The sequence below is a fragment of the Phyllobates terribilis genome, unplaced genomic scaffold, assembly GCF_046119375.1.
Source record: "Phyllobates terribilis strain yellow unplaced genomic scaffold, ASM4611937v1 Scaffold_12__6_contigs__length_324123572, whole genome shotgun sequence".
Classification (NCBI taxonomy): Eukaryota; Metazoa; Chordata; class Amphibia; order Anura; family Dendrobatidae; genus Phyllobates; species Phyllobates terribilis.
In genome coordinates this window covers 102,628,120-102,700,208 of record NW_027362772.1, presented here as the reverse complement: position 1 = coordinate 102,700,208, position 72,089 = coordinate 102,628,120, and positions in this window count along the sequence as shown.

Sequence of the window (72,089 nt, the reverse complement as noted above, 5' to 3'; positions counted from 1 at the left end):
CACACACTCATACACAATCGCACACACACTCGCATACACACACTCGCACACACCCGCACTCACTCGCACGTACTCGCACACACACACTCAAACATGCTTGCACACACTCACACACACACTCACACACACTCGCACACACTCACTCATACACAATCGCACACACACACTCGCACACAATCACACACACACCCGCACGCACTCGCACACACGTGCACACACACACACTCATACACACTCATACACACTCACACACACACGCACACACACTTGCACACACACGCACGCACACACTCGCACACACTCACACACACACTCTCGCACACACTTGCACACACTCACACACACATTCGCACACACACTCGCACACACTTGCACGCACACACTCGCACACACACTCACACACACTTCACACAATCACTCGCACACATTCGCACACACTCAATCGCACACACTCACACACACTCGCACACACTCGCACCCATTCACTCGAGCACACTCACACACACTCGCACGCACACACTCGCACACACTCACATGCACACACTCGTGCACACTCACGCACACTCGCACGCACACACTCGCACACATTCGCACACACTCGCACTCACTTGCACACACTTGTATGCACACACTGGCACACACTCGCACACAGTCGCACACACTCGCACGCACACACTTGCATGCACACACTTGCACACACACTCGCACACACACTCGCACACAAACACTCGCACACACACTCGCACACACTTGCACACACTCGCACACACACTCATACAAACTCGCACACACTCGCACATATAGCCCTACACACAATCTCACACATTCACACACACACTCGCACACACTCACACACACACTTGCACACACTCGCACACACTCGTACACACTCACTCACACACACTCACACACAATCGAGCACACTCGCACACACACACTCGCACACACACTCACATACACTCACACACACACTCACACACACTTATACACAATCGCACACACACACTCATACACACACTCGCACACACTCGTACACACTCACTCACACACACTCACACACACTTTCACACACTTGCACACACTCACACGCACACGCACTCGCACACACACTCACACACACACGCACACACTCACACACACACACTCGCACACACACCCGCACACCCGCACACACTCGCACACACACTCGCACACACTCGCACCCACTCACTCGCACACACTCGGGCACATTTGCACACACTCGCACACACACTCGCACACACACTCGCAAACACTCGCACATACAGTCCTACAACCTCACACACACTCGCACACACTCACACACTCGCACCCACTCACTCGTGCACACTCGCGCACACTCGGGCACATTTGCACACACTCGCACACTCTCACACACACTCGCACACACACTCGCACACACTCACACACTCACACACACTCAAACACACTCGCACATACAGTCCTACACACTCACACACACACTCACGCACACTCACACTCGCACACACTTGCACACACTCGAACACACTCGCACACACACACTCGCACACACTCACACACACTTGCACACACTCGCACACACACTCATACACACTCGCACACACACGCACACACACTCGCACACACACGCACACACTCGCGCACACTCGCACACACTCGCACACACACTCGCACACACTCACACACGCTTGCACACATTTGCACACACTCGCACTCACTCGCACGCACTCGCACGCACACACCCGTGCACACTCACACACACTTTCACACACACTCGCACACACTCACTCATACACAATCGCACACACACACTCGCACACACTCGCACACACTTTGACACACACTAGCACACACTCACTCATACACAATCACTCACACACACACTCGCACACACTCGCACACACACCCGCACGCACTCGCACACACTTGCACACCCACGCACACACACTCATACACACTCGTACACACTTGCACACACATGCACACACACTTGCACACACACGCACGCACACACTCGCACACACTCGCACGCACACACTCACACACAATCGCACACACTCACACACACACACTCGCACACACTCGCACACACTCACTCATGTACACACTCACACACACTCGCACACACTTGCACACACACACTCATACACACTCGCACACACACTCAAACATACTTGCACACACTCACACACACACTCGCACTCATACACAATCACACACACACTCGCACGCACACACTCGCACACACACTTGCACACACTCACACACACACACTCGAACAGACTCGCACACACTCGCACATACAGTCCTACGCGCTCACACACACAATCGCACACACTCGCACACACTCCTACACACACTCGCACACACTCACACACACACGCACACACTCGCACACACACTCGCACACACACTCGTACATACACTCATACACATTCGCAAACACTCGCACACACAGTCCTACACACACACTCGCAAACACTCACACACACTCACACACACACGCACTCACTCACACGCACACACTCACGCACACTCACACTCACACACACACTCACACGCACATACTCGCACACACTCGCGCACACTCGCACACACTCGCGCACACTCGCATACACTCACACGCCCACACTTGCACACTCTTGCACACACTCACACTCACTCGCACATACTCGCACGCACACACTCGCACACACTAGCACACACTCACACACACACTCGCACACACACACTCGCACACATTCGCACACACGCGCACACACTTGCGCTCACTCACACTCACTCGCACACACTTGCACACACTCGCACATACACTCATACACACTCGCACACACGCACACACACGCACGCACACACTCGCACACACTCGCACACACTCGCACACACACCAGCACGCACTCGCACACACTTGCACACACACGCACACACACTCATACACACTCGTACACACTTGCACACACATGCACACACACTTGCACACACACGCACGCACACACTCGCACACACTCGCACGCACACACTCACACACACTCGCACACACTCACACACACAAACTCGCACACACTCGCACACACTCACTCATGTACACACTCACACACACTCGCACACACTCGCACACACACACTCATACACACTCGCACACACACTCGAACATACTTGCACACACTCACACACACACTCGCACTCATACACAATCACACACACTCGCACGCACACACTCGCACACACACTTGCACACACTCACACACACTCACACACACTCGCACACACACACTCGAACAGACTCGCACACACTCGCACATACAGTCCTACGCACTCACACACACAATCGCCACACTCGCACACACTCCTACACACACTCGCACACACTCACACACACACGCACACACACTCACACACACTCGCACTCACTCACACACACTTGCACACACTCGCACACACTCACTCATGCACACTCGTGCACACTCGGGCACATTTGCACACACTCGCACACACTCACACACACTCGCTCACACTCGCACACACTCGCACACACTCGCATGCACACACTCGCACACAGACTCACAAACACACTCGCACACATTCACACACGCTCACTCGCACACAAACTCGCACACACGCACACACTTACTCAAACACACTCACACACACTCGCACCCACTCACTCGTGCACACTCGCGCACACTCGGGTTCATTTGCACACACTCGCACACACTCGCACACACACTCGCACACACTCGCACACACACTCGCACACACTCACACACTTGCACACACTCGCACGCAAACACTTGCATGCACAAACTCGCATGCACACACTCGCACACACTCGCACACATTCGCACGCACACACTCATGCAAACACTCACACGCACACAATTGCACACACTCTAAAACACACACTCGCGCACACACTCGCACATACACTCATACACACTCGCACACACACTCGCACACACTCACACACTCACACACACTCAAACACACTCTCACATACAGTCCTACACACTCACACACACACTCACGCACACTCACACTCGCACACACTTGCACACACTCGAACACACTCGCACACACACACTCGCACACACTCACACACACTTGCACACACTCGCACACACACTCATACACACTCGCACACACACGCACACACACTCGCACACACACGCACACACTCGCGCACACTCGCACACACTCGCACACACACTCGCACACACTCACACACGCTTGCACACATTTGCACACACTCGCACTCACTCGCACGCACTCGCACGCACACACCCGTGCACACTCACACACACTTTCACACACACTCGCACACACTCAATCATACACAATCGCACACACACACTCGCACACACTCGCACACACTCGCACACACTTTGACACACACTAGCACACACTCACTCATACACAATCACTCACACACACACTCGCACACACTCGCACACACACCCGCACGCACTCGCACACACTTGCACACCCACGCACACACACTCATACACACTCGTACACACTTGCACACACATGCACACACACTTACACACACACGCACGCACACACTCGCAAACACTCGCACGCACACACTCACACACAATCGCACACACTCACACACACACACTCGCACACACTCGCACACACTCACTCATGTACACACTCACACACACTCGCACACACTCGCACACACACACTCATACACACTCGCACACACACTCGAACATACTTGCACACACTCACACACACACTCAGACTCATACACAATCACACACACACTCGCACGCACACACTCGCACACACACTTGCACACACTCACACACACACACTCGAACAGACTCGCACACACTCGCACATACAGTCCTACGCGCTCACACACACAATCGCACACACTCGCACACACTCCTACACACACTCGCACACACTCACACACACACGCACACACTCGCACACACACTCGCACACACACTCGTACATACACTCATACACATTCGCACACACTCGCACACACAGTCCTACACACACACTCGCAAACACTCACACACACTCACACACACACGCACTCAATCACACGCACACACTCACGCACACTCACACTCACACACACACTCACACGCACATACTCGCACACACTCGCGCACACTCGCACACACTCGCGCACACTCGCATACACTCACACGCCCACACTTGCACACTCTTGCACACACTCACACTCACTCGCACATACTCGCACGCACACACTCACACACACTAGCACACACTCACACACACACTCGCACACACACACTCGCACACATTCGCACAGACGCGCACACACTTGCGCTCACTCACACTCACTCGCACACACTTGCACACACTCGCACATACACTCATACACACTCGCACACACGCACACACACGCACGCACACACTCGCACACACTCGCACACACTCGCACACACACCAGCACGCACTCGCACACACTTGCACACACACGCACACACACTCATACACACTCGTACACACTTGCACACACATGCACACACACTTGCACACACACGCACGCACACACTCGCACACACTCACACGCACACACTCACACACACTCGCACACACTCACACACACAAACTCGCACACACTCGCACACACTCACTCATGTACACACTCACACACACTCGCACACACTCGCACACACACACTCATACACACTCGCACACACACTCGAACATACTTGCACACACTCACACACACACTCGCACTCATACACAATCACACACACTCGCACGCACACACTCGCACACACACTTGCACACACTCACACACACTCACACACACTCGCACACACACACTCGAACAGACTCGCACACACTCGCACATACAGTCCTACGCACTCACACACACAATCGCCACACTCGCACACACTCCTACACACACTCGCACACACTCACACACACAGGCACACACACTCACACACACTCACACTCACTCACACACACTTGCACACACTCGCACACACTCACTCATGCACACTCGTGCACACTCGGGCACATTTGCACACACTCGCACACACTCACACACACTCGCTCACACTCGCACACACTTGCACACACTCGCACGCACACACTCGCACACAGACTCACAAACACACTCGCACACATTCACACACGCTCACTCGCACACAAACTCGCACACACACACACACTTACTCATACACACTCACACACACTCGCACCCACTCACTCGTGCACACTCGCGCACACTTGGGTTCATTTGCACACACTCGCACACACTCGCACACACACTCGCACACACTCGCACACACACTCGCACACACTCACACACTTGCACACACTCGCACGCAAACACTTGCATGCACAAACTCGCATGCACACACTCGCACACACTCGCACACATTCGCACGCACACACTCATGCAAACACTCACACGCACACAATTGCACACACTCTAAAACACACACTCGCGCACACACTCGCACATACACTCATACACACTCGCACACACTCGCACACACACTCGCAAACACACACTCACACACACTCGCACACACTCACTCATACGCACTCGCACACACACTCGCACACAATTGCACACACTCGAACACAGTCGTACTCACACACTCGCACACACACTCGCACACACTCGCACACACAGTCCTACACACTCACACACACACTCGGAAACACTCGCACGCACTTACACATTCAATTACTCAAGCACACTCGCACGCACTTACACATTCAATTACTCAAGCACACTCGCACACACTCACACACTCGCGCACACTAGCACACACTAGCACGCCCACACTCGCACACTCTCGCACACATTTGGCGTACTCGCACGCACTCACACACACACACACACTCGCACAAACTCACACACACTCATACACAATCGCACACACACTCGCATACACACACTCGCACACACCCGCACTCACTCGCACGTACTCGCACACTCAAACATGCTTGCACACACTCACACACACACTCACACACACTCGCACACACTCACTTATACACAATCGCACACACACACTCGCACACAATCACACACACACCCGCACGCACTCGCACACACGTGCACACACACACACACTCATACACACTCATACACACTCACACACACACGCACACACACTTGCACACACACGCACGCACACACTCGCACACACTCACACACACACTCTCGCACACACTTGCACACACTCACACACACATTCGCACACACACTCGCACACACTTGCACGCACACACTCGCACACACACTCGCACACACACTTCACACAATCACTCACACACATTCGCACACACTCAATCGCACACACTCACACACACCCGCACACACTCGCACACACACTCGCACACACTCGCACCCACTCACTCGCACACACTCGGGCACATTTGCACACACTCGCACACACACTCGCACACACACTCGCAAACACTCGCACATACAGTCCTACAACCTCACACACACTCGCACACACTCACACACTCGCACCCACTCACTCGTGCACACTCGCGCACACTCGGGCACATTTGCACACACTCGCACACTCTCACACACACTCGCACACACACTCGCACACACTCACACACTCACACACACTCAAACACACTCGCACATACAGTCCTACACACTCACACACACACTCACGCACACTCACACTCACACACACTTGCACACACTCGCACACACACTCATACACACTCGCACACACACGCACACACACTCGCACACACACGCACACACTCGCGCACACTCGCACACACTCGCACACACACTCGCACACACTCACACACGCTTGCACACATTTGCACACACTCGCACTCACTCGCACGCACTCGCACGCACACACCCGTGCACACTCACACACACTTTCACACACACTCGCACACACTCACTCATACACAATCGCACACACACACTTGCACACACTCGCACACACTCGCACACACTTTGACACACACTAGCACACACTCACTCATACACAATCACTCACACACACACTCGCACACACTCGCACACACACCCGCACGCACTCGCACACACTTGCACACACACGCACACACACTCATACACACTCGTACACACTTGCACACACATGCACACACACTTGCACACACACGCACGCACACACTCGCACACACTCGCACGCACACACTCACACACAATCGCACACTCACACACACACACTCGCACACACTCGCACACACTCACTCATGTACACACTCACACACACTCGCACACACTCGCACACACACACTCATACACACTCGCACACACACTCGAACATACTTGCACACACTCACACACACACTCGCACTCATACACAATCACACACACACTCGCACGCACACACTCGCACACACACTTGCACACACTCACACACACACACTCGAACAGACTCGCACACACTCGCACATACAGTCCTACGCGCTCACACACAATCGCACACACTCGCACACACTCCTACACACACTCGCACACACTCACACACACACGCACACACTCGCACACACACTCGCACACACACTCGTACATACACTCATACACATTCGCACACACTCGCACACACAGTCCTACACACACACTCGCAAACACTCACACACACACGCACTCACTCACACGCACACACTCACGCACACTCACACTCACACACACACTCACACGCACATACTCGCACACACTCGCGCACACTCGCACACACTCGCGCACACTCGCATACACTCACACGCCCACATTTGCACACTCTTGCACACACTCACACTCACTCACACATACTCGCACGCACACACTCGCACACACTCGCACACACTCACACACACACTCGCACACACACACTCGCACACATTCGCACACACTCGCACACACTTGCGCTCACTCACACTCACTCGCACACACTTGCACACACTCGCACATACACTCATACACACTCGCACACACGCACACACACGCACGCACACACTCGCACACACACGCACACACACTCGCACACACACGCACACACTCGCGCACACTCGCACACACTCGCACACACACTCGCACACACTCACACACGCTCGCACACATTTGCACACACTCGCACTCACTCGCACGCACTCGCACGCACACACCCGTGCACAGTCACACACACTCGCACACACTTTCACACACACTCGCACACACTCACTCATACAAAATCGCACACACACACTCGCACACACTCGCACACACTCGCACACACTCGCACACACTTTGACACACACTCGCACACACTCACTCATACACAATCACTCACGCACACACTCGCACACACTCGCACACACTCGCACACACACCAGCACACACTCGCACACACTTGCACACACACGCACACACACTCATACACACTCGTACACACTTGCACACACATGCACACACACTTGCACACACACGCACGCACACACTCGCACACACTCGCACGCACACACTCACACACACTCGCACACACTCACACACACAAACTCGCACACACTCGCACACACTCACTCATGTACACACTCACACACACTCGCACACACTCGCACACACACACTCATACACACTCGCACACACACTCGAACATACTTGCACACACTCACACACACACTCGCACTCATACACAATCACACACACACTCGCACGCACACACTCGCACACACACTCGCACTCATACACAATCACACACACACACTCGCATGCACACACTCACACACACACTCACACACACTCGCACACACTCACTCATACACAATCGCACACACACACTCGCACACAATCACACACACACCCGCACGCACTCGCACACACGTGCACACACACACACACTCATACACACTCATACACACTCACACACACACGCACACACACTTGCACACACACGCACGCACACACTCGCACACACTCACACACACACTCTCGCACACACTTGCACACACTCACACACACATTCGCACACACACTCGCACACACTTGCACGCACACACTCGCACACACACTCACACACACACTTCACACAATCACTCGCACACATTCGCACACACTCAATCGCACACACTCACACACACTCGCACACACTCGCACCCATTCACTCGAGCACACTCACACACACTCGCACGCACACACTCGCACACACTCACATGCACACACTCGTGCACACTCACGCACACTCGCACGCACACACTCGCACACATTCGCACACACTCGCACTCACTTGCACGCACTTGTATGCACACACTGGCACACACTCGCACACAGTCGCACACACTCGCACGCACACACTTGCATGCACACACTTGCACACACACTCGCACACACACTCGCACACATACACTCGCACACACACTCGCACACACTTGCACACACTCGCACACACACTCTTACAAACTCGCACACACTCGCACATACAGCCCTACACACAATCTCACACATTCACACACACACTCGCACACACTCACACACACACTTGCACACACTCGCACACACTCGTACACACTCACTCACACACACTCACACACAATCGAGCACACTCGCACACACACACTCGCACACACACTCACATACACTCACACACACACTCACACACACTTATACACAATCGCACACACACACTCATACACACACTCGCACACACTCGTACACACTCACTCACACACACTCACACACACTTTCACACACTCGCACACACTCACACGCACACACACTCGCACACACACTCACACACACACGCACACACTCACACGCACACACTCGCACACACACCCGCACACCCGCACACACTCGCACACACACTCGCACACACTCGCACCCACTCACTCGCACACACTCGGGCACATTTGCACACACTCGCACACACACTCGCACACACACTCGCAAACACTCGCACATACAGTCCTACAAGCTCACACACACTCACACACTCGCACCCACTCACTCGTGCACACTCGCGCACACTCGGGCACATTTGCACACACTCGCACACTCTCACACACACTCGCACACACACTCGCACACACTCACACACTCACACACACTCAAACACACTCGCACATACAGTCCTACACACTCACACACACACTCACGCACACTCACACTCGCACACACTTGCACACACTCGAACACACTCGCACACACACACTCGCACACACTCACACACACTTGCACACACTCGCACACACACTCATACACACTCGCACACACACGCACACACACTCGCACACACACGGACACACTCGCGCACACTCGCACACACTCGCACACACACTCGCACACACTCACACACGCTTGCACACATTTGCACACACTCGCACTCACTCGCACGCACTCGCACGCACACACCCGTGCACACTCACACACACTTTCACACACACTCGCACACACTCACTCATACACAATCGCTCACACACACTCGCACACACTCGCACACACTCGCACACACTTTGACACACACTAGCACACACTCACTCATACACAATCACTCACACACACACTCGCACACACTCGCACACACACCCGCACACACTCGCACACACTTGCACACCCACGCACACACACTCATACACACTCGTACACACTTGCACACACATGCACACACACTTGCACACACACGCACGCACACACTCGCACACACTCGCACGCACACACTCACACACAATCGCACACACTCACACACACACACTTGCACACACTCACTCATGTACACACTCACACACACTCGCACACACTCGCACACACACACTCATACACACTCGCACACACACTCGAACATACTTGCACACACTCACACACACACTCGCACTCATACACAATCACACACACACTCGCACGCACACACTCGCACACACACTTGCACACACTCACACACACACACTCGAACAGACTCGCACACACTCGCACATACAGTCCTACGCGCTCACACACACAATCGCACACACTCGCACACACTCCTACACACACTCGCACACACTCACACACACACGCACACACTCGCACACACACTCGCACACACACTCGTACATACACTCATACACATTCGCACACACTCGCACACACAGTCCTACACACACACTCGCAAACACTCACACACACACTCACACACACACGCACTCACTCACACGCACACACTCACGCACACTCACACTCACACACACACTCACACGCACATACTCGCACACACTCGCGCACACTCGCACACACTCGCGCACACTCGCATACACTCACACGCCCACACTTGCACACTCTTGCACACACTCACACTCACTCGCACATACTCGCACGCACACACTCGCACACACTCGCACACACTCACACACACACTCGCACACACACACTCGCACACATTCGCACACACGCGCACACACTTGCGCTCACTCACACTCACTCGCACACACTTGCACACACTCGCACATACACTCATACACACTCGCACACACGCACACACACGCACGCACACACTCGCACACACTCGCACACACTCGCACACACACCAGCACGCACTCGCACACACTTGCACACACACGCACACACACTCATACACACTCGTACACACTTGCACACACATGCACACACACTTGCACACACACGCACGCACACACTCGCACACACTCGCACGCACACACTCACACACACTCGCACACACTCACACACACAAACTCACACACACTCGCACACACTCACTCATGTACACACTCACACACACTCGCACACACTCGCACACACACACTCATACACACTCGCACACACACTCGAACATACTTGCACACACTCACACACACACTCGCACTCATACACAATCACACACACTCGCACGCACACACTCGCACACACACTTGCACACACTCACACACACTCACACACACTCGCACACACACACTCGAACAGACTCGCACACACTCGCACATACAGTCCTACGCACTCACACACACAATCGCCACACTCGCACACACTCCTACACACACTCGCACACACTCACACACACACGCACACACACTCACACACACTCGCACTCACTCACACACACTTGCACACACTCGCACACACTCACTCATGCACACTCGTGCACACTCGGGCACATTTGCACACACTCGCACACACTCACACACACTCGCTCACACTCGCACACACTCGCACACACTCGCACGCACACACTCGCACACAGACTCACAAACACACTCGCACACATTCACACACGCTCACTCGCACACAAACTCGCACACACGCACACACTTACTCATACACACTCACACACACTCGCACCCACTCACTCGTGCACACTCGCGCACACTCGGGTTCATTTGCACACACTCGCACACACTCGCACACACACTCGCACACACTCGCACACACACTTGCACACACTCACACACTTGCACACACTCGCACGCAAACACTTGCATGCACAAACTCGCATGCACACACTCGCACACACTCGCACACATTCTCACGCACACACTCATGCAAACACTCACACGCACACAATTGCACACACTCTAAAACACACACTCGCGCACACACTCGCACATACACTCATACACACTCACACACACTCGCACACACACTCGCAAACACACACTCGCACACACTCGCACACACTCACTCATACGCACTCGCACACACACTCGCACACAATTGCACACACTCGAACACAGTCGTACTCACACACTCGCACACACACTCGCACACACTCGCACACACAGTCCTACACACTCACACACACACTCGGAAACACTCGCACGCACTTACACATTCAATTACTCAAGCACACTCGCACGCACTTACACATTCAATTACTCAAGCACACTTGCACACACTCACACACTCGCGCACACTAGCACACACTAGCACGCCCACACTCGCACACTCTCGCACACATTTGCGCGTACTCGCACGCACTCACACACACACACACACTCGCACAAACTCACACACACTCATACACAATCGCACACACACTCGCATACACACACTCGCACACACCCGCACTCACTCGCACGTACTCGCACACACACACTCAAACATGCTTGCACACACTCACACACACACTCACACACACTCGCACACACTCACTCATACACAATCGCACACACACACTCGCACACAATCACACACACACCCGCACGCACTCGCACACACGTGCACACACACACACTCATACACACTCATACACACTCACACACACACGCACACACACTTGCACACACACGCACGCACACACTCGCACACACTCACACACACACTCTCGCACACACTTGCACACACTCACACACACATTCGCACACACACTCGCACACACTTGCACGCACACACTCGCACACACACTCGCACACACACTTCACACAATCACTCACACACATTCGCACACACTCAATCGCACACACTCACACACACTCGCACACACTCACACCCATTCACTCGAGCACACTCACACACACTCGCACGCACACACTCGCACACACTCACATGCACACACTCGTGCACACTCACGCACACTCGCACGCACACACTCGCACACATTCGCACACACTCGCACTCACTTGCACGCACGTGTATGCACACACTGGCACACACTCGCACACAGTCGCACACACTCGCACGCACACACTTGCATGCACACACTTGCACACACACTCGCACACACACTCGCACACAAACACTCGCACACACACTCGCACACACTTGCACACACTCGCACACACACTCATACAAACTCGCACACACTCGCACATATAGCCCTACACACAATCTCACACATTCACACACACACTCGCACACACTCACACACACACTTGCACACACTCGCACACACTCGTACACACTCACTCACACACACTCACACACAATCGAGCACACTCGCACACACACACTCGCACACACACTCACATACACTCACACACACACTCACACACACTTATACACAATCGCACACACACACTCATACACACACTCGCACACACTCGTACACACTCACTCACACACACTCACACACACTCACACACACTCGCACACACTCACATGCACACACACTCGCACACACACTCACACACACACGCACACACTCACACGCACACACTCGCACACACACCCGCACACACTCGCACACACACTCGCACACACTCGCACCCACTCACTCGCACACACTCGGGCACATTTGCACACACTCGCACACACTCACACACACACTCGCAAACACTCGCACATACAGTCCTACAACCTCACACACACTCGCACACACTCACACACTCGCACCCACTCACTCGTGCACACTCGCGCACACTCGGGCACATTTGCACACACTCGCACACTCTCACACACACTCGCACACACACTCGCACACACTCACACACTCACACACACTCAAACACACTCGCACATACAGTCCTACACACTCACACACACACTCACGCACACTCACACTCGCACACACTTGCACACACTCGAACACACTCGCACACACACACTCGCACACACTCACACACACTTGCACACACTCGCACACACACTCATACACACTCGCACACACACGCACACACACTCGCACACACACGCACACACTCGCGCACACTCGCACACACTTGCACACACACTCGCACACACTCACACACGCTTGCACACATTTGCACACACTCGCACTCACTCGCACGCACTCGCACGCACACACCCGTGCACACTCACACACACTTTCACACACACTCGCACACACTCACTCATACACAATCGCACACACACACTCGCACACACTCGCACACACTCGCACACACTTTGACACACACTCGCACACACTCACTCATACACAATCACTCACACACACACTCGCACACACTCGCACACACACCCGCACGCACTCGCACACACTTGCACACACACGCACACACACTCATACACACTCGTACACACTTGCACACACATGCACACACACTTGCACACACACGCACGCACACACTCGCACACACTCGCACGCACACACTCACACACAATCGCACACTCACACACACACACTCGCACACACTCGCACACACTCACTCATGTACACACTCACACACACTCGCACACACTCGCACACACACACTCATACACACTCGCACACACACTCGAACATACTTGCACACACTCACACACACACTCACACTCATACACAATCACACACACACTCGCACGCACACACTCGCACACACACTTGCACACACTCACACACACACACTCGAACAGACTCGCACACACTCGCACATACAGTCCTACGCGCTCACACACAATCGCACACACTCGCACACACTCCTACACACACTCGCACACACTCACACACACACGCACACACTCGCACACACACTCGCACACACACTCGTACATACACTCATACACATTCGCACACACTCGCACACACAGTCCTACACACACACTCGCAAACACTCACACACACTCACACACACACGCACTCACTCACACGCACACACTCACGCACACTCACACTCACACACACACTCACACGCACATACTCGCACACACTCGCGCACACTCGCACACACTCGCGCACACTCGCATACACTCACACGCCCACATTTGCACACTCTTGCACACACTCACACTCACTCGCACATACTCGCACGCACACACTCGCACACACTCGCACACACTCACACACACACTCGCACACACACACTCGCACACATTCGCACACACTCGCACACATTTGCGCTCACTCACACTCACTCGCACACACTTGCACACACTCGCACATACACTCATACACACTCGCACACACGCACACACACGCACGCACACACTCGCACACACACGCACACACACTCGCACACACACGCACACACTCGCGCACACTCGCACACACTCGCACACACACTCGCACACACTCACACACGCTCGCACACATTTGCACACACTCGCACTCACTCGCACGCACTCGCACGCACACACCCGTGCACAGTCACACACACTCGCACACACTTTCACACACACTCGCACACACTCACTCATACAAAATCGCACACACACACTCGCACACACTCGCACACACTCGCACACACTCGCACACACTTTGACACACACTCGCACACACTCACTCATACACAATCACTCACGCACACACTCGCACACACTCGCACACACTCGCACACACACCAGCACGCACTCGCACACACTTGCACACACACGCACACACACTCATACACACTCGTACACACTTGCACACACATGCACACACACTTGCACACACACGCACGCACACACTCGCACACACTCGCACGCACACACTCACACACACTCACACACACTCACACACACAAACTCGCACACACTCGCACACACTCACTCATGTACACACTCACACACACTCGCACACACTCGCACACACACACTCATACACACTCGCACACACACTCGAACATACTTGCACACACTCACACACACACTCGCACTCATACACAATCACACACACACTCGCACGCACACACTCGCACACACACTTGCACACACTCACACACACTCACACACACTCGCACACACACACTCGAACAGACTCGCACACACTCGCACATACAGTCCTACGGACTCACACACACAATCGCCACACTCGCACACACTCCTGCACACACTCGCACACACTCACACACACACGCACACACTCGCACACACACTCGCACACACACTCGCACATACACTCATACACATTCGCACACACTCGCACACACAGTCCGACACACACACTCGCAAACACTCACACACACTCACACACACAAGCACTCACTCACACGCACACACTCACGCACACTCACACTCACACACACACTCACACGCACATACTCGCACACACTCGCGCACACTCGCATACACTCACACGCCCACACTTGCACACTCTTGCACACACTCACACTCACTCGCACGTACTCGCACGCACACATTCACACACACTCGCACACACTCGCACTCACTCACTCACACTCACTCGCACACACTTGCACACACTCGCACATACACTCATACACACTCGCACACACGCACACACACACTCGCACACACTCGCACGCACACACTCGCACACACACACACGCACACACTCGCACACACTCGCATGCACACACACACTCGCACACACTCACACACACACACTCGCACACAGTCGCACACACTCACTCATGCACACACTCACACACACTCGCACACACTCATACACACTCGCACACACACTCGAACACACTTGCACACACTCACACACACACTCGCACTCATACACAATCACACACACACTCGCTCACACACACTCGCACACACACCTGCACACACTCACACACACTCACACACACACACTCGAACAGACTCGCACACACTTGCACTTACTGTCCTACGCACTCACACACACAATCGCACACACTCGCACACACTCCTACACACAATCGCACACACTCGCACACACTCGCACACACACTCGCACACACACTCGCACATACACTCATACACATTCGCACACACACTCGCACACACAGTCCTACACACACACTCGCAAACACTCACACACACTCACACACACACTCACTCACTCACACGCACACACTCACACACACTCACACTCACACGCACACCCTCGCGCATACTCGCACACATTCGCGCGCACTGGCATACACTCACACGCCCACACTTGCACACTCTCGCACACACTCACACTCACTCGCACGCACACACTCGCAAACACAAACACTCGCACACACACACTCGCACACATTCGCACACACTCGCACACACTCGCACTCACTCACTCACACTCACTCGCACACACTTGCACACACTCGCACATACACTCATACACACTCGCACACACGCACACACACACTCGCACGCACACACTCGCATGCATACACTCGCACACACTCGCACACACACACTCGCACACATTTGCACACACTGACTCGCACACACTCGCACACAAACTCGCACACACACTCACTCATACACACTCGCACACACTCGCACACACTCACACACACTCGCACACACTCACACCCAGTCACTCGAGCACACTCACGCACACTCGCACGCACACACTCGCGCACACTCACACGCACAAACTCGCACACACTCGCACTCACTTGCACACACTCGTACGCACACAATGTCAAACACTCGCACTCACTCGCTCGCACACACTTGCACACACTCACACACACAGACTCGCACACACTCGCACACACACACTCGCACACACTCGAATTCACACACTCGCACGCACACACTCGCACACACACACTCGCACACATTTGCACACACTCACTCGCACACAAACTTGCACACACGCAAACACTCAAACACACTCACTCATACACACTCGAACACACTTGCACACACTCACACACACTCGCACACACACACACTCGCACACACACACTTGCACACACTCACACAAACTCACACACTCACACACACTCACACACACTCGAACACACGCACACACTTGCACATACAGTCCTACACACTCACACACACAATCGCACACACTCGCACACACTCCTACACACACTCGTACACACTTGCACACACTCGCACACACACCCGCACATACACTCATACACATTCGCACACACTCGCACACACAGTCCCACACTCAAACACACACTCGCAAACACTCGCACACACTCACACACACTCACTCACTAACACGCACACACTCGCGCACACTCGCCCACACTCACACACTCATGCACACTAGCACACACTCACAAGCACACACTCACACTCACACACACTCACTCACACGCACACACTCGCACACACTCACACACACTTGCGCACACTCGCACACACTCGCACGCCCACACTAGCACACTCGCACGCCCACACTCGCACACTCTCGCACACATTTGCACACACTCGCACTCACTCGCACGCACTCGCACGCAAACACTCGCACACACTCACACACACACTCGCACACACTCATACACAATTGCACACACACACTCGCAGACAATCACACACACTCGCACACACTCGCACACACTTGCACACACTCGCACCCACACACTCGCACACACTTGCACACACTCGCAGACACACTCATACACACTTGCACACACACGCACACACACTCACACACACACGCAAACACTCGCACACACTCGCACACACTCGCACACACACTCGCACACACACTCACACACATTCGCACACACTTACTCATACGCACTCGCACACACACACTCGCACAAAATTGCACACACTCGAACACACTTGTACACACAAACTCGCACACACACTCGCAAACACTGGCACAGACAGTCCTACACACTCACACACACACTCGGAAACACTCGCACACATTCACACACACACTTACTCACGAACACTCGCACACACTCACACACTCGCGCACACTAGCACACACTCGCACGCCCACACTCGCACACTCTCGCACACATTTGCACGCACTCGCACGCACTCGCACACACACACGCACACACTCGCACACACTCGCACGCACACACTCGCACACACACACACGCACACACTCGCACACACTCGCATGCACACACACACTCGCACACACTCACACACACACACTCGCACACAGTCGCACACACTCACTCATGCACACACTCACACACACTCGCACACACTCATACACACTCGCACACACACTCGAACACACTTGCACACACTCACACACACACTCGCACTCATACACAATCACACACACACTCGCTCACACACACTCGCACACACACCTGCACACACTCACACACACTCACACACACACACTCGAACAGACTCGCACACACTTGCACTTACTGTCCTACGCACTCACACACACAATCGCACACACTCGCACACACTCCTACACACACTCGCACACACTCGCACACACTCGCACACACACTCGCACACACACTCGCACATACACTCATACACATTCGCACACACACTCGCACACACAGTCCTACACACACACTCGCAAACACTCACACACACTCACACACACACTCACTCACTCACACGCACACACTCACACACACTCACACTCACACGCACACCCTCGTGCATACTCGCACACATTCGCGCGCACTGGCATACACTCACACGCCCACACTTGCACACTCTCGCACACACTCACACTCACTCGCACTCACACACTCGCAAACACAAACACTCGCACACACACACTCGCACACATTCGCACACACTCGCACACACTCGCACTCACTCACTCACACTCACTCGCACACACTTGCACACACTCGCACATACACTCATACACACTCGCACACACGCACACACACACTCGCACGCACACACTCGCACGCATACACTCGCACACACTCGCACACACACACTCGCACACATTTGCACACACTGACTCGCACACACTCGCACACAATCTCGCACACACACTCACTCATACACACTCGCACACACTCGCACACACTCACACACACTCGCACACACTCACACCCAGTCACTCGAGCACACTCACGCACACTCGCACGCACACACTCGCGCACACTCACACGCACAAACTCGCACACACTCGCACTCACTTGCACACACTCGTACGCACACAATGTCAAACACTCGCACTCACTCGCTCGCACACACTTGCACACACTCACACACACAGACTCGCACACACTCGCACACACACACTCGCACACACTCGAATTCACACACTCGCATGCACACACTCGCACACACACACTCGCACACATTTGCACACACTCACTCGCACACAAACTTGCACACACGCAAACACTCAAACACACTCACTCATACACACTCGAACACACTTGCACACACTCACACACACTCGCACTCACACACACTCGCACACACACACTTGCACACACTCACACAAACTCACACACTCACACACACTCACACACACTCGAACACACGCACACACTTGCACATACAGTCCTACACACTCACACACACAATCGCACACACTCGCACACACTCCTACACACACTCGTACACACTTGCACACACTCGCACACACACCCGCACATACACTCATACACATTCGCACACACTCGCACACACAGTCCCACACTCAAACACACACTCGCAAACACTCGCACACACTCACACACACTCACTCACTAACACGCACACGCTCGCGCACACTCGCCCACACTCACACACTCATGCACACTAGCACACACTCACAAGCACACTCACACTCACACACACTCACTCACACGCACACACTCGCACACACTCACACACACTTGCGCACACTCGCACACACTCGCACGCCCACACTAGCACACTCGCACGCCCACACTCGCACACTCTCGCACACATTTGCACACACTCGCACTCACCCGCACGCACTCGCACGCACACACTCGCACACACTCACACACACACTCGCACACACTCATACACAATTGCACACACACACTCGCAGACAATCACACACACTCGCACACACTCGCACACACTTGCACACACTCGCACACACACACTCGCACACACTTGCACACACTCGCAGACACACTCATACACACTTGCACACACACGCACACACACTCACACACACACGCAAACACTCGCACACACTCGCACACACTCGCACACACACTCGCACACACACTCACACACATTCGCACACACTTACTCATACGCACTCGCACACACACACTCGCACAAAATTGCACACACTCGAACACACTTGTACACACAAACTCGCACACACACTCGCAAACACTGGCACAGACAGTCCTACACACTCACACACACACTCGGAAACACTCGCACACATTCACACACACACTTACTCACGAACACTCGCACACACTCACACACTCGCGCACACTAGCACACACTCGCACGCCCACACTCGCACACTCTCGCACACATTTGCACGCACTCGCACGCACTCGCACACACACACGCACACACTCGCACAAACTCACACACACTCGCACACACTCATACACAATTGCACACAAACTCGCACACACACACATGCACACACTCGCACACACTAGCACGCACACACTCGCACACACTCATACACAATTGCACACACACTCGCACACACACACTCGCACACTCTCGCACACACTCACTCGCACACACTTGCACACACTTGCACACACACACTCGCACACACTCTCACACACTTGCACACACTCGCACATACACTCATACACAATCGCACACACTCACACGCACATACATGCACACACACACTCTCGCACACACACTCACACACACTCGCACACACTCGCACACAAACTCGCACACACTCACACACACTCACTCATACACACTCACACACACTCACTTGCACATACTCACACACACTCACTCGCACACACTCGCACACACTCGCACGCACTCACACACATTCACTCAAGCACACTCGCACACACTCGCACGCACACACTTACATGCACACACTCGTGCACACTCGCACGCACACACTCGCACTCATTCGCACACACTCGCACTCACACACTCGCACACACTCTCACAGAGTCGCACACACTCGCACACACTCGCACGCACACACTCGCACACACTCACTCGCTCACACACTCGCACACACTCTCACACACTTGCACACACTCACACACACTCATACACACTCGCACATACAGTACTACACACTCACACACGCAATCGCACACACTCGCACACACACTCGCACACACTCACACACACTCGCACACACACTCGCACACACTTGCACTCACACACTCGCACACACTCTCACACAGTCGCACACACTCGCACACACTCACACGCACACACTCGCACACACTCGCACGCACACACTCGCACACACACTCGCACACACTCACTCGCACACACTCACACACACACTCGCACACACTCTCACACACTTGCACACACTCACACACACTCATACACACTCGCACACACTCGCACATACAGTCCTACACACTCACACACGCAATCACACACACTCACACACGCAATCACACACACTCGCACACGCTCACACACACTCGCACACACACTCGCACACACTCACTCATACACACTCGCACACACTCGCACCCACTAACTCGTGCACACTCGCGCACACACGGGCACATTTGCACACACTCGCACACACTCGCACACTCTCGCACAGACTCTCACACACAGTCACTCACAATTGCACACACTCGCACACACTCGCATGCACACACTTGCACGCACACACTCGCATGCACACACTCGCACACACACTCGCACACACACACTCGCACACACTCACACACAAACACACTCACACACACTCGCACACACTCACTCATGCACACACTCACACACACTCACACACATGCGCACACACGGGCACACACACACTCATACACACTCGCACACACACTCAAACACACTTGCACACACTCACACACACACTCGCACACACACACACTTGCACACACTCACACACCCTCGCACACACTCACACACTCGAACACACTCGCACACATTTGCACATAGAGTCCTACACACTCACACACAATCGCACACACTCCTACACACACTCGTACACACTCACACACACTCGCACACACACTTGCGCACACTCGCACACACTCACACACTCATGCACACTAGCACACACTCACACTCACACACACACTCACTCACACGCACACAATCGCGCACACTCGCGCACACTCACGCACACTCGCCCACACTCACACGCCCACACTCGCACACATTTGCACACACTCGCACTCACTCGCACGCACTTGCACGCACACACTCGCACACACACACTCGCACACACTAATACACAATCGCACACACACATTTGCACACAATCACACACACTCGCACACACTCGCACACACTTGCACACACTCGCACCCACACACTCGCACACATTCGCACACACTCACACACACTCGCACTCACTCACTCACACACTCGCACACACACACTCGCACACATTCGCACACACTCGCACACACTCGCACTCACTCACTCACACTCACTCGCACACACTCGCACATACACTCATACACACTCGCACACACGCACACACACACTCGCACACACTCGCACGCACACACTCGCACACACACGCACGCACACACTTGCACACACTCGCACGCACACACACACTCACACACACACACTCACACACAGTCGCGCACACTCACTCATGCACACACTCGCACACACTCGCACACACTCGCACACACACACTCATACACACTCGCACACACACTCGAACACACTTGCACACACTCACACACACACTCGCACTCATACACAATCACACACACACTCGCTCACACACACTCGCACACACACCTGCACACACTCACACACACTCACACACACACACTCGAACAGACTCGCACACACTCGCACTTACTGTCCTACGCACTCAAACACACAATCGCACACACTCGCACACACTCCTACACACACTCGCACACACTCACACACACTCGCACACACTCGCACACACACTCGCACACACACTCGCACATACACTCAAACACATTCGCACACACACTCGCACACACAGTCCTACACACACACTCGCAAACACTCACACACACACTCACTCACTCACACGCACACACTCACACACACTCACACGCACACCCTCGCGCATACTCGCACACACTCGCGCACACTGGCATACACTCACACGCCCACACTTGCACACTCTCGCACACACTCACACTCACTCGCACGCACACACTCGCACACACTCGCAAACACAAACACTCGCACACACACACTCGCACACATTCGCACACACTCGCACACACTCGCACTCACTCACTCATACTCACTCGCACACACTTGCACACACTCGCACATACACTAATACACACTCGCACACACGCACACACACACTCGCACAAACTCGCACGAACACACTCGCACGCATACACTCGCACACACTCGCACACACACACTCGCACACATTTGCACACACTGACTCGCACACACTCGCACACAAACTCGCACACACACTCACTCATACACACTCGCACACACTCACTCGCACACACTCACACACACTCGCACACACTCACACCCAGTCACTTGAGCACACTCACGCACACTCGCACGCACACACTCACGCACACTCACACGCACAAACTCGCACACACTCGCACTCACTTGCACACACTCGTACGCACACAATGGCACACACTCACACTCACTCACTCGCACACACTTGCACACACTCACACACACAGACTCGCACACACTCGCACACACTCGCACACACACACACTCGCACACACTCACACACTCGCACACACTCACTCGCACACACTTGCACACAATCACACACACACTCGCAGACACTCGCACACACTCACTCATGCACACACTCGCACACACACACTCGCACACACTCGCATTCACACACTCGCACGCACACACTCGCACACACACACTCGCACACATTTGCACACACTCACTCGCACACAAACTCGCACACACGCAAACACTCAAACACACTCACTCATACACACTCGAACACACTTGCACACACTCACACACACTCGCACACACACACACTCGCACACACACACTTGCACACACTCACACAAACTCACACACTCGCACACACTCACACACACTCGAACACATGCACACACTTGCACATACAGTCCTACACACTCACACACACAATCGCACACACTCGCACACACTCCTACACACACTCGTACACACTTGCACACACTCGCACACACACCCGCACATTCACTCATACACATTCGCACACACTCGCACACACACTCGCACACACAGTCCTACACACTCAAACACACACTCGCAAACACTCGCACACACTCACTCACTAACACGCACACACTCGCGCACACTCGCCCACACTCACACTCGCACACACTCACACACAAACACACTCACACACACTCGCACACACTCACTCATGCACACACTCACACACACTCACACACATGCGCACACACGCGCACACACACACACTCACACACACTCGCACACACACTCGAACACACTTGCACACACTCACACACACACTCGCACACACACACACACTTGCACACACTCACACACCCACGCACACACTCACACACTCGAACACACTCGCACACACTTGCACATACAGTCCTACACACTCACACACACAATCGCACACACTCGCACACACTCCTACACACACTCGTACACACTCACACACACTCGCACACACACTTGCGCACACTCGCACACACTCACACACTCATGCACACTAGCACACACTCACACTCACACACACACTCACTCACACGCACACACTCACGCACACTCGCGCACACTCACGCACACTCGCCCACACTCCCACGCCCACACTTGCACACATTTGCACACACTCGCACTCACTCGCACGCACTCGCACGCACACACTCGCACACACACACTCGCACACACTCATACACAATCGCACACACACATTTGCACACAATCACACACACTCGCACACACTCGCACACACACATTTGCACACAATCACACACACTCGCACACACTTGCACACACTCGCACACACACTCATACACACTCGCACACACTCGCACACACACTCGCACACACACTCACACACATTCGCACACACTTACTCATAAGCACTCGCACATACACACTCGCACAAAATTGCACACACTCGAACACACTTGTACACACATACTCGCACACACACTCGCAAACACTCGCACACACAGTACTACACACTCACACACACACTCGGAAACACTCGCACACATTCACACACACACTTACTCACGCACACTCGCACACACTCACACACTCGCGCACACTAGCACACACTCGCACGCCCACACTCGCACACTCTCGCACACATTTGCACGCACTCGCACACACTCGCACACACACACGCACAAACTCACACACACTCGCACACACTCATACACAATTGCACACACACTCGCACACACACACTCGCACACACTCGCACGCACACACTCGCACACACTCACACGCACACACTCGCACACACTCATACACAATTGCACACACACTCGTACACACACACTCGCACACTCTCGCACACACTTGCACACACTCGCACACACACACTCGCACACACTCTCACACACTTGCACACACTCGAACATACACTCATACACAATTGCACACACTCACACACACACATTCGCAAACACACTCTCGCACACACACTCACACACACTCGCACACACTCGCACACACTCACTCGCACACACTCGCACACAAACTCGCACACACTCACACACACTCACTCATACACACTCACACACACTCACTTGCACATACTCACACACACTCGCACACACTCGCACCCATTCACTCAAACACACTCGCACACACTTGCACGCACACACTTACATGCACACACTCGTGCACACTCGCACGCACACACTTGCACTCATTCGCACACACTCGCACTCACACACTCGCACACATTCTCACACAGTCGCACACACTCACACACACTCGCACGCAAACACTCGCACACAAACTCGCACACACTCACACACACTCACTCATACACATTCACACACACTCACTTGCACATACTCACACACACTCGCACACACTCGCACTCACACACTTACATGCACACACTCGTGCACACTCGCATGCACACACTTGCACTCATTCGCACACACTCGCACTCACACACTCGCACACACTCTCACACAGTCGCACACACTCGCACACACTCGCACGCACACACTCGCACACACTCACTCGCACACACTAGCACACACACTCACACACACTCTCACACACTTGCACACACTCACACACACTCATACACACACGCACACACTCGCACATACAGTCCTACACACTCACACACGCAATCGCACACACTCGCACACACACTCGCACACACTCACACACACTCACACACACACTCGCACACACTCGCACTCACACACACTCTCACACAGTCGCACACACTCGCACACACTCACACGCACACACTCGCACACACTCGCACGCACACACTCGCACACACACTCGCACACACTCACGCGCACACACTCGCACACACACTTGCACACACTCTCACACACTTGCACACACTCACACACACTCATACACACTCGCACACACTCACACATACAGTCCTACACACTCACACACGCAATCACACACACCCATACACGCAATCACACACACTCGCACACGCTCACACACACTCGCACACACACTCGCACACACTCACTCATACACACTCGCACACACTCACACCCACTAACTCTTGCACACTCGCACACACTCGGGCACATTTGCACACACTCGCACACACTCGCACACTCTCGCACAGACTCTCGCACACACTCACTCACACTTGCACACACTCGCACACACTCGCATGCACACACGCGCACGCACACACTCGCACGCACACACTCGCACACACACTCGCACACACACACTCGCACACACTCACACACACTCACTCATGCACACACTCACACACACGCGCACACACTTGCACACACACACACTCATGCACACTCGCACACACACTCGAACACACTTGCACACACTCACACACACACTCGCACACACAAACTCACACACACACTTGCACACACTCACACACCCTCGCACACACTCACACACTCGAACACACTCACACACACTTACACATACAGTCCTACACACTCACACACACAATCGCACACACTCGCACACACTCACACACACTCGCACACACTCACACACAGACTCTCGCACACACTCGCACACACTCACTCATGCACACACTCACACACACTCGCACACACTCGCACACACACACTCATACACACTCGCACACACACTCGAACACACTTGCACACACTCACACACACACTCGCACTCATACACAATCACACACACACTCGCACGCACACACTCGCACACACACTTGCACACACTCACACACACTCACACACACTCACACACACACTCGAACAGACTCGCACACACTCGCACATACAGTCCTACGCACTCACACACACAATCGCCACACTCGCACACACTCCTACACACACTCGCACACACTCACACACACAGGCACACACACTCACACACACTCGCACTCACTCACACACACTTGCACACACTCGCACACACTCACTCATGCACACTCGTGCACACTCGGGCACATTTGCACACACTCGCACACACTCACACACACTCGCTCACACTCGCACACACTCGCACACACTCGCACGCACACACTCGCACACAGACTCACAAACACACTCGCACACATTCACACACGCTCACTCGCACACAAACTCACACACACGCACACACTTACTCATACACACTCACACACACTCGCACCCACTCACTCGTGCACACTCACGCACACTCGGGTTCATTTGCACACACTCGCACACACTCGCACACACACTCGCACACACTCGCACACACACTCGCACACACTCACACACTTGCACACACTCGCACGCAAACACTTGCATGCACAAACTCGCATGCACACACTCGCACACACTCGCACACATTCGCACGCACACACTCATGCAAACACTCACACGCACACAATTGCACACACTCTAAAACACACACTCGCGCACACACTCGCACATACACTCATACACACTCGCACACACTCGCACACACACTCGCAAACACACACTCACACACACTCGCACACACTCACTCATACGCACTCGCACACACACTCGCACACAATTGCACACACTCGAACACAGTCGTACTCACACACTCGCACACACACTCGCACACACTCGCACACACAGTCCTACACACTCACACACACACTCGGAAACACTCGGACGCACTTACACATTCAATTACTCAAGCACACTCGCACGCACTTACACATTCAATTACTCAAGCACACTCGCACACACTCACACACTCGCGCACACTAGCACACACTAGCACGCCCACACTCGCACACTCTCGCACACATTTGGCGTACTCGCACGCACTCACACACACACACTCGCACAAACTCACACACACTCATACACAATCGCACACACACTCGCACACACCCGCACTCACTCGCACGTACTCGCACACACACACTCAAACATGCTTGCACACACTCACACACACACTCACACACACTCGCACACACTCACTCATACACAATCGCACACACACACTCGCAAACAATCACACACACACCCACACTCACTCGCACACACGTGCACACACACACACTCATACACACTCACACACACACGCACACACACTTGCACACACACGCACGCACACACTCGCACACACTCACACACACACTCTCGCACACACTTGCACACACTCACACACACATTCGCACACACACTCGCACACACTTGCACGCACACACTCGCACACACACTCGCACACACACTTCACACAATCACTCACACACATTCGCACACACTCAATCGCACACACTCACACACACTCGCACACACTCGCACCCATTCACTCGAGCACACTCACACACACTCGCACGCACACACTCGCACACACTCACATGCACACACTCGTGCACACTCACGCACACTCACACGCACACACTCGCACACATTCGCACACACTCGCACTCACTTGCACGCACGTGTATGCACACACTGGCACACAATCGCACACAGTCGCACACACTCGCACGCACACACTTGCATGCACACACTTGCACACACACTCGCACACACACTCGCACACAAACACTCGCACACACACTCGCACACACTTGCACACACTCGCACACACACTCATACAAACTCGCACACACTCGCACATATAGCCCTACACACAATCTCACACATTCACACACACTCGCACACACTCACACACACACTTGCACACACTCGCACACACTCGTACACACTCACTCACACACACTCACACACAATCGAGCACACTCGCACACACACACTCGCACACACACTCACATACACTCACACACACACTCACACACACTTATACACAATCGCACACACACACTCATACACACACTCGCACACACTCGTACACACTCACTCACACACACTCACACACACTCACACACACTCGCACACACTCACATGCACACACACTCGCACACACACTCACACACACACGCACACACTCACACGCACACACTCGCACACACACCCGCACACCCGCACACACTTGCACACACACTCGCACACACTCGCACCCACTCACTCGCACACACTCGGGCACATTTGCACACACTCGCACACACACTCGCACACACACTCGCAAACACTCGCACATACAGTCCTACAACCTCACACACACTCGCACACACTCACACACTCGCACCCACTCACTCGTGCACACTCGCGCACACTCGGGCACATTTGCACACACTCGCACACTCTCACATACACTCGCACACACACTCGCACACACTCACACACTCACACACACTCAAACACACTCACACATACAGTCCTACACACTCACACACACACTCACGCACACTCACACTCGCACACACTTGCACACACTCGAACACACTCGCACACACACACTCGCACACACTCACACACACCTGCACACACTCGCACACACACTCATACACACTCGCACACACACGCACACACACTCGCACACACACGCACACACTCACGCACACTCGCACACACTCGCACACACACTCGCACACACTCACACACGCTTGCACACATTTGCACACACTCGCACTCACTCGCACGCACTCGCACGCACACACCCGTGCACACTCACACACACTTTCACACACACTCGCACACACTCACTCATACACAATCGCACACACACACTCGCACACACTCGCACACACTCGCACACACTTTGACACACACTAGCACACACTCACTCATACACAATCACTCACACACACACTCGCACACACTCGCACACACACCCGCACGCACTCGCACACACTTGCACACACACGCACACACACTCATACACACTCGTACACACTTGCACACACATGCACACACACTTGCACACACACGCACGCACACACTCGCACACACTCGCACGCACACACTCACACACAATCGCACACTCACACACACACACTCGCACACACTCGCACACACTCACTCATGTACACACTCACACACACTCGCACACACTCGCACACACACACTCATACACACTCGCACACACACTCGAACATACTTGCACACACTCACACACACACTCGCACTCATACACAATCACACACACACTCGCACGCACACACTCGCACACACACTTGCACACACTCACACACACACACTCGAACAGACTCGCACACACTCGCACATACAGTCCTACGCGCTCACACACAATCGCACACACTCGCACACACTCCTACACACACTCGCACACACTCACACACACACGCACACACTCGCACACACACTCGCACACACACTCGTACATACACTCATACACATTCGCACACACTCGCACACACAGTCCTACACACACACTCGCAAACACTCACACACACTCACACACACACGCACTCACTCACACGCACACACTCACGCACACTCACACTCACACACACACTCACACGCACATACTCGCACACACTCGCGCACACTCGCACACACTCGCGCACACTCGCATACACTCACACGCCCACATTTGCACACTCTTGCACACACTCACACTCACTCGCACATACTCACACGCACACACTCGCACACACTCGCACACACTCACACACACACTCGCACACACACACTCGCACACATTCGCACACACTCGCACACACTTGCGCTCACTCACACTCACTCGCACACACTTGCACACACTCGCACATACACTCATACACACTCGCACACACGCACACACACGCACGCACACACTCGCACACACACGCACACACACTCGCACACACACGCACACACTCGCGCACACTCGCACACACTCGCACACACACTCGCACACACTCACACACGCTCGCACACATTTGCACACACTCGCACTCACTCGCACGCACTCGCATGCACACACCCGTGCACAGTCACACACACTCGCACACACTTTCACACACACTCGCACACACTCACTCATACAAAATCGCACACACACACTCGCACACACTCGCACACACTCGCACACACTCGCACACACTTTGACACACACTCGCACACACACAATCACTCACGCACACACTCGCACACACTCGCACACACTCGCACACACACCAGCACGCACTCGCACACACTTGCACACACACGCACACACACTCATACACACTCGTACACACTTGCACACACATGCACACACACTTGCACACACACGCACGCACACACTCGCACACACTCGCACGCACACACTCACACACACTCGCACACACTCACACACACAAACTCGCACACACTCGCACACACTCACTCATGTGCACACTCACACACACTCGCACACACTCGCACACACACACTCATACACACTCGCACACACACTCGAACATACTTGCACACACTCACACACACACTCGCACTCATACACAATCACACACACACTCGCACGCACACACTCGCACACACACTCGCACTCATACACAATCACACACACACTCGCACGCACACACTCACACACACACTCACACACACTCGCACACACTCACTCATACACAATCGCACACACACACTCGCACACAATCACACACACACCCGCACGCACTCGCACACACGTGCACACACACACACACTCATACACACTCATACACACTCACACACACACGCACACACACTTGCACACACACGCACGCACACACTCGCACACACTCACACACACACTCTCGCACACACTTGCACACACTCACACACACATTCGCACACACACTCGCACACACTTGCACGCACACACTCGCACACACACTCACACACACACTTCACACAATCACTCGCACACATTCGCACACACTCAATCGCACACACTCACACACACTCGCACACACTCGCACCCATTCACTCGAGCACACTCACACACACTCGCACGCACACACTCGCACACACTCACATGCACACACTCGTGCACACTCACGCACACTCGCACGCACACACTCGCACACATTCGCACACACTCGCACTCACTTGCACGCACTTGTATGCACACACTGGCACACACTCGCACACAGTCGCACACACTCGCACGCACACACTTGCATGCACACACTTGCACACACACTCGCACACAAACACTCGCACACACACTCGCACACACTTGCACACACTCGCACACACACTCATACAAACTCGCACACACTCGCACATACAGCCCTACACACAATCTCACACATTCACACACACACTCGCACACACTCACACACACACTTGCACACACTCGCACACACTCGTACACACTCACTCACACACACTCACACACAATCGAGCACACTCGCACACACACACTCACACACACACTCACACACACTTATACACAATCGCACACACACACTCATACACACACTCGCACACACTCGTACACACTCACTCACACACACTCACACACACTTTCACACACTCACACACACTCACACGCACACACACTCGCACACACACTCACACACACACGCACACACTCACACGCACACACTCGCACACACACCCGCACACACTCGCACACAAACTCGCACACACTCGCACCCACTCACTCGCACACACTCGGGCACATTTGCACACACTCGCACACACACTCGCACACACACTCGCAAACACTCGCACATACAGTCCTACAACCTCACACACACTCACACACTCGCACCCACTCACTCGTGCACACTCGCGCACACTCGGGCACATTTGCACTCACTCGCACACTCTCACACACACTCGCACAAACACTCGCACACACTCACACACTCACACACACTCAAACACACTCGCACATACAGTCCTACACACTCACACACACACTCACGCACACTCACACTCGCACACACTTGCACACACTCGAACACACTCGCACACACACACTCGCACACACTCACACACACTTGCACACACTCGCACACACACTCATACACACTCGCACACACACGCACACACACTCGCACACACACGCACACACTCGCGCACACTCGCACACACTCGCACACACACTCGCACACACTCACACACGCTTGCACACATTTGCACACACTCGCACTCACTCGCACGCACTCGCACGCACACACCCGTGCACACTCACACACACTTTCACACACACTCGCACACACTCACTCATACACAATCGCACACACACACTCGCACACACTCGCACACACTCGCACACACTTTGACACACACTAGCACACACTCACTCATACACAATCACTCACACACACACTCGCACACACTCGCACACACACCCGCACGCACTCGCACACACTTGCACACCCACGCACACACACTCATACACACTCGTACACACTTGCACACACATGCACACACACTTGCACACACACGCACGCACACACTCGCACACACTCGCACGCACACACTCACACACAATCGCACACACTCACACACACACACTCGCACACACTCGCACACACTCACTCATGTACACACTCACACACACTCGCACACACTCGCACACACACACTCATACACACTCGCACAGACACTCGAACATACTTGCACACACTCACACACACACTCGCACTCATACACAATCACACACACACTCGCACGCACACACTCGCACACACACTTGCACACACTCACACACACACACTCGAACAGACTCGCACACACTCGCACATACAGTCCTACGCGCTCACACACAATCGCACACACTCGCACACACTATTACACACACTCGCACACACACACACACACGCACACACTCGCACACACACTCGCACACACACTCGTACATACACTCATACACATTCGCACACACTCGCACACACAGTCCTACACACACACTCGCAAACACTCACACACACTCACACACACACGCACTCACTCACACGCACACACTCACGCACACTCACACTCACACACACACTCACACGCACATACTCGCACACACTCGCGCACACTCGCACACACTCGCGCACACTCGCATACACTCACACGCCCACACTTGCACACTCTTGCACACACTCACACTCACTCGCACATACTCGCACGCACACACTCGCACACACTCGCACACACTCACACACACACTCGCACACACACACTCGCACACATTCGCACACACGCGCACACACTTGCGCTCACTCACACTCACTCGCACACACTTGCACAAACTCGCACATACACTCGTACACACTCGCACACACGCACACACACGCACGCACACACTCGCACACACTCGCACACACACCAGAACGCACTCGCACACACTTGCACACACACGCACACACACTCATACACACTCGTACACACTTGCACACACATGCACACACACTTGCACACACACGCACGCACACACTCGCACACACTCGCACGCACACACTCACACACACTCGCACACACTCACACACACAAACTCGCACACACTCGCACACACTCACTCATGTACACACTCACACACACTCGCACACACTCGCACACACACACTCATACACACTCGCACACACACTCGAACATACTTGCACACACTCACACACACACTCGCACTCATACACAATCACACACACTCGCACGCACACACTCGCACACACACTTGCACACACTCACACACACTCACACACACTCGCACACACACACTCGAACAGACTCGCACACACTCGCACATACAGTCCTACGCACTCACACACACAATCGCCACACTCGCACACACTCCTACAAACACTCGCACACACTCACACACACACGCACACACACTCACACACACTCGCACTCACTCACACACACTTGCACACACTCGCACACACTCACTCATGCACACTCGTGCACACTCGGGCACATTTGCACACACTCGCACACACTCACACACACTCGCTCACACTCGCACACACTCGCACACACTCGCACGCACACACTCGCACACAGACTCACAAACACACTCGCACACATTCACACACGCTCACTCGCACACAAACTCGCACACACGCACACACTTACTCATACACACTCACACACACTCGCACCCACTCACTCGTGCACACTCGCGCACACTCGGGTTCATTTGCACACACTCGCACACACTCGCACACACACTCGCACACACTCGCACACACACTCGCACACACTCACACACTTGCACACACTCGCACGCAAACACTTGCATGCACAAACTCGCATGCACACACTCGCACACACTCGCACACATTCGCACGCACACACTCATGCAAACACTCACACGCACACAATTGCACACACTCTAAAACACACACTCGCGCACACACTCGCACATACACTCATACACACTCGCACACACTCGCACACACACTCGCAAACACACACTCACACACACTCACTCATACGCACTCGCACACACACTCGCACACAATTGCACACACTCGAACACAGTCGTACTCACACACTCGCACACACACTCGCACACACTCGCACACACAGTCCTACACACTCACACACACACTCGGAAACACTCGCACGCACTTACACATTCAATTACTCAAGCACACTCGCACGCACTTACACATTCAATTACTCAAGCACACTCGCACACACTCACACACTCGCGCACACTAGCACACACTAGCACGCCCACACTCGCACACTCTCGCACACATTTGCGCGTACTCGCACGCACTCACACACACACACACACTCGCACAAACTCACACACACTCATACACAATCGCACACACACTCGCATACACACACTCGCACACACCCGCACTCACTCGCACGTACTCGCACACACACACTCAAACATGCTTGCACACACTCACACACACACTCACACACACTCGCACACACTCACTCATACACAATCGCAAACACACACTCGCACACAATCACACACACACCCGCACGCACTCGCACACACGTGCACACACACACACACTCATACACACTCATACACACTCACACACACACGCACACACACTTGTACACACACGCACGCACACACTCGCAGACACTCACACACACACTCTCGCACACACTTGCACACACTCACACACACATTCGCACACACACTCGCACACACTTGCACGCACACACTCGCACACACACTCGCACACACACTTCACACAATCACTCACACACATTCGCACACACTCAATCGCACACACTCACACACACTCGCACACACTCGCACCCATTCACTCGAGCACACTCACACACACTCGCACGCACACACTCGCACACACTCACATGCACACACTCGTGCACACTCACGCACACTCGCACGCACACACTCGCACACATTCGCACACACTCGCACTCACTTGCACGCACGTGTATGCACACACTGGCACACACTCGCACACAGTCGCACACACTCGCACGCACACACTTGCATGCACACACTTGCACACACACTCGCACACACACTCGCACACAAACACTCGCACACACACTCGCACACACTTGCACACACTCGCACACACACTCATACAAACTCGCACACACTTGCACATATAGCCCTACACACAATCTCACACATTCACACACACACTCGCACACACTCACACACACACTTGCACACACTCGCACACACTCGTACACACTCACTCACACACACTCACACACAATCGAGCACACTCGCACACACACACTCGCACACACACTCACATACACTCACACACACACTCACACACACTTATACACAATCGCACACACACACTCATACACACACTCGCACACACTCGTACACACTCACTCACACACACTCACACACACTCACACACACTCGCACACACTCACATGCACACACACTCGCACACACACTCACACACACACGAACACACTCACACGCACACACTCGCACACACACCCGCACACCCGCACACACTCGCACACACACTCGCACACACTCGCACCCACTCACTCGCACACACTCGGGCACATTTGCACACACTCGCACACACACTCGCACACACACTCGCAAACACTCGCACATACAGTCCTACAACCTCACACACACTCGCACACACTCACACACTCGCACCCACTCACTCGTGCACACTCGCGCACACTCGGGCACATTTGCACACACTCGCACACTCTCACACACACTCGCACACACACTCGCACACACTCACACACTCACACACACTCAAACACACTCGCACATACAGTCCTACACACTCACACACACACTCACGCACACTCACACTCGCACACACTTGCACACACTCGAACACACTCGCACACACACACTCGCACACACTCACACACACTTGCACACACTCGCACACACACTCATACACACTCGCACACACACGCACACACACTCGCACACACACGCACACACTCACGCACACTCGCACACACTCGCACACACACTCGCACACACTCACACACGCTTGCACACATTTGCACACACTCGCACTCACTCGCACGCACTCGCACGCACACACCCGTGCACACTCACACACACTTTCACACACACTCGCACACACTCACTCATACACAATCGCACACACACTCTCGCACACACTCGCACACACTCGCACACACTTTGACACACACTAGCACACACTCACTCAAACACAATCACTCACACACACACTCGCACACACTCGCACACACACCCGCACGCACTCGCACACACTTGCACACACACGCACACACACTCATACACACTCGTACACACTTGCACACACATGCACACACACGCACGCACACACTCGCACACACTCGCACGCACACACTCACACACAATCGCACACTCACACACACACACTCGCACACACTCGCACACACTCACTCATGTACACACTCACACACACTCGCACACACTCGCACACACACACTCATACACACTCGCACACACACTCGAACATACTTGCACACACTCACACACACACTCGCACTCATACACAATCACACACACACTCGCACGCACACACTCGCACACACACTTGCACACACTCACACACACACACTCGAACAGACTCGCACACACTCGCACATACAGTCCTACGCGCTCACACACAATCGCACACACTCGCACACACTCCTACACACACTCGCACACACTCACACACACATGCACACACTCGCACACACACTCGCACACACACTCGTACATACACTCATACACATTCGCACACACTCGCACACACAGTCCTACACACACACTCGCAAACACTCACACACACTCACACACACACGCACTCACTCACACGCACACACTCACGCACACTCACACTCACACACACACTCACACGCACATACTCGCACACACTCGCGCACACTCGCACACACTCGCGCACACTCGCATACACTCACACGCCCACATTTGCACACTCTTGCACACACTCACACTCACTCGCACATACTCGCACGCACACACTCGCACACACTCGCACACACTCACACACACACTCGCACACACACACTCGCACACATTCGCACACACTCGCACACACTTGCGCTCACTCACACTCACTCGCACACACTTGCACACACTCGCACATACACTCATACACACTCGCACACACGCACACACACGCACGCACACACTCGCACACACACGCACACACACTCGCACACACACGCACACACTCGCGCACACTCGCACACACTCGCACACACACTCGCACACACTCACACACGCTCGCACACATTTGCACACACTCGCACTCACTCGCACGCACTCGCACGCACACACCCGTGCACAGTCACACACACTCGCACACACTTTCACACACACTCGCACACACTCACTCATACAAAATCGCACACACACACTCGCACACACTCGCACACACTCGCACACACTCGCACACACTTTGACACACACTCGCACACACTCACTCATACACAATCACTCACGCACACACTCGCACACACTCGCACACACTCGCACACACACCAGCACGCACTCGCACACACTTGCACACACACGCACACACACTCATACACACTCGTGCACACACATGCACACACACTTGCACACACACGCACGCACACACTCGCACACACTCGCACGCACACACTCACACACACTCGCACACACTCACACACACAAACTCGCACACACTCGCACACACTCACTCATGTACACACTCACACACACTCGCACACACTCGCACACACACACTCATACACACTCGCACACACACTCGAACATACTTGCACACACTCACACACACACTCGCACTCATACACAATCACACACACACTCGCACGCACACACTCGCACACACACTTGCACACACTCACACACACTCACACACACTCGCACACACACACTCGAACAGACTCGCACACACTCGCACATACAGTCCTACGGACTCACACACACAATCGCCACACTCGCACACACTCCTGCACACACTCGCACACACTCACACACACACGCACACACTCGCACACACACTCGCACACACACTCGCACATACACTCATACACATTCGCACACACTCGCACACACAGTCCTACACACACACTCGCAAACACTCACACACACTCACACACACACGCACTCACTCACACGCACACACTCACGCACACTCACACTCACACACACACTCACACGCACATACTCGCACACACTCGTGCACACTCACATACACTCACACGCCCACACTTGCACACTCTTGCACACACTCACACTCACTCGCACGTACTCGCACGCACACACTCGCACACACTCGCACACACACTCACACACACACTCGCACACACACACTCGCACACATTCACACACACTCGCACACACTCGCACTCACTCACTCACACTCACTCGCACACACTTGCACACACTCGCACATACACTCATACACACTCGCACACACGCACACACACACTCGCACACACTCGCACGCACACACTCGCACACACACACACGCACACACTCGCACACACTCGCATGCACACACACACTCGCACACACTCACACACACACACTCGCACACAGTCGCACACACTCACTCATGCACACACTCACACACACTCGCACACACTCATACACACTCGCACACACACTCGAACACACTTGCACACACTCACACACACACTCGCACTCATACACAATCACACACACACTCGCTCACACACACTCGCACACACACCTGCACACACTCACACACACTCACACACACACACTCGAACAGACTCGCACACACTTGCACTTACTGTCCTACGCACTCACACACACAATCGCACACACTCGCACACACTCCTACACACACTCGCACACACTCGCACACACTCGCACACACACTCGCACACACACTCCCACATACACTCATACACATTCGCACACACACTCGCACACACAGTCCTACACACACACTCGCAAACACTCACACACACTCACACACACACTCACTCACTCACACGCACACACTCACACACACTCACACTCACACGCACACCCTCGCGCATACTCGCACACATTCGCGCGCACTGGCATACACTCACACGCCCACACTTGCACACTCTCGCACACACTCACACTCACTCGAACGCACACACTCGCAAACACAAACACTCGCACACACACACTCGCACACATTCGCACACACTCGCACACACTCGCACTCACTCACTCACACTCACTCGCACACACTTGCACACACTCGCACATACACTCATACACACTCGCACACACGCACACACACACTCGCACGCACACACTCGCACGCATACACTCGCACACACTCGCACACACACACTCGCACACATTTACACACACTGACTCGCACACACTCGCACACAAACTCGCACACACACTCACTCATACACACTCGCACACACTCGCACACACTCACACACACTCGCACACACTCACACCCAGTCACTCGAGCACACTCACGCACACTCGCACGCACACACTCGCGCACACTCACACGCACAAACTCGCACACACTCGCACTCACTTGCACACACTCGTACGCACACAATGTCAAACACTCGCACTCACTCGCTCGCACACACTTGCACACACTCACACACACAGACTCGCACACACTCGCACACACACACTCGCACACACTCGAATTCACACACTCGCACGCACACACTCGCACACACACACTCGCACACATTTGCACACACTCACTCGCACACAAACTTGCACACACGCAAACACTCAAACACACTCACTCATACACATTCGAACACACTTGCACACACTCACACACACTCGCACACACACGAACTCGCACACACACTTGCACACACTCACACAAACTCACACACTCACACACACTCACACACACTCGAACACACGCACACACTTGCACATACAGTCCTACACACTCACACACACAATCGCACACACTCGCACACACTCCTACACACATTCGTACACACTTGCACACACTCGCACACACACCCGCACATACACTCATACACATTCGCACACACTCGCACACACAGTCCCACACTCAAACACACACTCGCAAACACTCGCACACACACACACTCACTCACTAACACGCACACACTCGCGCACACTCGCCCACACTCACACACTCATGCACACTAGCACACACTCACAAGCACACACTCACACTCACACACACTCACTCACACGCACACACTCGCACACACTCACACACACTTGCGCACACTCGCACACACTCGCACGCCCACACTAGCACACTCGCACGCCCACACTCGCACACTCTCGCACACATTTGCACACACTCGCACTCACTCGCACGCACTCGCACGCACACACTCGCACACACTCACACACACACTCGCACACACTCATACACAATTGCACACACACACTCGCAGACAATCACACACACTCGCACACACTCGCACACACTTGCACACACTCGCACCCACACACTCGCACACACTTGCACACACTCGCAGACACACTCATACACACTTGCACACACAAGCACACACACTCACACACACACGCAAACACTCGCACACACTCGCACACACTCGCACACACACTCGCACACACACTCACACACATTCGCACACACTTACTCATACGCACTCGCACACACACACTCGCACAAAATTGCACACACTCGAACACACTTGTACACACAAACTCGCACACACACTCGCAAACACTGGCACAGACAGTCCTACACACTCACACACACACTCGGAAACACTCGCTCACATTCACACACACACTTACTCACGAACACTCGCACACACTCACACACTCGCGCACACTAGCACACACTCGCACGCCCACACTCGCACACTCTCGCACACATTTGCACGCACTCGCACGCACTCGCACACACACACGCACACACTCGCACAAACTCACACACACTCGCACACACTCATACACAATTGCACACAAACTCGCACACACACACATGCACACACTCGCACACACTAGCACGCACACACTCGCACACACTCATACACAATTGCACACACACTCGCACACACACACTCGCACACTCTCGCACACACTCACTCGCACACACTTGCACACACTTGCACACACACACTCGCACACACTCTCACACACTTGCACACACTCGCACATACACTCATACACAATCGCACACACTCACACGCACACACATGCACACACACACTCTCGCACACACACTCACACACACTCGCACACACTCGCACACAAACTCGCACACACTCACACACACTCACTCATACACACTCACACACACTCACTTGCACATACTCACACACACTCACTCGCACACACTCGCACACACTCGCACGCACTCACACACATTCACTCAAGCACACTCGCACACACTCGCACGCACACACTTACATGCACACACTCGTGCACACTCGCACGCACACACTCGCACTCATTCGCACACACTCGCACTCACACACTCGCACACACTCTCACAGAGTCGCACACACTCGCACACACTCGCACGCACACACTCGCACACACTCACTCGCTCACACACTCGCACACACTCTCACACACTTGCACACACTCACACACACTCATACACACTCGCACATACAGTACTACACACTCACACACGCAATCGCACACACTCGCACACACACTCGCACACACTCACACACACTCGCACACACACTCGCACACACTTGCACTCACACACTCGCACACACTCTCACACAGTCGCACACACTCGCACACACTCACACGCACACACTCGCACACACTCGCACGCACACACTCGCACACACACTCGCACACACTCACTCGCACACACTCGCACACACACTCGCACACACTCTCACACACTTGCACACACTCACACACACTCATACACACTCGCACACACTCGCACATACAGTCCTACACACTCACACACGCAATCACACACACTCACACACGCAATCACACACACTCGCACACGCTCACACACACTCGCACACACACTCGCACACACTCACTCATACACACTCGCACACACTCGCACCCACTAACTCGTGCACACTCGCGCACACACGGGCACATTTGCACACACTCGCACACACTCGCACACTCTCGCACAGACTCTCACACACAGTCACTCACAATTGCACACACTCGCACACACTCGCATGCACACACTTGCACGCACACACTCGCATGCACACACTCGCACACACACTCGCACACACACACTCGCACACACTCACACACAAACACACTCACACACACTCGCACACACTCACTCATGCACACACTCACACACACTCACACACATGCGCACACACGGGCACACACACACACTCATACACACTCGCACACACACTCAAACACACTTGCACACACTCACACACACACTCGCACACACACACACACTTGCACACACTCACACACCCTCGCACACACTCACACACTCGAACACACTCGCACACACTTGCACATAGAGTCCTACACACTCACACACAATCGCACACACTCCTACACACACTCGTACACACTCACACACACTCGCACACACACTTGCGCACACTCGCACACACTCACACACTCATGCACACTAGCACACACTCACACTCACACACACACTCACTCACACGCACACAATCGCGCACACTCGCGCACACTCACGCACACTCGCCCACACTCACACGCCCACACTCGCACACATTTGCACAAAATCGCACTCACTCGCACGCACTTGCACGCACACACTCGCACACACACACTCGCACACACTAATACACAATCGCACACACACATTTGCACACAATCACACACACTCGCACACACTCGCACACACTTGCACACACTCGCACCCACACACTCGCACACATTCGCACACACTCGCACACACTCGCACTCACTCACTCACACACTCGCACACACACACTCGCACACATTCGCACACACTCGCACACACTCGCACTCACTCACTCACACTCACTCGCACACACTTGCACACACTCGCACATACACTCATACACACTCGCACACACGCACACACACACTCGCACACACTCGCACGCACACACTCGCACACACACGCACGCACACACTTGCACACACTCGCACGCACACACACACTCACACACACACACTCACACACAGTCGCGCACACTCACTCATGCACACACTCGCACACACTCGCACACACTCGCACACACACACTCATACACACTCGCACACACACTCGAACACACTTGCACACACTCACACACACACTCGCACTCATACACAATCACACACACACTCGCTCACACACACTCGCACACACACCTGCACACACTCACACACACTCACACACACACTCGAACAGACTCGCACACACTCGCACTTACTGTCCTACGCACTCAAACACACAATCGCACACACTCGCACACACTCCTACACACACTCGCACACACTCACACACACTCGCACACACTCGCACACACACTCGCACACACACTCGCACATACACTCAAACACATTCGCACACACACTCGCACACACAGTCCTACACACACACTCGCAAACACTCACACACACACTCACTCACTCACACGCACACACTCACACACACTCACACGCACACCCTCGCGCATACTCGCACACACTCGCGCACACTGGCATACACTCACACGCCCACACTTGCACACTCTCGCACACACTCACACTCACTCGCACGCACACACTCGCACACACTCGCAAACACAAACACTCGCACACACACACTCGCACACATTTGCACACACTCGCACACACTCGCACTCACTCACTCATACTCACTTGCACACACTTGCACACACTCGCACATACACTAATACACACTCGCACACACGCACACACACACTCGCACAAACTCGCACGAACACACTCGCACGCATACACTCGCACACACTCGCACACACACACTCGCACACATTTGCACACACTGACTCGCACACACTCGCACACAAACTCGCACACACACTCACTCATACACACTCGCACACACTCACTCGCACACACTCACACACACTCGCACACACTCACACCCAGTCACTTGAGCACACTCACGCACACTCGCACGCACACACTCACGCACACTCACACGCACAAACTCGCACACACTCGCACTCACTTGCACACACTCATACGCACACAATGGCACACACTCACACTCACTCGCTCGCACACACTTGCACACACTCACACACACAGACTCGCACACACTCGCACACACTCGCACACACACACACTCGCACACACTCACACACTCGCACACACTCACTCGCACACACTTGCACACAATCACACACACACTCGCAGACACTCGCACACACTCACTCATGCACACACTCGCACACACACACTCGCACACACTCGCATTCACACACTCGCACGCACACACTCGCACACACACACTCGCACACATTTGCACACACTCACTCGCACACAAACTCGCACACACGCAAACACTCAAACACACTCACTCATACACACTCGAACACACTTGCACACACTCACACACACTCGCACACACACACACTCGCACACACACACTTGCACACACTCACACAAACTCACACACTCGCACACACTCACACACACTCGAACACACGCACACACTTGCACATACAGTCCTACACACTCACACACACAATCGCACACACTCGCACACACTCCTACACACACTCGTACACACTTGCACACACTCGCACACACACCCGCACATTCACTCATACACATTCGCACACACTCGCACACACACTCGCACACACAGTCCTACACACTCAAACACACACTCGCAAACACTCGCACACACTCACTCACTAACACGCACACACTCGCGCACACTCGCCCACACTCACACTCGCACACACTCACACACAAACACACTCACACACACTCGCACACACTCACTCATGCACACACTCACACACACTCACACACATGCGCACACACGCGCACACACACACACTCATACACACTCGCACACACACTCGAACACACTTGCACACACTCACACACACACTCGCACACACACACACACACTTGCACACACTCACACACCCACGCACACACTCACACACTCGAACACACTCGCACACACTTGCACATACAGTCCTACATACTCACACACACAATCGCACACACTCGCACACACTCCTACACACACTCGTACACACTCACACACACTCGCACACACACTTGCGCACACTCGCACACACTCACACACTCATGCACACTAGCACACACTCACACTCACACACACACTCACTCACACGCACACATTCACGCACACTCGCGCACACTCACGCACACTCGCCCACACTCACACGCCCACACTTGCACACATTTGCACACACTCGCACTCACTCGCACGCACTCGCACGCACACACTCGCACACACACACTCGCACACACTCATACACAATCGCACACACACATTTGCACACAATCACACACACTCGCACACACTCGCACACACTTGCACACACTCGCAACCACACACTCGCACACACTTGCACACACTCGCACACACACTCATACACACTCGCACACACTCGCACACACACTCGCACACACACTCACACACATTCGCACACACTTACTCATAAGCACTCGCACACACACACTCGCACAAAATTGCACACACTCGAACACACTTGTACACACATACTCGGACACACACTCGCAAACACTCGCACACACAGTACTACACACTCACACACACACTCGGAAACACTCGCACACATTCACACACACACTTACTCACGCACACTCGCACACACTCACACACTCGCGCACACTAGCACACACTCGCACGCCCACACTCGCACACTCTCGCACACATTTGCACGCACTCGCACACACTCGCACACACACACGCACAAACTCACACACACTCGCACACACTCATACACAATTGCACACACACTCGCACACACACACTCGCACACACTCGCACGCACACACTCGCACACACTCACACGCACACACTCGCACACACTCATACACAATTGCACACACACTCGTACACACACACTCGCACACTCTCGCACACACTTGCACACACTCGCACACACACACTCGCACACACTCTCACACACTTGCACACACTCGAACATACACTCATACACAATTGCACACACTCACACACACACACATTCGCAAACACACTCTCGCACACACACTCACACACACTCGCACACACTCGCACACACTCACTCGCACACACTCGCACACAAACTCGCACACACTCACACACACTCACTCATACACACTCACACACACTCACTTGCACATACTCACACACACTCGCACACACTCGCACCCATTCACTCAAACACACTCGCACACACTTGCACGCACACACTTACATGCACACACTTGTGCACACTCGCACGCACACACTTGCACTCATTCGCACACACTCGCACTCACACACTCGCACACATTCTCACACAGTCGCACACACTCACACACACTCGCACGCAAACACTCGCACACAAACTCGCACACACTCACACACACTCACTCATACACATTCACACACACTCACTTGCACATACTTTCACACACTCGCACACACTCGCACTCACACACTTACATGCACACACTCGTGCATACTCGCATGCACACACTTGCACTCATTCGCACACACTCGCACTCACACACTCGCACACACTCTCACACAGTCGCACACACTCGCACACACTCGCACGCACACACTCGCACACACTCACTGGCACACACTAGCACACACACTCACACACACTCTCACACACTTGCACACACTCACACACACTCATACACACTCGCACACACTCGCACATACAGTCCTACACACTCACACACGCAATCGCACACACTCGCACACACACTCGCACACTCTCACACACACTCACACACACACTCGCACACACTCGCACTCACACACACTCTCACACAGTCGCACACACTCGCACACACTCACACGCACACACTCGCACACACTCGCACGCACACACTCGCACACACACTCGCACACACTCACGCGCACACACTCGCACACACACTTGCACACACTCTCACACACTTGCACACACTCACACACACTCATACACACTCGCACACACTCACACATACAGTCCTACACACTCACACACGCAATCACACACACCCATACACGCAATCACACACACTCGCACACGCTCACACACACTCGCACACACACTCGCACACACTCACTCATACACACTCGCACACACTCACACCCACTAACTCTTGCACACTCGCACACACTCGGGCACATTTGCACACACTCGCACACACTCGCACACTCTCGCACAGACTCTCGCACACACTCACTCACACTTGCACACACTCGCACACACTCGCATGCACACACGCGCACGCACACACTCACACGCACACACTCGCACACACACTCGCACACACACACTCACACACACTCACACACACTCACTCATGCACACACTCACACACACGCGCACACACTTGCACACACACACACTCATGCACACTCGCACACACACTCGAACACACTTGCACACACTCACACACACACTCGCACACACAAACTCACACACACACTTGCACACACTCACACACCCTCGCACACACTCACACACTCGAACACACTCGCACACACTTACACATACAGTCCTACACACTCACACACACAATCGCACACACTCGCACACACTCCTACACACAATCGTACACACTCACACACACTCGCACACACACTCGCGCACACGCGCACACACTCACACAATCATGCACACTAGCACACACTCACACTCACACACACACTCACACGCACACACTCGCGCACACTCGCGCACACTCGCACACACTCGCACGTCCACACTCGCACACTCTCGCACACATTTGCACACACTCGCACTCACTCGCACGCACACACTCGCACACACTCACACACACTCGGAAACACTCGCACGCACTTACACATTCACTTACTCAAGCACACTCGCACACACTCACACACTCGCGCACACTAGCACAAACTAGCACGCCCACACTCGCACACTCTCGCACACATTTGCGCGTACTCGCACGCACTCACACACACACACACACTCGCACAAACTCACACACACTCATACACAATCGCACACACACTCGCATACACACACTCACACACACCCGCACTCACTCGCACGCACTCGCACACACACACTCAAACATGCTTGCACACACTCACACACACACTTTCACACACTCGCACACACTCACTCATACACAATCACACACACACACTCGCACACACTCGCACACACACCCGCACGCACTCGCACACACGTGCACACACACACTCATACACACTCGTACACACTCACACACACACGCACACACACTAGCACACACACGCACGCACACACTCGCACACACTCGCACGCACACACACACTCGCACACACTCACACACACACTCTCGCACACACTTGCACACACTCACACACACATTCGCACACACACTCGCACACACTTGCACACACTCACACACACAGACTCGCACACACTCGCACACACTCGCACACACTCGCACACACACACACTCGCACACACTCACACACTCGCACACACTCACTCGCACACACTTGCACACAATCACACACACACTCGCAGACACTCGCACACACTCACTCATGCACACACTCGCACACACACACTCGCACACACTCGCATTCACACACTCGCACGCACACACTCGCACACACACACTCGCACACATTTGCACACACTCACTCGCACACAAACTCGCACACACGCAAACACTCAAACACACTCACTCATACACACTCGAACACACTTGCACACACTCACACACACTCGCACACACACACACTCGCACACACACACTTGCACACACTCACACAAACTCACACACTCGCACACACTCACACACACTCGAACACACGCACACACTTGCACATACAGTCCTACACACTCACACACACAATCGCACACACTCGCACACACTCCTACACACACTCGTACACACTTGCACACACTCGCACACACACCCGCACATTCACTCATACACATTCGCACACACTCGCACACACACTCGCACACACAGTCCTACACACTCAAACACACACTCGCAAACACTCGCACACACTCACTCACTAACACGCACACACTCGCGCACACTCGCCCACACTCACACTCGCACACACTCACACACAAACACACTCACACACACTCGCACACACTCACTCATGCACACACTCACACACACTCACACACATGCGCACACACGCGCACACACACACACTCATACACACTCGCACACACACTCGAACACACTTGCACACACTCACACACACACTCGCACACACACACACACACTTGCACACACTCACACACCCACGCACACACTCACACACTCGAACACACTCGCACACACTTGCACATACAGTCCTACACACTCACACACACAATCGCACACACTCGCACACACTCCTACACACACTCGTACACACTCACACACACTCGCACACACACTTGCGCACACTCGCACACACTCACACACTCATGCACACTAGCACACACTCACACTCACACACACACTCACTCACACGCACACATTCACGCACACTCGCGCACACTCACGCACACTCGCCCACACTCACACGCCCACACTTGCACACATTTGCACACACTCGCACTCACTCGCACGCACTCGCACGCACACACTCGCACACACACACTCGCACACACTCATACACAATCGCACACACACATTTGCACACAATCACACACACTCGCACACACTCGCACACACTCGCAACCACACACTCGCACACACTTGCACACACTCGCACACACACTCATACACACTCGCACACACTCGCACACACACTCGCACACACACTCACACACATTCGCACACACTTACTCATAAGCACTCGCACACACACACTCGCACAAAATTGCACACACTCGAACACACTTGTACACACATACTCGGACACACACTCGCAAACACTCGCACACACAGTACTACACACTCACACACACACTCGGAAACACTCGCACACATTCACACACACACTTACTCACGCACACTCGCACACACTCACACACTCGCGCACACTAGCACACACTCGCACGCCCACACTCGCACACTCTCGCACACATTTGCACGCACTCGCACACACTCGCACACACACACGCACAAACTCACACACACTCGCACACACTCATACACAATTGCACACACACTCGCACACACACACTCGCACACACTCGCACGCACACACTCGCACACACTCACACGCACACACTCGCACACACTCATACACAATTGCACACACACTCGTACACACACACTCGCACACTCTCGCACACACTTGCACACACTCGCACACACACACTCGCACACACTCTCACACACTTGCACACACTCGAACATACACTCATACACAATTGCACACACTCACACACACACACATTCGCAAACACACTCTCGCACACACACTCACACACACTCGCACACACTCGCACACACTCACTCGCACACACTCGCACACAAACTCGCACACACTCACACACACTCACTCATACACACTCACACACACTCACTTGCACATACTCACACACACTCGCACACACTCGCACCCATTCACTCAAACACACTCGAACACACTTGCACGCACACACTTACATGCACACACTTGTGCACACTCGCACGCACACACTTGCACTCATTCGCACACACTCGCACTCACACACTCGCACACATTCTCACACAGTCGCACACACTCACACACACTCGCACGCAAACACTCGCACACAAACTCGCACACACTCACAAACACTCACTCATACACATTCACACACACTCACTTGCACATACTCACACACACTCGCACACACTCGCACTCACACACTTACATGCACACACTCGTGCACACTCGCATGCACACACTTGCACTCATTCGCACACACTCGCACTCACACACTCGCACACACTCTCACACAGTCGCACACACTCGCACACACTCGCACGCACACACTCGCACACACTCACTGGCACACACTAGCACACACACTCACACACACTCTCACACACTTGCACACACTCACACACACTCATACACACTCGCACACACTCGCACATACAGTCCTACACACTCACACACGCAATCGCACACACTCGCACACACACTCGCACACTCTCACACACACTCACACACACACTCGCACACACTCGCCCTCACACACACTCTCACACAGTCGCACACACTCGCACACACTCACACGCACACACTCGCACACACTCGCACGCACACACTCGCACACACACTCGCACACACTCACGCGCACACACTCGCACACACACTTGCACACACTCTCACACACTTGCACACACTCACACACACTCATACACACTCGCACACACTCACACATACAGTCCTACACACTCACACACGCAATCACACACACCCATACACGCAATCACACACACTCGCACACGCTCACACACACTCGCACACACACTCGCACACACTCACTCATACACACTCGCACACACTCACACCCACTAACTCTTGCACACTCGCACACACTCGGGCACATTTGCACACACTCGCACACACTCGCACACTCTCGCACAGACTCTCGCACACACTCACTCACACTTGCACACACTCGCACACACTCGCATGCACACACGCGCACGCACACACTCGCACGCACACACTCGCACACACACTCGCACACACACACTCACACACACTCACACACACTCACTCATGCACACACTCACACACACGCGCACACACTTGCACACACACACACTCATGCACACTCGCACACACACTCGAACACACTTGCACACACTCACACACACACTCGCACACACAAACTCACACACACACTTGCACACACTCACACACCCTCGCACACACTCACACACTCGAACACACTCGCACACACTTACACATACAGTCCTACACACTCACACACACAATCGCACACACTCGCACACACTCCTACACACAATCGTACACACTCACACACACTCGCACACACACTCGCGCACACGCGCACACACTCACACAATCATGCACACTAGCACACACTCACACTCACACACACACTCACACGCACACACTCGCGCACACTCGCGCACACTCGCACACACTCGCACGTCCACACTCGCACACTCTCGCACACATTTGCACACACTCGCACTCACTCGCACGCACACACTCGCACACACTCACACACACTCGGAAACACTCGCACGCACTTACACATTCACTTACTCAAGCACACTCGCACACACTCACACACTCGCGCACACTAGCACAAACTAGCACGCCCACACTCGCACACTCTCGCACACATTTGCGCGTACTCGCACGCACTCACACACACACACACACTCGCACAAACTCACACACACTCATACACAATCGCACACACACTCGCATACACACACTCACACACACCCGCACTAACTCGCACGCACTCGCACACACACACTCAAACATGCTTGCACACACTCACACACACACTTTCACACACTCGCACACACTCACTCATACACAATCACACACACACACTCGCACACACTCGCACACACACCCGCACGCACTCGCACACACGTGCACACACACACTCATACACACTCGTACACACTCACACACACACGCACACACACTTGCACACACACGCACGCACACACTCGCACACACTCGCACGCACACACACACTCGCACACACTCACACACACACTCTCGCACACACTTGCACACACTCACACACACATTCGCACACACACTCGCACACACTTGCACACACTCACACACACAGACTCGCACACACTCGCACACACTCACTCGCACACACTTGCACACAATCACACACACACTCGCAGACACTCGCACACACTCACTCATGCACACACTCGCACACACACACTCGCACACACTCGCATTCACACACTCGCACGCACACACTCGCACACACACACTCGCACACATTTGCACACACTCACTCGCACACAAACTCGCACACACGCAAACACTCAAACACACTCACTCATACACACTCGAACACACTTGCACACACTCACACACACTCGCACACACACACACTCGCACACACACACTTGCACACACTCACACAAACTCACACACTCGCACACACTCACACACACTCGAACACACGCACACACTTGCACATACAGTCCTACACACTCACACACACAATCGCACACACTCGCACACACTCCTACACACACTCGTACACACTTGCACACACTCGCACACACACCCGCACATTCACTCATACACATTCGCACACACTCGCACACACACTCGCACACACAGTCCTACACACTCAAACACACACTCGCAAACACTCGCACACACTCACTCACTAACACGCACACACTCGCGCACACTCGCCCACACTCACACTCGCACACACTCACACACAAACACACTCACACACACTCGCACACACTCACTCATGCACACACTCACACACACTCACACACATGCGCACACACGCGCACACACACACACTCATACACACTCGCACACACACTCGAACACACTTGCACACACTCACACACACACTCGCACACACACACACACACTTGCACACACTCACACACCCACGCACACACTCACACACTCGAACACACTCGCACACACTTGCACATACAGTCCTACACACTCACACACACAATCGCACACACTCGCACACACTCCTACACACACTCGTACACACTCACACACACTCGCACACACACTTGCGCACACTCGCACACACTCACACACTCATGCACACTAGCACACACTCACACTCACACACACTCACTCACATGCACACATTCACGCACACTCGCGCACACTCACGCACACTCGCCCACACTCACACGCCCACACATGCACACATTTGCACACACTCGCACTCACTCGCACGCACTCGCACGCACACACTCGCACACACACACTCGCACACACTCATACACAATCGCACACACACATTTGCACACAATCACACACACTCGCACACACTCGCACACACTTGCACACACTCGCAACCACACACTCGCACACACTTGCACACACTCGCACACACACTCATACACACTCGCACACACTCGCACACACACTCGCACACACACTCACACACATTCGCACACACTTACTCATAAGCACTCGCACACACACACTCGCACAAAATTGCACACACTCGAACACACTTGTACACACATACTCGGACACACACTCGCAAACACTCGCACACACAGTACTACACACTCACACACACACTTGGAAACACTCGCACACATTCACACACACACTTACTCACGCACACTCGCACACACTCACACACTCGCGCACACTAGCACACACTCGCACGCCCACACTCGCACACTCTCGCACACATTTGCACGCACTCGCACACACTCGCACACACACACGCACAAACTCACACACACTCGCACACACTCATACACAATTGCACACACACTCGCACACACACACTCGCACACACTCGCACGCACACACTCGCACACACTCACACGCACACACTCGCACACACTCATACACAATTGCACACACACTCGTACACACACACTCGCACACTCTCGCACACACTTGCACACACTCGCACACACACACTCGCACACACTCTCACACACTTGCACACACTCGAACATACACTCATACACAATTGCACACACTCACACACACACACATTCGCAAACACACTCTCGCACACACACTCACACACACTCGCACACACTCGCACACACTCACTCGCACACACTCGCACACAAACTCGCACACACTCACTCGCACACACTCACTCATACACACTCACACACACTCACTTGCACATACTCACACACACTCGCACACACTCGCACCCATTCACTCAAACACACTCGCACACACTTGCACGCACACACTTACATGCACACACTTGTGCACACTCGCACGCACACACTTGCACTCATTCGCACACACTCGCACTCACACACTCGCACACATTCTCACACAGTCGCACACACTCACACACACTCGCACGCAAACACTCGCACACAAACTCGCACACACTCACACACACTCACTCATACACATTCACACACACTCACTTGCACATACTCACACACACTCGCACACACTCGCACTCACACACTTACATGCACACACTCGTGCACACTCGCATGCACACACTTGCACTCGTTCGCACACACTCGCACTCACACACTCGCACACACTCTCACACAGTCGCACACACTCGCACACACTCGCACGCACACACTCGCACACACTCACTGGCACACACTAGCACACACACTCACACACACTCTCACACACTTGCACACACTCACACACACTCATACACACTCGCACACACTCGCACATACAGTCCTACACACTCACACACGCAATCGCACACACTCGCACACACACTCGCACACTCTCACACACACTCACACACACACTCGCACACACTCGCACTCACACACACTCTCACACAGTCGCACACACTCGCACACACTCACACGCACACACTCGCACACACTCGCACGCACACACTCGCACACACACTCGCACACACTCACGCGCACACACTCGCACACACACTTGCACACACTCTCACACACTTGCACACACTCACACACACTCATACACACTCGCACACACTCACACATACAGTCCTACACACTCACACACGCAATCACACACACCCATACACGCAATCACACACACTCGCACACGCTCACACACACTCGCACACACACTCGCACACACTCACTCATACACACTCGCACACACTCACACCCACTAACTCTTGCACACTCGCACACACTCGGGCACATTTGCACACACTCGCACACACTCGCACACTCTCGCACAGACTCTCGCACACACTCACTCACACTTGCACACACTCGCATGCACACACGCGCACGCACACACTCGCACGCACACACTCGCACACACACTCGCACACACACACTCACACACACTCACACACACTCACTCATGCACACACTCACACACACGCGCACACACTTGCACACACACACTCATGCACACTCGCACACACACTCGAACACACTTGCACACACTCACACACACACTCGCACACACAAACTCACACACACACTTGCACACACTCACACACCCTCGCACACACTCACACACTCGAACACACTCGCACACACTTACACATACAGTCCTACACACTCACACACACAATCGCACACACTCGCACACACTCCTACACACAATCGTACACACTCACACACACTCGCACACACACTCGCGCACACGCGCACACACTCACACAATCATGCACACTAGCACACACTCACACTCACACACACACTCACACGCACACACTCACGCACACTCGCGCACACTCGCACACACTCGCACGTCCACACTCGCACACTCTCGCACACATTTGCACACACTCGCACTCACTCGCACGCACACACTCGCACACACTCACACACACTCGGAAACACTCGCACGCACTTACACATTCACTTACTCAAGCACACTCGCACACACTCACACACTCGCGCACACTAGCACAAACTAGCATGCCCACACTCGCACACTCTCGCACACATTTGCGCGTACTCGCACGCACTCACACACACACACACACTCGCACAAACTCACACACACTCATACACAATCGCACACACACTCGCATACACACACTCACACACACCCGCACTCACTCGCACGCACTCGCACACACACACTCAAACATGCTTGCACACACTCACACACACACTTTCACACACTCGCACACACTCACTCATACACAATCACACACACACACTCGCACACACTCGCACACACACCCGCACGCACTCGCACACACGTGCACACACACACTCATACACACTCGTACACACTCACACACACACGCACACACACTTGCACACACACGCACGCACACACTCGCACACACTCGCACGCACACACACACTCGCACACACTCACACACACACTCTCGCACACACTTGCACACACTCACACACACATTCGCACACACACTCGCACACACTTGCACGCACACACACTCGCACACACACTTCACACAATCACTCGCACACATTCGCACACACTCAATCGCACACACTCACACACACTCGCACACACTCGCACCCATTCACTCGAGCACACTCACACACACTCGCACGCACACACTCGCACACACTCACATGCACACACTCGTGCACACTCACGCACACTCGCACGCACACACTCGCACACATTCGCACACACTCGCACTCACTTGCACGCACTTGTATGCACACACTGGCACACACTCGCACACACACGCTCGCACAGACTTGCGCACACTCACACACTCGCACACACTCGCACACAGTCGCACACACTCGCACGCACACACTTACATGCACACAATTGCACACACACTCGCACACACACACTCGCACACACTCACACACACACTCGCATGCACACACGCGCACGCACACACTCGCACGCACACACTCGCACACACACACGCACACACTCGCACACACTCACACACACACACACTCGCACACACTCACTCATGCACACACTCACACACACTCACACACGCGCACACACTTGCACACACACACACTCATGCACACTCGCACACACACTCGAACACACTTGTACACACATACTCGGACACACACTCGCAAACACTCGCACACACAGTACTACACACTCACACACACACTCGGAAACACTCGCACACATTCACACACACACTTACTCACGCACACTCGCACACACTCACACACTCGCGCACACTAGCACACACTCGCACGCCCACACTCGCACACTCTCGCACACATTTGCACGCACTCGCACACACTCGCACACACACACGCACAAACTCACACACACTCGCACACACTCATACACAATTGCACACACACTCGCACACACACACTCACACACACTCGCACGCACACACTCGCACACACTCACACGCACACACTCGCACACACTCATACACAATTGCACACACACTCGTACACACACACTCGCACACTCTCGCACACACTTGCACACACTCGCACACACACACTCGCACACACTCTCACACACTTGCACACACTCGAACATACACTCATACACAATTGCACACACTCACACACACACACATTCGCAAACACACTCTCGCACACACACTCACACACACTCGCACACACTCGCACACACTCACTCGCACACACTCGCACACAAACTCGCACACACTCACACACACTCACTCATACACACTCACACACACTCACTTGCACATACTCACACACACTCGCACACACTCGCACCCATTCACTCAAACACACTCGCACACACTTGCACGCACACACTTACATGCACACACTTGTGCACACTCGCACGCACACACTTGCACTCATTCGCACACACTCGCACTCACACACTCGCACACATTCTCACACAGTCGCACACACTCACACACACTCGCACGCAAACACTCGCACACAAACTCGCACACACTCACACACACTCACTCATACACATTCACACACACTCACTTGCACATACTCACACACACTCGCACACACTCGCACTCACACACTTACATGCACACACTCGTGCATACTCGCATGCACACACTTGCACTCATTCGCACACACTCGCACTCACACACTCGCACACACTCTCACACAGTCGCACACACTCGCACACACTCGCACGCACACACTCGCACACACTCACTGGCACACACTAGCACACACACTCACACACACTCTCACACACTTGCACACACTCACACACACTCATACACACTCGCACACACTCGCACATACAGTCCTACACACTCACACACGCAATCGCACACACTCGCACACACACTCGCACACTCTCACACACACTCACACACACACTCGCACACACTCGCACTCACACACACTCTCACACAGTCGCACACACTCGCACACACTCACACGCACACACTCGCACACACTCGCACGCACACACTCGCACACACACTCGCACACACTCACGCGCACACACTCGCACACACACTTGCACACACTCTCACACACTTGCACACACTCACACACACTCATACACACTCGCACACACTCACACATACAGTCCTACACACTCACACACGCAATCACACACACCCATACACGCAATCACACACACTCGCACACGCTCACACACACTCGCACACACACTCGCACACACTCACTCATACACACTCGCACACACTCACACCCACTAACTCTTGCACACTCGCACACACTCGGGCACATTTGCACACACTCGCACACACTCGCACACTCTCGCACAGACTCTCGCACACACTCACTCACACTTGCACACACTCGCACACACTCGCATGCACACACGCGCACGCACACACTCGCACGCACACACTCGCACACACACTCGCACACACACACTCACACACACTCACACACACTCACTCATGCACACACTCACACACACGCGCACACACTTGCACACACACACACTCATGCACACTCGCACACACACTCGAACACACTTGCACACACTCACACACACACTCGCACACACAAACTCACACACACACTTGCACACACTCACACACCCTCGCACACACTCACACACTCGAACACACTCGCACACACTTACACATACAGTCCTACACACTCACACACACAATCGCACACACTCGCACACACTCCTACACACAATCGTACACACTCACACACACTCGCACACACACTCGCGCACACGCGCACACACTCACACAATCATGCACACTAGCACACACTCACACTCACACACACACTCACACGCACACACTCGCGCACACTCGCGCACACTCGCACACACTCGCACGTCCACACTCGCACACTCTCGCACACATTTGCACACACTCGCACTCACTCGCACGCACACACTCGCACACACTCACACACACTCGGAAACACTCGCACGCACTTACACATTCACTTACTCAAGCACACTCGCACACACTCACACACTCGCGCACACTAGCACAAACTAGCACGCCCACACTCGCACACTCTCGCACACATTTGCGCGTACTCGCACGCACTCACACACACACACACACTCGCACAAACTCACACACACTCATACACAATCGCACACACACTCGCATACACACACTCACACACACCCGCACTCACTCGCACGCACTCGCACACACACACTCAAACATGCTTGCACACACTCACACACACACTTTCACACACTCGCACACACTCACTCATACACAATCACACACACACACTCGCACACACTCGCACACACACCCGCACGCACTCGCACACACGTGCACACACACACTCATACACACTCGTACACACTCACACACACACGCACACACACTTGCACACACACGCACGCACACACTCGCACACACTCGCACGCACACACACACTCGCACACACTCACACACACACTCTCGCACACACTTGCACACACTCACACACACATTCGCACACACACTCGCACACACTTGCACGCACACACACTCGCACACACACTTCACACAATCACTCGCACACATTCGCACACACTCAATCGCACACACTCACACACACTCGCACACACTCGCACCCATTCACTCGAGCACACTCACACACACTCGCACGCACACACTCGCACACACTCACATGCACACACTCGTGCACACTCACGCACACTCGCACGCACACACTCGCACACATTCGCACACACTCGCACTCACTTGCACGCACTTGTATGCACACACTGGCACACACTCGCACACACACGCTCGCACAGACTTGCGCACACTCACACACTCGCACACACTCGCACACAGTCGCACACACTCGCACGCACACACTTACATGCACACAATTGCACACACACTCGCACACACACACTCGCACACACTCACACACACACTCGCATGCACACACGCGCACGCACACACTCGCACGCACACACTCGCACACACACTCGCACACACTCGCACACACTCACACACACACACACTCGCACACACTCACTCATGCACACACTCACACACACTCACACACGCGCACACACTTGCACACACACACACTCATGCACACTCGCACACACACTCGAACACACTTGCACACACTCACACACACACTCGCACACACAAACTCACACACACACTTGCACACACTCACACACCCTCGCACACACTCACATACTCGAACACACTCGCACACACTTACACATACAGTCCTACACACTCACACACACAATCGCACACACTCGCACACACTCCTACACACACTCGTACACACTCACACACACTCGCACACACACTCGCACACACGAGCACACACTCACACACTCATGCACACTAGCACACACTCACACACACACTCACACGCACACACTCCCGCACACTCGCGCACACTCGCACACACTCGCACGCCCACACTCGCACACTCTCGCACACATTTGCACACATTCGCACTCACTCGCACACACACACTCGCACACACTCACACACACACTCGCACACTCTTATACACAATCGAACACACACACTCACACACACTCGCACACACACACACACTTGCACACACTCGCACACACTCACTCATGCACACTCGTGCACACTCAGCCACATTTGCACACACTCGCACACACACTCACACACACTCACACACACTCGCTCACACTCGCACACACTCGCATGCACACACTCGCACACAGACTCACAAACACACTCGCACACATTTGCACACGCTCACTCGCACACAAACTCGCACACACGCACACACTTACTCGTACACACTCACACACACTCGCACCCACTCACTCGTGCACACTCACGCACACTCGGGTTCATTTGCACACACTCGCACACACTCGCACACACACTCGCACACACACTCGCACACACTCACACACTTGCACACACTTGCACACACTCGCACGCAAACACTTGCACGCACAAACTCGCATGCACACACTCGCACACACTCGCACACATTCGCACGCACACACTCATGCAAACACTCACACGCACACAATTGCACACACTCTAAAACACACACTCGCGCACACACTCGCACATACACTCATACACACTCGCACACACTCGCACACACTCGCACACACACTCGCAAACACACACTCGCACAAACTCGCACACACTCACTCATACGCACTCGCACACACACTCGCACACAATTGCACACACTCGAACACAGTCGTACTCACACACTCGCACACACACTCGCACACACTCGCACACACAGTCCTACACACTCACACACACACTCGGAAACACTCGCACACACTTACACATTCACTTACTCAAGCACACTCGCACACACTCACACACTCGCGCACACTAGCACACACTAGCACGCCCACACTCGCACACTCTCGCACACATTTGCGCGTACTCGCACGCACTCACACACACACACTCGCACAAACTCACACACACTCATACACAATCGCACACACACTCGCATACAAACACTCGCACACACCCGCACTCACTCGCACGCACTCGCACACACACACTCAAACATGCTTGCACACACTCACACACACACTCGCACACACTCGCACACACTCACTCATACACAATCGCACCCACACACTCGCACACACTTGCACACACTCGCAGACACACTCATACACACTTGCACACACACGCACACACACTCACACACACACGCAAACACTCGCACACACTCGCACACACTCGCACACACACTCGCACACACACTCACACACATTCGCACACACTTACTCATACGCACTCGCACACACACACTCGCACAAAATTGCACACACTCGAACACACTTGTACACACAAACTCGCACACACACTCGCAAACACTGGCACAGACAGTCCTACACACTCACACACACACTCGGAAACACTCGCACACATTCACACACAAACTTACTCACGAACACTCGCACACACTCACACACTCGCGCACACTAGCACACACTCGCACGCCCACACTCGCACACTCTCGCACACATTTGCACGCACTCGCACGCACTCGCACACACACACGCACACACTCGCACAAACTCACACACACTCGCACACACTCATACACAATTGCACGCAAACTCGCACACACACACATGCACACACTCGCACACACTAGCACGCACACACTCGCACACACTCATACACAATTGCACACACACTCGCACACACACACTCGCACACTCTCGCACACACTCACTCGCACACACTTGCACACACACACTCGCACACACTCTCACACACTTGCACACACTCGCACATACACTCATACACAATCGCACACACTCACACGCACACACATGCACACACACACACTCTCGCACACACACTCACACACACTCGCACACACTCGCACACACTCGCACACAAACTCGCACACACTCACACACACTCACTCATACACACTCACACACACTCACTTGCACATACTCACACACACTCACTCGTACACACTCACACACACTCGCACGCACTCACACCCATTCACTCAAGCACACTCGCACACACTCGCACGCACACACTTACATGCACACACTCGTGCACACTCGCACGCACACACTCGCACTCATTCGCACACACTCGCACTCACACACTCGCACACACTCTCACAGAGTCGCACACACTCGCACACACTCGCACGCACACACTCGCACACACTCACTCGCTCACACACTCGCACACACTCTCACACACACTCACACACACTCATACACACTCGCACATACAGTACTACACACTCACACACGCAATCGCACACACTCGCACACACACTCGCACACACTCACACACACTTGCACACACAATCGCACACACTTGCACTCACACACTCGCACACACTCTCACACAGTCGCACACACTCGCACACACTCACACGCACACACTCGCACACACTCGCACGCACACACTCGCACACACACACACTCACTCGCACACACACTCGCACACACTCTCACACACTTGCACACACTCACACACACTCATACACACTCGCACACACTCGCACATACAGTCCTACACACTCACACACGCAATCACACACACTCACACACGCAATCACACACACTCGCACACGCTCACACACACTCGCACACACACTCGCACACACTCACTCATACACACTCGCACACACTCGCACCCACTAACTCGTGCACACTCGCGCACACACGGGCACATTTGCACACACTCGTACACACTCGCACACTCTCGCACAGACTCTCACACACAGTCACTCACAATTGCACACACTCGCACACACTCGAATGCACACACTCGCACGCACACACTCGCATGCACACACTCGCACACACACTCGCACACACACACTCGCACACACTCACACACAAACACACTCACACACACTCGCACACACTCACTCATGCACACACTCACACACACTCACACACATGCGCACACACGGGCACACACACACACTCATACACACTCGCACACACACTCAAACACACTTGCACACACTCACACACTCGCACACACACACACTTGCACACACTCACACACCCTCGCACACACTCACACACTCGAACACACTCGCACACACTTGCACATAGAGTCCTACACACTCACACACACAATCGCACACACTCCTACACACACTCGTACACACTCACACACACTCGCACACACACTTGCGCACACTCGCACACACTCACACACTCATGCACACTAGCACACACTCACACTCACACACACACTCACTCACACGCACACAATCGCGCACACTCGCGCACACTCACGCACAGTCGCCCACACTCACACGCCCACACTCGCACACATTTGCACACACTCGCACTCACTCGCACGCACTTGCACGCACACACTCGCACACACACACTCGCACACACTAATACACAATCGCACACACACATTTGCACACAATCACACACACTCGCACACACTCGCACACACTTGCACACACTCGCACCCACACACTCGCACACATTCGCACACACTCGCACACACTCGCACTCACTCACTCAAACACTCGCACACACACACTCGCACTCACTCACTCACACTCACTCGCACACACTTGCACACACTCGCACATACACTCATACACACTCGCACACACGCACACACACACTCGCACACACTCGCACGCACACACTCGCACACACACGCACGCACACACTTGCACACACTCGCACGCACACACACACTCACACACACTCACACACACACACTCACACACAGTCGCGCACACTCACTCATGCACACACTCGCACACACTCGCACACACTCGCACACACACACTCATACACACTCGCACACACACTCGAACACACTTGCACACACTCACACACACACTCGCACTCATACACAATCACACACACACTCGCACACACACCTGCACACACTCACACACACTCACACACACACACTCGAACAGACTCGCACACACTCGCACTTACTGTCCTACGCACTCAAACACACAATCGCACACACTCGCACACACTCCTACACACACTCGCACACACTCACACACACTCGCACACACTCGCACACACACTCGCACACACACTCGCACATACACTCAAACACATTCGCACACACACTTGCACACACAGTCCTACACACACACTCGCAAACACTCACACACACACTCACTCACTCAAACACTCGCACACACACACTCGCACACATTCGCACACACTCGCACACACTCGCACTCACTCACTCACACTCACTCGCACACACTTGCACACACTCGCACATACACTCATACACACTCGCACACACGCACACACACACTCGCACACACTCGCACGCACACACTCGCACACACACGCACGCACACACTTGCACACACTCGCACGCACACACACACTCACACACACTCACACACACACACTCACACACAGTCGCGCACACTCACTCATGCACACACTCGCACACACTCGCACACACACACTCATACACACTCGCACACACACTCGAACACACTTGCACACACTCACACACACACTCGCACTCATACACAATCACACACACACTCGCACACACACCTGCACACACTCACACACACTCACACACACACACTCGAACAGACTCGCACACACTCGAACTTACTGTCCTACGCACTCAAACACACAATCGCACACACTCGCACACACTCCTACACACACTCGCACACACTCACACACACTCGCACACACTCGCACACACACTCGCACACACACTCGCACATACACTCAAACACATTCGCACACACACTTGCACACACAGTCCTACACACACACTCGCAAACACTCACACACACACTCACTCACTCACACGCACACACTCACACACACTCACACTCACACGCACACCCTCGCGCATACTCGCACACACTCGCGCACACTGGCATACACTCACACGCCCACACTTGCACACTCTCGCACACACTCACACTCACTCGCACGCACACACTCGCACACACTCGCAAACACAAACACTCGCACACACACACTCGCACACATTCGCACACACTCGCACACACTCGCACTCACTCACTCATACTCACTCGCACACACTTGCACACACTCGCACATACACTCATACACACTCGCACACACGCACACACACACTCGCACAAACTCGCACGAACACACTCGCACGCATACACTCGCACAAACTCGCACACACACACTCGCACACATTTGCACACACTGACTCGCACACACTCGCACACAAACTCGCACACACACTCACTCATACACACTCGCACACACTCACTCGCACACACTCACACACACTCGCACACACTCACACCCAGTCACTTGAGCACACTCACGCACACTCGCACGCACACACTCACGCACAATCACACGCACAAACTCGCACACACTCGCACTCACTTGCACACACTCGTACGCACACAATGGCACACACTCGCACTCACTCGCTCGCACACACTCGCACACACTCGCACACACACACTCGCACACACTCACACACTCGCACACACTCACTCGCACACACTTGCACACAATCACACACACACTCGCAGACACTCGCACACACTCACTCATGCACACACTCACACACACACACACTCGCACACACACACTCGCACACACTCGCATTCACACACTCGCACGCACACACTCGCACACACACACTCGCACACATTTGCACACACTCACTCGCACACAAACTCGCACACACGCAAACACTCAAACACACTCACTCATACACACTCGAACACACTTGCACACACTCACACACACTCGCACACACACACACTCGCACACACACACTTGCACACACTCACACAAACTCACACACTCGCACACACTCACACACACTCGAACACACGCACACACTTGCACATACAGTCCTACACACTCACACACACAATCGCACACACTCGCACACACTCCTACACACACTCGTACACACTTGCACACACTCGCACACACACCCGCACATTCACTCATACACATTCGCACACACTCGCACACACACTCGCACACACAGTCCTACACACTCAAACACACACTCGCAAACACTCGCACACACTCACTCACTAACACGCACACACTCGCGCACACTCGCCCACACTCACACTCGCACACACTCACACACAAACACACTCACACACACTCGCACACACTCACTCATGCACACACTCACACACACTCACACACATGCGCACACACGCGCACACACAC